This window comes from Zingiber officinale, chromosome 6A (assembly GCF_018446385.1).
Source record: "Zingiber officinale cultivar Zhangliang chromosome 6A, Zo_v1.1, whole genome shotgun sequence".
NCBI classification, from domain to species: Eukaryota; Viridiplantae; Streptophyta; class Magnoliopsida; order Zingiberales; family Zingiberaceae; genus Zingiber; species Zingiber officinale.
In genome coordinates, this window is record NC_055997.1 from 108,987,947 (window position 1) to 109,048,894 (window position 60,948).

The window sequence follows — 60,948 nt, forward strand, 5'->3', positions numbered from 1 at the left end:
TATATGAATAAGGAATGTCATAATTAAGATGTTTGATAGTGTAATTAGCATGTTGTGTGATGTTAGATAGGTATGAGATCTTAGGAAAAACCTAATTTCATTGGGTACACTGGATAACAATGGTTGCTATTATAAATCTACAAACGGAGTAATGAAAGTCAGTAAAGATGCTCTAACAATAATGAAAAGATAGAAGCTAGCAGGGAATTGTTAGAGTGTATACTAAAAGCCTAGCTTTTGTAAACATCTATATTTGAAATAAAAGAATCACATTGGTCAAATGTCTATATTTATTTGTTAAATATAATTGTTCAATTAATTTATAAAGTAGATAACATGGTGTGTGGTGTCACACACAGAAGATCATGTTATCAGCTCTTTATAAATTATAAATAGTTGCTCACGACTAAGATGAAAATGAACAAACCATTAGTATAGTCGTAGTGTAATTAGGTATTAGTTTATCTTGACTAATAAATTATACTAATACACTCTAAGTGTATTGAGTAGGATCATTTTAGGTAAGTTCTTTTTATACTGACTTAATAAAAGAACTAGACCTTAGTTATTATGGAAGTGTGTACTCTTAATCCTAATATAATAACAAGCACATATATTTAGTATTTATTTTTTTAACTTATCAAAGGGTGAGATTTAGCTGGATAAATCAATAGGCCCGATAAGTTACGAAATGATATTACTTATAATGTGTGTTGTTGATTATAGAAGGAAACTGTGTCCTAGTTATCTAGGTTGAGAATGTCCCCAAGAGAAGCTCATAAGGATTGCCATGTTAAACCTTGCAAGCGGACTTAGTCCGACATGACAATGAAGTTGAGTGGTACTACTCTTGGAACTAGATATTAATTAAGTGAGTTGTCAGTAACTTACTTAATTAGTGGGCATTCATTATCTTAAACGCAGGGAGACTAACACACTTATGATAAGAAGGAGCCCATAATGTAATTTGGGATTGGTGCAGTAGTGCGATAATAACTCTCTAGTGGAATGCGTTATTATCGATGAACTTGAGTTGTATGTTCGGGGTGAACATGGGATACTCAAGCTCATCGGAAGGCCAAAATCAATTTCTCCTCTAGGTCCCTGTCGTAGCCTCATTAAACCCTCAAGTCCATCCAAAGAAAGGCCTATCATGGTGTCCAAGAAGGGGGTCGGTCCATTGCTTGGTGACCAAGCAATGATCGGCCACATCTCCTCTTAAAGGGTCGGCCCTTTGCTTGGTGCCCAAGCATGTAGAGGCTGGCCACAATAATTCAAATAAGGAGGAGTGTTTTAGAATTTTTTTTTAAAAAAATCTTCTCGTTGTAGAAAACTACAAGTTTTAAAAGAGAAATTTTAAATTTAAAAACTTTCCCTATTTGAATTAGGCCACATGTTTTAAAAGAAAGTTTAAAAGTTTTAAAACTTTTCTTTTTTTAACCATCCTCATGGTTTAAGAAAAAAAGGAAGAGAAGTTTTAAAATTTAAATTTTCTATCACCATGTTAAAAAAGAAAATTTTTTAAGAGAAGTTTTAAATTTTAAAATATGGTTTTAATTTTTAGAACTTTCCTTTTTTAACTCCTACTTTAGGAAATTAGAAGAGAGCTTGTAAAATTTTATAAAAATATTTTCTTTCCTTGATGTGGTGGCCGGCCACCTTGCTTGGTGCCCAAGGGGCTAGCCAAAATAAAATAAAATAAAATTATCATCCAATTAATGTTTGGTGATTGATTCAATCAAGAGGAAAGAAAAGGAAAAATAAAAGGGAAAAGAAAAAACAAGAGGAAGATTTTAACTTTTGTAAAAAATCTTTTCTTATTTGCCTTGGGCAAGTAATATAAAAGAAGGGGTGAGGAGGCCTCATGAGATCAATTCTTATTCTCTTGGTGGAGTCTCTCTAGGTGGCCGGCTCTCCCTCTCCCCTCTTCTTTTCCCTTTGCTCTCGTCTCCTTGGTGGTGGTGGTGGTCAAATTTTAGAGGAAGAGGAAGAAAGCTTTTGGGTGGTGTTCATCTTGGAGGATCATAGCCCACACGACGTCCAAGGTGAGGCGAGGTATACGGCAGAAGATCTTGAGGTCATTAGCATACAAAGAGAAGGTATAATATCATTTCACAGAACGATCGTAGCTGCCATTGTTAATGTTTGGATTACAAGAATGAGAATACAAATAAGGGAATGAATCCTTATAATTGGGTAATGATTCATTCCCGTGTCCCCCCTCCCCTCCCCTTCAATCAGTCATTACTCTATTTTCAACAATCAAAATATTCCCTTATTTCAAAAATACCGTTAACCTAATACTAATTTTTCCCCTTAATACCAAATATTCTCTTGCCCCCCTTTATCCGCATCCCTCCGTGCCGTAGCCCCATCTCCTCTATCAGCCAGCAACGTGGAAGCAGGTCAGAGTAGCTCCGGCGAAGGAAATCCAGTGTCTGAGTCAAGTACACCATGTTGTTGCCTTCGGCAGCAACAGCCGTCACCTGCAAAGTTGTTCCCAGACGGTTGCACCGTCTCCTGCTCCCTCTCTCCCACTGCCACTTCCCCATCTTCCCGGTGAGAGAACTCATCCAAATGATGCAAAACGGACGACGATAACCCGAAGAACCTAGACTCCATCAGATCTCCCAGGGCCATCCAGTTAAAGGTCCTCCAGCTAGGCTGCATCTTTCGCCTCTTAAACATAAACCACTGCTCAACAACCACCCCGACTCATCTACCTATCCCCGATTGGTGAATAATGGACTCATAGCTTAATCAACAAAGTCGTCATCCCACCGACCCACAGAGATCTGGAGGAGGAAGCAGAAGCAATCTAGCTTATAGCAACGCTCATCGGCGCAGTCAACGCAAATCATAGGTTTAGGTTCTTTTCTCTCAACGAGGGCTATAAGGAGGGGGTGAAATGGTAAGAGGAAAGAGAGATGTGTCGACGAAAGAAGAAAAAGGAAAAAAAAATAAAAGCGCTAAAATTATCGATAAAAAATCTTATATTGTAGTTTTTAAGCCAAAACAAGTAAAATCTTATATTGCAGTTATTTAAAATGAAAAAATCAAATTATTTTTTTAATGCATTAACTAATAAGGATAAAATTAGAAATTTATTTGATTCCCATTAGACATTGTTTTAAACCAAACATTGAAAATGCAATCCTAATTCTCATTCCTATTGACCCATAATCAAACTCATTACCATTTCGTTTCACAAATATGAACCAAACACCCCTAAATAACATAATAATAGGAATAGATAATAAATTTAATTAAAACTAATTAAAATTAAATTAAATTAAATTAAATTTATTTAGGAAAATAAAAATAATATAATTAATCGTTAATATGAAAATAAATTTATATGATTATATAGAATTTTTTTAAAATTTAAAATGAATTTTTATTATATTTTATTATATTATATATTTAAATGAGTATATTTTAGAAAATTAATTTTATTTATCAAAACTGAGTTATAAGTTCTAAATTTGTATTAACGTTGTTTCTAACTTCTCTTCTCTTCTCATCTTCTCTTCTCACGCGCCTATGCCCTAAACAACTTCGTCGTCACTACTGTCGCTGCCATCGCCGCTGCTTCCACCCACACTGTTGTCGCCGCCGCTTCCACTGCTGCCGCCTTCTTTGTCTTCTTCTTCTCACCCTGTCATGCCCACCCCAAAATCTACCCGATCAGGTCATGCTGGTAAATCAATTTACATGGTATATCTCTTATTACCTTTGATTTGATTTTAGTAATATTTTCTCGTGGCGCTGGTTGAAGAAATTTCTGGAGTGGTGGAGAAATTAGCCTAATTTTAATCATGACAAATTACAAGTCAGAAAGAGGGAACTATCTGATGGTGATGGAGGGAGTGATAGGAAATTAATCACACAGCTCCAAAATTTGACAAGTTTTATAGTGTGTTGTTTGAGTTTTGCTTCTATTTTGGGTTCCCTATTCTATTGAAATTAAGATGTTCAATAAATGGTCAATATGTTTAATTTTGAGAACCCAACAATTATACTAAACAAAGCAAGCATACTTTTACAAGATTCACTCATACACTCACTTCCGTAATCTATTCATAAGGTTTTAGATCTAGTGATGATTTTTTACGTTACAATTGAAGATGGGTGGTCAATCTTTGATGTCATGATGCACATTTAATTTTTTACAATTTCGTTTGTTGGCAATGAATACTGACAATTTTGAAGTTAGAGCTTTATCACATTAGAGAGAACTTCTATAAAAGGTGTTGTTCTTTTATAAATGATTGTCAAAATAGATTATTTTTCATAAACATATAAATCTGACAAACTACTTTTTATTTTATATATAGTTATTTTTATCAGTAAACTGTTCATCGATAAAGACCAGTGATATAGAAAAAGTTGGATTCATTCAAAGAATAGGAATTCAGAATAATATAGGAGAAAAGTTAATAAATTTTTAGAGTTTGCTTACAAAGATAAAACTAAAGATAGCAGAATTTATTGCCCTTGTTGTGATTACAAGAATTGTTATTTTCTCTCTAAGGTAGATGCTAGGATGCATATTATCGTTAGAGGCTTTTATAACATGGGGAAACTTACAATTCTCAACAAATAACCTCATCTTCTAGAGATAGAATTGATATGGATACAAATGATAATATGTTTAGGATGGTTCAAGATGTTTTTGGTGTCAACAATAGCCATGATTTTGGATTAGAAGATGATTTAGTTGGGATGGATGAAAAACCCAAGCGATATATGAAATTATTGCAAGAAGCTGAGTGTGAATTGTATGAAGATTGTAAGAATTTCACAAAACTGGCATTCATTGTTCATCTCCTACAACTAAAAGTTCTAAGTAGTTAGCCTGATAATTCCTTCACTCTTTTACTTCAATTGTTGGTAAAAGCCTTTCCTCACACAAAGCTAACTTCTTCCTTTTATGAAGCCAAAAAAATAACTGAAAATCTTGGCTTCACATATCACACTTGGGATGTTTGCCTGAATGACTATATGATATTTCGTGATGAAGATAGTAAACTTAAAGAATGTGAATTATGTGAATCACCTCGATAGAAGTCTGGGGGTAAGCAAATTGTTGCAAAGCAAATAAGGTATTTTCCATTAAAGCCAAGATTGTAAAAACTTTTCCTATCATCTGAGATTGCTTCATTAATGAAATGACATGAAAAAGAAAGAATTGATGATGGTGTCTTGAGATAACAAATATTCATCTTTTGCTAGTGATTATCGTAATATTAGACTTGGATCACCTGCGGATGGATTCAATCCTTTTAGAACAATGAACATATCTCATAGTACGTAGCCTATTATGCTTATCTCATACAATTTACCCCTGGTTGTGCATGAAATAGTCAAATCTCATATTATCTGTGCTTGTTGATGGGCCTAAAGCACCTGGAAATAGAATAGATGTGTACTTACAGCCACTCACTGAAGAATTAGTAGAACTATGGAATGATGGTATATGTACTTATGATGCTTCAAGTAAGCAAATGTTCAATCTTCGTGCAACTTTATTATAGACAATTAGTGATTTTTCAGCTTATGGAAATTTGTCTGGGTAGAGTACAAATGGGAGGTATGCTTGTCCCTTTTGTGGTAGCACAACTCGATCATTGTGGTTGAAACATAGTAGGAGATTTTGCTATTTTGGTCATAGAATTTTTTTTGCCTCCTAATCATAGATGTCGAAAGATGAGAGCATCCTTTGATGGAACACGAGAATATGGAAACAAGCCAAGAAGGCTTTCAAGATATGAAATGTATGAAGAAGTGAGAGAAGCTTTAACGGATTATAAGAAAGAAGACGTTAACAAAAGGCACAATGGGGAGTTTCATTTACCAAGTGAGACCAATTGGAAGAAAAAAGTATATTTTTTGAGTTGCCTTATTGGATGGATAATTTGGTACCACATAATATTGATGCGATGCATACAGAGAGAAATTTCATGGAAAATGCACTTTCTACAATACTTGGCATAGTAGGAAAATCAAAGGATCATCTGAATGCTCGTCGTGATTTGAAAGAAATGAGAATAAGGAAAGCATTGCATCCTACTCTAATGGCCTTTGGTAAAGAGCACATTCTTCCTACAAAATTTACAATGTCCAAGGATGAAAAATTGGTTTGTTGTAAAGTTTTGAAAAATATCAAACTTTCAGACGGCATTGCATCAAATATATCAAAATGTGTACACTTAGAGGAGCGAAATATATGGGGTTTGAAGTCTCATGATCATCATATTCTTATGCAAGTGTTGCTTCCATTAGCTATTCACAAATTATTGCCTAAAGATATAGTTAAAGTTCTTATAGAGTTAACTAATTTTTTAGGCAACTTTGCTCAAAAGTTAATCACATAAATGATTTGGAATACATCCAAGATAGAATTGCTCTTATCCTATGTCATCTTGAGAGAATATTTTTCTCCATCTTTTTTTGACATAATGGAGTACTTACCAATACACTTGACTGAAGAAGCATTACTTGCTGGAGCCATACAATTTTGATGAATGTATCCCATAGAAAGGTTAGTTTTTGTTTCCTTTGTGAATGGATTATATTTGTATGAATATTAAACATTTTGATTAATTGAAATGAAATGATATTTCTTTAATGTTTCCAGATATCTATGTACTTTGAAAAAATACGTATGAAGTAATGCTCATCCTGAAGCTTCTATTGCTGAAGGTTATTTAATGGAAGAGTGCATGAATTTCTACACAAGGTATCTAGATGATGTGGAAACCAAATCTAATCGACCCAAAAGAAATTTTGATGGCAGTAATGATGAAAGATGTGCTACAAGAAAAGGAGTGAACATAACTCTTGATAGAGTTACATGGGCACAACATCATCGTTACGTCTTAATGAACACTAACGTTGTGCAACCATTTATTGAGTAAGTAAATAAATATTTACAGTACATGGTTAGTTTAATATTGCACCCCTTTTCTTTTATAAACATACTATATTTAAACAAAATCTACCAAATGAACATGATGCATATGACAGAACTTTGTGTGAAGTTTCCACGTTACGAATACCATCAACTTTAAAGTGTGTATAATGATACATTTCATACATGGTTTAAAACTCACATAAGTTTTTATTCTATTTTGTATTTAAATAAATCCCTGATTTCATTTTGTAAGTACCTCATGGTGGCATTCCTAAAAATACTCTAAAAATTCCTAAAAATCTCTAGAATATTTCTAAAGCATTTCTAAATATTTTTAAGCACTATTAGGACTCGTAATGAGGAAATTTGGGTTGTTACAATTCCCCATACCTTATAAAAAGTTCGTCCTCAAACTTAGAATAATTCTGGATATTTCTGTCTCATACTGTCCTCACGCTCCCAAGTAGCTTCCTCGTACTTCTGGTTCTGCCAGATGACCTTCACTAGTGGTACCTCTTTGTTCCTTAGTCTCTTAACTTCTCTGTCCACTATCTGTGTAGGTCTGCTCTCATAACTAAGATCCTTCCGGATCTGCACTGACTGAGGCTGAATGACTTGGCGAGGGTCGTGAAGGTACTTCCTTAGCATAGAGACATGAAATACATTATGTATTGCTGACATGTCTTGTGGTAAGTCCAGCTTGTAAGCTGCTTTCACAATCCTTTCTGTGATCAGGTAGGGTCCTACGTAGCGGGGACTTAACTTACCCTTCTTGCCAAATCTCATCACTCCCTTCATCGGAGCAACTTTGAGAAAGACTGAATCCCCTACTTGGAATTTAAGTGGCCTACAGCGAGTGTCAGTATAACTTTTCTGTCTGCTCTGGGCAGTCTCAATCCTCTGTCTGATCTTCTGGATAGCCTGTGTGGTTTCTTCTATCATCTTAGTCTGCCTACCCAATTCTGATGCCATCTCTTTTCTTTCTCCAGCCTCCAATCAGCATATAGGTGATCTACACTTTCGACCATATAGTGCCTCATAAGGTGCCATCTTGATAGTGGCCTGGTAGCTATTGTTGTAGGCGAATTCAGCTAAATATAGATACTTGCACCAACTGCCCTTAAAATCCAATGCACAAGCCCTAAGCATGTCTTCTAAAATCTGATTTACTCATTCTGTCTGTCCATCAGTCTGAGGATGGAAGGCTGTGCTGAACTTGAGTTTGGTGCCTAGTGCATTTTGAACACACTCCAAAAAATGAGAGGTGAAACGCCCATCCCTATCAGAAACAATCGACTTCGAAACTCCATGAAGTCTGATCACTTCCTTAACATATAGCTGTGCCAACTGCTCTATAGAGTGGGACACCTTGATGGCTAGAAAGTGGGCAGACTTGGTCAATCTATCCAATATCACCCATATCGCATCATATCCATTAGTGATTCTTGGAAGACCTGTTATAAAGTCCATGGATATTTCTTCCCACTTCCACTCCGGTATTGGAAGAGGCTGTAGAACTCCTCCTGGTCTCTGGTGTTCTGCTTTGACTCTCTGGCATGTTAGGCAGGTACTGACATATTTTGCAACATCTCTCTTGAGTCCAGACCACCAGAATCTCTGCTTTAAATCTTGATACATCTTGGTGGAACCAGGATGCATGGAGTATGGTGTGCTATGAGCTTCTTCCAGAATCTTCCTTCTTAATTCCTCATCATTGGGGACACAAAGACGACTCCCTTGATAGAGGGTTCCACTGTCTGATACTCGAAACTCTGAATTTTCTTCTTTTTGTATCCCTTGATTGATCTTCTGGATATCTAGATCTTCACTTTGCTTTCTCTGTATATCCTCAAGCAAGGTTGACTCTAAGATCAATACAGAGAGTTGCCCATAAATAATTTCAACTCCAAAGTCTGACAATTCCTTCTGCAGTGGCAGTGCTAATGATGACAAGGGCATCAGGGTTGCACTGAATTTTTGACTTAGTGCATCTGTCACTTTGTTAGCTTTACCTGGGTGATAGAGAATTTCACAGTCATAATCTTTAACCAACTCTAACCACCTGCGCTATCTCATGTTTAAATCCTTCTGGGTAAAGAAATACTTCAAGCTCTGATAGTCGGTGAAGATTCTGCACTGAACTCCATACAGATAATGTCGCCAGAGTTTTAGTGCAAAGACCACAGCTGCCAACTCAAGATCATGAGTGGGGTAGTTCTTCTCATAGTCTTTGAGTTATCTGGAAGCATAAGCTATAACTTTCTCTTCTTACATGAGAACAGCTCCAAGGCCCATCTTGGAAGCATCACTGTATATGTCAAAACTCTTGTCACTCTCTGGAACAGTTAGAATGGGAGCACTGGTCAGTCTTTTCTTCAATATTTGGAAACTTTGCTCACATTTGTTTGACCATTCATACTTCTTGTTCTTCCTAGTTAGGGTTGTTAGTGGAGAGGCTATCCTGGAAAAATCCTCTATGAACTTTCTGTAATACCCAGCTAAACCAAGGAAGCTTCTGATCTCCCTTGCGTTCTTGGGTCTACACCAATTGTTGACCGCTTCTATTTTGGCAGGATCCACCTGGATACCTTCTTTAGAAATGATGTGACCTAGAAACGCCACTTGCTCTAACCAGAACTCGCACTTCGAGAATTTAGCATAAAGCTACTTTTGCTGAAGGGTCTGTAGTACTATTCTCAAGTGCGTGTCATGCTCCTCTGGGGTTCTTGAATAGATCAGAATGTCATCGATGAATACGATGACAAACTTGTCATGGTATTCTCTGAACACTCTGTTCATTAAGTCCATGAAGATCGCAGGTGCATTAGTCACTCCAAAAGGCATGACTACAAACTCGTAGTGTCCGTATCTAGTCCTGCAAGTTGTTCTGGGTATATCACTTTCTTTCACTTTCAACTGATGGTACCCCGAGCTCAGGTCTATCTTAGAGAACACCGTTGCCCCCTTTAACTGATCAAATAGATCATCTATTCTGGGAAGAGGGTACTTGTTCTTAATTGTCACTTTGTTTAGTGCTCTATAATCTATACACATCCGCATAGATCCATCTTTCTTCTTAACGAACAACACTGGAGCTCCCCATGGTGAATGACTAGGACGGATGAAACCTTTATCAAGCAACTCCTGGAGTTGTTCTTGTAGCTCTTTCAGTTCTACTGGAGACATCTGGTACGGAGCTTTTGAAATTGGACCGGTGCTAGGAACCAACTCAATTTCAAACTCTACTTCGCGGTTGGGAGGTAGTCCAGGTAGCTCTTCTGGAAATACCTATGGATACTCACAAACTACCCGAACGTCTTCCTGCTTGGGTCTTTCTTGTTCTTCTGCATTCACAATGTACGCAAGAAAACCAATACACTCTTTAGCTAACATCTGATGAGCTGTGAAGGAAGAGAGGAATTTCTGGGTCTTCCTCTTCGGCACTCCCGTAAACTCAAAGGATGGTTCACCTTCTGGGCTGAAAATCACTTTCCTTCTGCGGCAGTCCATCGAAGTGCTATACTTACTGAGCAAATCCATACCCAGAATAACATCGAAATCCTGCATCGCAAGGACTACTAAATTAACATATAGCTCTCGGTCTGAAATTCTGACTGGTACAGTCCGAAGCCACTGGTTGGACTCCATGACTTCCCCAAAAGGTAGAGTTGTTAAGAACTTGAAGTTCATGCTCTCTGTAGGTACCTGAAATCCTTGGACAAAGGTACCGATATAAAAGAATGGGTCACCCCAGTATCAAGTAGTGCAGTAGCTAAATGCTGAAAAACAAACTACTTGACCTGTTACGACCGTGGAGGCACTAGCAGCTTCCTCTTTAGTGAGGGAGAATACTCTGGCATTGGCTGAAACTGGTGGGGCTTCCAACCTTCCTTGACTGAGCTGAGGTCCGTCCAGAGTTGCATGCATGTAGTGTAACTGAGGCTTGTTCCCGTATTGCGTTGTTTGTTGCTGAGGTGCTTTGAGCTTGTTAGGACATGCCTTAGCCAGGTGTCCTTCTTGACCACACGAATAACATCCAGTCATACCCAAAAGACAAGCTCCTGGATGTACTCTCCCACATTTAGGATAGGGAGGGAACTTGGCCTGCTTGTTTGTTGAATCTCCCTTCTGGTTGCCTCCTCTATTCCATCGTTTCCTTTTGTTATCTTTGCCCTTCTAGTGCTGCTTACTTGTCTGAGGTTTCTGACTCCCTGCTTTCTTGTCCTCTACTTGACTGGCTTGAATTGCATTTGTTGTGCCTTGATGCTGTTCAGATAGTGCTCAGCGACTAATGCCCTGCTGACCAGCTCTTCACCAATCTGTGGTCGGTGAGTTCCACTACTCACGTTAAGTGCTATTTCTGTCCTCAGCATTCAGAGCATCAGTCTGACTTGTTCTTTCTCTGTACTTACTAGCTCTGGGCAGAGACGAGTTAGCCTATTGAATCTTTTGTCTGCTTCTTCTACTGGCAGGTCACCTTGTCTGAATTCTATAAACTCCTCATAATGTTTATTGGTGATCCGTTGGCGGAAGAATTCTTTGTAAAACTCTGTCTCGAAGTCAGCCCAGCTTATCTGATTGATTGCTCTCTTGCTCTTAACTCTCTCCCACCACATACGAGCATCTCCAGATAGGCAGAAAGAGGTGCACTTGACCTTCTCGACTTCTGGCCAGTCAAGAAGCTCCATGGTGCTCTCCAGTGTCTTAAACCAAGCCTGAGCATCCCAGGGCTCAGTCGTGCCTGAGAAATTTCTAGCTTCAGCTTCAGCCACTGTATCAGATATGCTTCTTGTCTTCTAGGTGCTGTGGTGACTTCCAGGGCAGCTAGTGGAACTTCAGTCACCATTGGGGTCTCCACATTGATAGTTAGAGGAGTGGGAGGGACTGGCTGCCGATTAGCTATCAGATTGACGATCACTTGTTGCTGCTCTGCCACTTATCTCTGGAGTTGAGCAACAACTTTAGAGAGATTTGGTTCAGTTGTTCTGAGCTCTTCGTTCTCCTGTGATGGGTCCTCAGTACGAGCGATACGGAGATGCCCTCTTCTTGACATCTTGTTATGTAAAAAGAGAAAACTAAGCAAAATTCTTGACTTTAAACATTTATGAGTAAGCACTTCTAAACACCTCATTATTTTGCACATATAATCAAATACTTCTAAAAATTTCTCTTTACTGTAAAGAATAAGAAAATCATACTAAAAAAAATTAAATATTTTCTTACTTGAAGACGGCAAGGATGGTGCTGATGTGTGATGCTGGAGAATGGAGACTGCTCTGATACCAACTTGGAACACTCCACCCTCCTCCCTACTAGTCTGTGAGGGTGGAGCGCTATTGGACTACTAACTTATCTTAACTAATGTTGCTCACATGAAATTATCTATGCTTAAAACTCTCAAAACTCAAAGCATACAATATGTAACAGCGGAAAACATACTACTCAAGCATACGTTCACAACTAAAACTATACATCAATCCGAACATGCTAGAAACTATATATATAAATCTACACAAGCATGCAACAATGATACAACTCAGATAATAACCAATGTGCATAGCAATTAAAAGAAAGAGTTCTAAACATAAAATATCCAATGCAAATCTATTAACATGAAAGAATGGTTCCAATATTCCGAATACAAAGTCTTAATGAATTATTAAACTAAATCCCAAAGCTTTCATAGTCCAAATATCACACATCCATCCGCACCTCCTTGTCGCCTTCCTTCGCTATAGCTTTTCCTTTCCTTTATCTGTAGTAAGAGGAAATGCAACTATAAGCAAAATTGCTTAGTAAGCGCTATCTAACTCACAAAACTTGAATATGCATGTGAATATACTGAAATGCTAAACATGTAGAGCTGCTCATCTAATAGCAAATAATAGCAAGAAAATTCTAAATAACATGCTAGCATAAAAGAAACTAAACTTGCTGAATTTTAAACTTATGTGAAGCTTATTTCACTTGTTTAAAATTTATACTTTTATACTTCAAAATAATAATCTTTTGGGCCCAAGCTTAGTACCATTGCGCGCTCCCTAATAAAAACTGAGTTAGTGAGCCACCAGTTCTACAAGGGTAAAGACCTTGGTCTTACTAGGGCCAAGACCTCGGAATTGGTCACCTGGATTTGTTTAATGACAACCTCGGAAGTCAGGTACTAGCCTCTTCAAGTAAAATACTTGTTCTTGTTAATACTTCTAATAGAAGAATGCTTCTTTTAAAACTGAAATGTTTAAACAAATTCTAACATTGAAATGCTTAAACAAAAATCTGCATACAAAGCTTAACAGAAGAAAACTGCATACTATGCTAATCAAAATTCTGTATACTTTGCTAACAAAATTCTGCATACTATGCTAATCAAAATTCTGCATATTAAGCTAACAATATTCTGCTGGTTAAAGGATTAATGACAACAGGGCTGTTCTTGCTCGTGGAAACACAAGAGACCAAAGGCTACACATAACCATTCAAAACTAGAACTTGTTGAAGCTATCTGCAGTGCCATGGCAAGGAAGTAAAAGGAACTAAAATACCACCCATAGCCATCAAAACTAAACAATTTACTCATTTCCAAATCTAAATTTAGTTTTATGGCAGCAAGCTTCAAGATAAATCGAAACTAGGCAGTGAGGCTATTTGTGCCCTTTGCAGCAATAAAAGTCTAAACTAAGATGCTAATTGGAAAACAGCAAGGGTCCAAACGGCACAAACCAACCTTCACAGCAAACCCCAAAGGGAAGCTGCTCATGCCCTCTTCACAGCACAACCCGAAATACCCATTAAGGTCACAAACAGAAAAGGATAACTCAATTTCTGCAATACTAATTACAAAGCCTGAAGAAAAATAACCTTCATGCTTAACCTATAACAATTTTTTCCCTTTTGAAACTCACGGCAAAAACCTCAAAAGCCACACACTTTACAGCAAACAAAGAATGAAATTACGATTCAAGAACTACTCTTACTGCAAGTGAGAAACGCTTACTTCGTTCTTGGACTTACTACCGAACAAAACGACTTCTAGGGCTTCGGAGAACTCGAGATTTCAGCTCTTCCTCATGCTCATGAGCTCTCCTCGACGAGAGGATCTTGAGACTGTAAAGGAAACTTCGGATTGTTCCTTGGCCGACCGTCGGAGACAAAAAAACCCTAGCTTCCTTCGGTTCCGCCCGAGCTGCCGTCGCACGCGAGAAAGAGATGGGGAAGAGGTTTAGGTCACGACCACAAATAATACCTATTCCTCTCTTAACTTATCCCTTTTAATACCTAACTATTTCTGTTATTAACTACTACTTAAATTATTTCCGCTCCTTCTCTAATCAGCACGACCCTGTTGGGTTCTTGGTCATCACGCTTCGCTTAAGACTCGGGTTGGGTCGGAGGTCACGAGTTCGAACCTTGGCCGAACCTCTTTATTTTTTGAAACTTCTTTCTTTTGGTAAAAATACCAAACAAACTCTGAAAATTACATGAAAATACTCTAAAAATTCCTAAAAATCTCTAGAATATTTCTAAAGTATTTCTAAATATTTTTAAGTACTATTAGGACTCATAATGAGGAAATTTGGATTGTTACAGGTGCGTAGCGTTTTCGAGAGATGAGAAGTCGGAGCGGAAGACCGCTCGAAAGCCGGAAGTTGGGTTTGGGTGAGCCCTATTCTGGATGGTCGAGATTACCCAAATGAACGGAACCGGAGCAGAAGACCCAGACCAATGCGAGTGAAACCGGAGCGGAAGACCCGCACCAATGCGAGCGGAACCGGAATGAAAGACCCGGACCAATGCGAGTGGAGCCGGAGCAAGAACCCGGACTAAATAGTTAACATAAAGATAACTTAGCTTCAGGCGCCCATAACCAAATTTTATCCAGAATATGACGTGGCATGTTCCATTTTGACGGGGATAAAAGTTTATCCCCCCAGGTGCTTGGAACCCTTCCAGGTGCCCCGATGTTACGCTCCGCAAGTGTACGGAAATGTCGCAAGTAATATAAAAGATTATCGTATCCACAGGGACTGGAATAAGCACTAGAAATGCCTCAATGCGAATTAGCTAAACAACTATCCAATCATTTCAAAAGCAAAGTAAAGGTAAACAAATCTAGTCTTAAAGATCAACAAACAAGAGTCTAGTGTTTTGGGTTATGATAAAGGGAGATTCTAGGAGTTTCGGTTTCTTTGTAAGATTTCTTGAATGTAAATGGTTCACCAATTCTTATCCCTCAATTGCCAAACATGTAGAAAGTTGTCGGTTCCCTCTTGCAATAGACAACCGGCTAAGGACTGAGAAATGTATCTAAATAGGATTAATTAGACATGAACCTATGTTGTCCTTACACAGAAGTGCACCTATTACTATGCCTTCCTCGGATATCAACGTAGAAGCCCACGACTCATTAATCTATCAAGATACAAGAAGCTAATCATAAAATCCATCCTACTCTCTTGAATATCCCTATTTCCTCTTCAAGATTATCTCTCAAACGTCCTTACACGGGCTTGCACCTGTCACGTGGATCCCTCGGATGATCGAGTGAGAGTTTATCTTTACAAAGTCCATAAGAAATCCAAACAATCAATCAAGAATGAGAATTAAGCACAAATCACCATCAATCATTCAAGATCTAATTGATACAAGCAAGATAATGTGATTGAAACAAGAAAATGGCAAATCCATAAGAGATTACATCAATCCATCATACAAATACTCCCTTAATCCTAGAATACAAGATCTACTCCATGAATCGAGGAAGAAAATCCGAAGAAATAGAGATTACAAGCTTTCCTTGAATCCCCAATCCAAGAAAACAAGAAGAGGGGGAAAGAGAAAACTTATCTACGAAGAAGCCTTGTCTTCGGATCCAATCCTTGCTCCGGAGTCGAAATCGTCGAGATCTCCCTTAGAATCGCCCAGAAATCCTCCCAAGAATGGGAGGAAACCACCAAATCTTGCTTTCTCCCAAAGGGGGAGAGATCCCCTTTCAATTCATGAAGGAAGGTTTAAATAGAGGAGGGAATCGGGCGCCACACGGCCCCTCGACACGGCCGTATGAGATCCACACGGCCATGTCCAGTTCCTTCTCTGCCAATGCTGCACGGCCGTGTGGTGCACACGGCCAAGGCCCTCCTGCTCTCTGGAAATGCTACACGGCCGTGTGGTGCACACGGCCATCACCTGCTTGGTCTCTGGGAACCTCACACGGCCGTGTAGATCCACACGGCCATGTCCTGCTTGGCCTCTGGAAATCTCACATGGCCGTGTAGATCCACACGGCCATGTCCTGCTTGGCCTCTGGAAACCTCACATGGCCATGTAGATTTACACGGCCATGTAAGGTTTCAGCACTAGATGCCATACATGGCCGTGTGCAGCTCACACCCCCTTGCATGGCCCTTGCACACCCTTTGTCTTAGCTTTGAATAGTTATGTTTCATTGCAACATCTTTTAGGCCACCAAGATGGGGTTTTCTCCCGTTCAAGTCTTCATCAAAGTTGTAGATCTTGAAGTTATCTACAAGTCGGTATAAAGAACAGCCCAAATCTCCAACCGAGCACAAAGTTATGGCCGTTTTAGTTTCAGTCTGCAGTGCAGAAAACCTCACACGGCCTTCACACGGCCGTGTGAGGTTCACACGGCCTTCACACGGCCGTGTGAGGTTCACACGGCCCCAACATGACCCCTACACGGCCTTAACACGCCCATGTGAGTTCTACACGGCCAGAACATGAAGAAAACATAGTTTTGCATGCCCATGTCACTCTGGAAGCTCTAGACTTCATTTAAACTCTGTTTTTACTCCAAATCACGTCCTGTCAATCAAAATAAGCAAAGAGTAGATCTCCGAATAGAATATAATGAAAGTATGATATTTTACTGAAACAGGGTGCAATAAACATAGATTATGCCAATGAAATACAAGTAGATGCGCGTCAAAGTATGCATAAAAGAGTATATAATCTACGCACATCACCCGACCAGATCTATAAATACAGCCCTGGTCCCAGAAGCTAAAACAAAACACTTGTAATCAATTCCTTTCTTATTTAGCTTTGTAATTGTGTGCTTCAACATTGTAAGAGGCTACTCCGCCCAGAGGAGAATCTTAGTATACCTTTCAAGGTCTTGGATTAGCAATCCCTTGATTGCAAACTAAGTAAATTCAGTGTCTTTTTTTCTTAATTAGTTTTTTAAATTCATTTTATGCAAATGTTAGTTTTAATTATGCTGTAAAGTTCGAGAAAGGTGTCTTTGTATTTATAAGGCAATTCATCCCCTCTTCTCGGCCACCAAGGGACCAATAAGTAGTATCAGAGCAAGGTTCACTTTAGAAGGACTCACCGTTGATCGAAGCAAAATCAATGGTCGGACCAAGCCTTGTCCCATCAAAGTTTGAGGGGGAGTTCGCGCACTGAAAATGTCGAATGGAGGTATTTCTAAAAATTGATTTTGAAATTATTTTAATTATTAAATATGATTTTGTAGTTCCAAAAGATCAACAAGGCATAGAGAAAGATGAACATCTTTAGACAAAGAAGGAACAAAGTGATTTCGTCGCCAACAGCAAAGTAGAATATCACTTGCTGAGTGTGTTGTCGCCTCAAGAAGTCAACCACATCAGAAGCTACTCATCTCCCAAAGAACTCTGGGAGAAATTTTTGGAACTCCATGAAGGCACATCCATAACAATGCTCACACGATGAGACCTTCTTCGAAATTAACTAACAAATGTGCGTTTGGAAAAAAGTGAGAAGGTAGCCCAACTACATGCGAAGATCACTAGACTGGTCAACCTCTGCGAAACGATAACCAATCGGGACTTGGTACGCTACGCGCTCAACGCCTTTCCCAGGACTCTAGAATGGACCTCAATAATTGACGCCTACTACATCTTGAAGGACTTGGAGGTAAGTATACTAGAAGAATTGTTTTCAACTTTAGAATTACATGAATCTAGATGTGCAGGATCAAGTAAAGAGTTAAGCCAGAACTTGGCACTGAGAGCCACCAAGAAGGACAAACCCGAGTCAGACTCTGATCTGGAAGGAGACTAAGAAGCTTATATGGTAAGGAAGTTTAGAAAATTTTTTAGATCTAACAAATTTAAAGAAATATAGAACAGAAAAACTCCAAGAAATAGAAGAAAAGTTCGATGCTATTGGTGCCAAAAGGAAGGGCACATAAAAGAGGACTGCCCGGAGCTCAAAAAGGAAAAAAAAATAAGAGGCCCAAGCCAAACAAACACAAGAATCTCAAGTCTACTTGGGATGAAAGCTCATCATCGGAGTTAGAAATAGAAGTATACGTCGGACTAGCATTGATGGCTAGCCACGAAGATCAAAGTATCTCAGAAACTAGCATCAATGAAGGGGGAGCGACATTAGACGAAAGCAGCGAAGCAGTGGGAGAATCAAGCTTCAGATTCGACATGGTAAGTGAAGTATGTCTCTTACCTCCTGATCAACTCTATTTTGGTATTAAGTCTATGACTAAATCAATGTACAAATTTAAAAGTAAAAATGATAATTTAAAAAAAAAGAATTTAGAAATAAAAAGAATCTTAGCAAAGTCATGCCTAATAGAAGAGCTTGATAAATTGAAAATGCTAGTTTAAAGGAACAAATAGAAAACTTAAAAAGTTCTGCATGTTCAAATTTTTCTGCTTTAAATTTCAAAAACTATAAAGGCTTAAACTGGTATTATAGATTTCATAAGGGTTAAATTAGAAAAATATCATAGAAATATGTTCCTAAGAAATTTTTAATTAATCCTGTACAAAGGACCCTATTTTGGGTTCCAAAATTATATTTAGATTAATATTTTTTTGACTTTTAGACAGAAAGTTAAATATTTAATTTCTTTAAAAAGCTTTATCTAGAAAGTGGTTGTTATTACATTATCCAAGAAGGCTTAGTACCTCGCCATAGTCTGGAAGCTAATTTTTGAAATAAGTATTTAATTGACTAATAGTTAAGTAATTAGTTGTTATAAAAATGCTTTCAAATGTTTGCAAAAAAATTTGTTAGAAATTATTTAAAAGTTAATTTTTTTTAAGAACTTCATCACTTAACTGTAAGAAAATTTTCAAATGTTAAAATTTTCTGAATGTTAAATTTTTTAGGAATTTTTTTAACGATAATTTCACCTTTATATGATTTTTTTGCCATAAATATGTTAAAAGAAATTTTTTGTCCCTTAGACTTTTTATTGTTGTTAAATAAATTTTTTTAAATATACCCTATTTTTAATGTGATCAAAATGGAGAGTAGTAAAGATTAACTCTATGGGAGGGTAGTACAATTATTTTTTTTAAATTTTGAACTTAATTTTTTTTAAGTTTTGTACTTGTAAAAATTTTATAATTGTTATTTTATATCTGTTATTTTTGTGGTATACCCTAACTTAACTTAGGTTTGCTCACATCAAAAAGAGAGAGATTGTAAGTACCTCGTAGTGGTTTTAATGTGATCAACCAAGTCAATTAGGTCTTGTTAGTATTTAACCCCTGTGTCTAAGTGTGCAGGAACTTAGGAGCATAGGAAGTCGAGCGAAAGATGTAGTTAGCGAGAAGGACGGCATGGGAGAGAGCCGATGGGCTCGGTGAGTCCGAGGGATGAAGTGCTACGGAAGATTATGCGGGTGGACGAGAAGGAGGCATGGGCATTTCTGAGGGACGAGAAGCCGGAGCAAAAGACTGCTCGAAAGTCGAAAGTTGGGTTCAGGTAAAACCTATTCCGAATGGCCGAGATCACTCAAGCGAGCGGAATCGGAGCGAAAGACTCAGACCAATGTGAGCGGAACCGGAGAGGAAGACTTGGGCCAATGTGAGCAGAGCCGGAGCGGAAGACCCGGACCCAAGCGAGCGAAGCCGAAGCAAGAACCCAAACTAAATAGTTAACACAAAGTTAACTTAGGTCTGGGCTCCCGGAACTGAATTTTATCCGGAACATGACTTGGCGCATTTCATTATGACGGGAATAAAAGTTTAAAGTTTATCCCCCCCCGGACACTTGGAACCCTTCCAGGTACCCCGAAGCTAAAACAGAACATTTGTAATCAATTCATTTCTTATTTAGCTTTGTAATTGTGTATTTCAACGTTGTAAAAGGCTACTCCGCCCAGAAGAGAATCTTAGTGCACCTTTCAAGGTCTTAGATTAGCAATCCCCTGATTGCAAACCAAGTAACTTCGGTACCTATTTTTCTTAATTAGTTTCTTAATTCATTTTATGCAAGTGTTAGTTTTAATTACGTTGTAAAGTCCGAGAAAAGTATCTTTGTATTTGCAGGGCAATTCACTCTCTCTTACCGGCCACCAAGGGACCAACACATTCAACGAACTTCTCTGGAACTTATATGTGCATACTCATGTATTGTAGATTGAAGAGTAGTTAAATGCAGGAAATTCCAACTTTTCAGAAGTAATCAAAGCATTAGCAATGAGCCCAAATCCTCGAGGGAGAAGTTTAAAGGCTTATATGATTAATGGATTTTATTTTCATACTAAGTCTTTCAAAACTACTAGAACAACTCAAAATAGTGGAGTAATGCTTAGGGCAAAAACTACTAGCTATGCTAGTAGAAAGGATAGGAATCCAATTGCTGGAGAAATTATTTACCATGGAGTATTGAAAGATATTATTCAAGTACACTATAGTAATAAGATGAAGTTTGTTATGTTCAATTGTGATTGGGTTGATAATCAAAGAGGAAAAATGAAAGATGATTTCAAATTTACCTTGGTGAATTTTGATCATGAAATGTACAGAGACAATTAGCTATTTGACGAACCATTCATATTTGCTAGTCAAGCAGAGCAAGTATTCTATAGCAATGATCCAATGAAACCCAAATGACATGTTGTTTTGAAAATGAGTCGCAGAGATAATTATGATGCTTACTCTTCTTTGGATCAAGTGGATTCATATTCTTCTCAAACTTTAGATGATAACATTCCTATTAGTGATGAGGGTAATACTTGGGTGAGGGAAGATGTAGTTGTTGATGGAGCCATTGATCTTGGACAGGATGAAGAAGTTGCAGAGAATGATGAAACATATTAGGATTATTTTTTGTGTTGTTATTTTTTAATATACATTTTTATTTACTATTGATTAGACACTTGTTTTTTTATTGTATATTTTTATTTCATTTTTATACTTCTTCATTTATGCTTGATGCATAATCAATTTTTGAGTATTAGTCTAATTTGTTTATAATTTAATAATTGATCATCAATGTTTTCTTTTTCAAATTTAGCTTCAAATGTGTAATTTACCTTTTATGGCCATTGGACTAATATGTTGATTTTTTTTTTCATGATAGGTCATCATAGTTAGACAAAAAAAGAAAGGGACAACCATATTGGAAAAATTGAATGGTGATCAAGCAAATGTGGTAAGAGGTAACTTATCTCAAATGCATCCTCCCACACGTGTAATAGAGAAACCGCAACAACAAAGACTAAATAACATATTACGTTCAATAGTTCATCATCCACAAACAAGATTCTAGCATCAATCACAAGTTCAACAAGCATCAACATTGCAAACTCAAACTTTGGAGCTCATTGATGAACAACAAAATTTGCAATCAATTGATCCAACTAATTCGCAAGCAAGTTTAACCTTGTCAAAAGCAAGTTAGTTTATATAGATTTATAAAGTGTTTAATTTTTTTTTTAATTTCTCGTATTATTTGTGACCCCTCTTTGTTTGTCCTTTTTTACTTATTGTAATTTATAAGTCTTTTACGTTTATTGAATTTATAGGAGAAACTAATAATGGAGTTACTAAAAAAAGAGGAAGAGGCTCTGCTAAGATAATTTATCTCAAGTGCATCCTCCCACACGTGTAATAGAAAAATCGCAATAACAAAGATCAAATAACATATTACATCCAATAGTTCATCGTCCACAAACAAGATCCAAGCATCAATCACAAGTTCAACAAGCATCAACATTGCAAGCTCAAACTTTCGAGCTCATTGATGAACAACAAAATGCGCAATAAATTGATCCACCTAATTCACAACCTAATTTGACCTTGCCAAATTCAGGTTAGTTTATATAGATTTCCAAAGTGTCCAATTATTTTTTAAATTTCTTGTATTATTTGTCACCCCTCATTGTTGGTCCTTTTTTACTTATTGTAATTTATAAGTCTTTTATGTTTGTTGAATTTATAGGAGAAACTAATAATGGAGTTACTAAAAAATGAGGAAGAGGCCCTGCTCAAGGAGATTCACATGAGGGCTGAAAAGTTAATAGTTGATTTCAATGAATCATTCCAGGCTCTTGGACCGAATGCGGGGAAGTATTCATCATTGCTTGGTCGAATTGCTCGTAATGGTGTCCAAGTTCCAACGTATGTGGAATGGTCTAACGTGCCTACATATGTTACAGATTATATCTGGAATGAAGTTTAAGTAAGTTCTCCATTTTTTCCCATTTTTGCCCTATTATTAATCATATCATATGATTGATATGATAAAGCAATGTTTCTAACCTAGCTATAATAATTATGTTTGTAAATTTTTTTGTAACAAATTGTTGATATATCTACTATAAATTATATAAGAGAATAGCAATGCCCCTTTGGCGCATAAGTCTGTATACCTTAAATTTGTTCGCGAAAAATGGAGAAAGTGGAAGAATCGAATTAAAATTAATTATTTTAATAGAAAGGTGTATGACCAATTGTTAGCCAATGTTCCTAATCATGTTGAACTTGAGCAATGTAGGATTCTCATCGAGTATTGGAGTACAGACAAATTTTAAGTAATTTCTTGCCTCAAATAACATTATTTATGATTTCTTTATTATTGTCATTATAACCTGTTCAAAAAATTTCTATTTTTTTCTTATATTTTAAAGGAAATTTCAAAGAAAAATGCACTTAATAGAGAACTTGCGGGGCCAATACATAGGATCAGAAGGACTTCGATGCTTAATTTCAAAATAAAAGTATGTATAATTATAATATACTGTGTTTTTTGTAACAAATGTATAAGGATTTATCATTTTTATATAGTTGACAGTTGATGGAAAGTCAATCGATCCCTTAACAACATACATTGAGGCTCATTGCAAAAATGGAGTTCCAGCTGATGTCGAGCCTGCAAATTTAATAGTAAACACATTCATTTACAATTCTTATATTGTTAAGACATTATCATTCTGTTTACTTGTGAAAGATCTATATTTATTGATGTTAATAAACATCTAGGGGTCAAATGCAAGAAAATTATCAATGGTACCTATTAAGGATCAAACACCTGAGTTGCGACAGAAGATTTTCAATAGTTTCAAGGGAAATGAAAGTCATGGTTATGTTCGCACTATGGATTTAGGTCCTAGTGCTTCTGACATGCGTACTCACTCCTTGTTATCCAATGAACATTCAAATGAGTTAATCAAAATGATTATGGAGAACGCTGTAGAAGAGTGTATGAAAGTAGTGACTCCTATTCTAAATCAAATGAAATCTCAAATAGATGCACTTCAATCACAGTTAAAGAATCATGAATCCCCATAATTGACTCATCTTCGCATGGAATCCAATGAATTTAGTAATCAAAAGATATCTTGACTTTATTTAACTAACTGATTTTTATGATGAATTTTGATAGTTTTGTGATACGTACACTATTTTTTATTCAGATTGCAGATTATACTATTTTACATGTACAAGGAATGGGTAATCAACAGGTATAAACACCTGAAATTATTCATGTTAGTTCATTCTATTCCTCCATCGTTCTTTTTGTGCATGTATAACCTTAACATCTAGCAGTATAATACATTTTCAGTTAGTTCTTTTTGTCTTCTTAATTGTAAAAATTAAAAAAAAAAACTCATTTCAACTTATATTAGATGGTTAACTTGTAATACATGTAATATTAATGCTTAGAAATTGGTGTTAATTTTTCAACTTTTAAAGTTTGTTTGGTGTTTTCTAAAATGAAATATGAGCAATCGTGCATACTTCTGACATGCTTCATATTTTCCTTTTCTTCCTCCCATCTTAAATTTAGATTATGCTTGTGCATTCCAGGACTAGACTACTTCATGCAAACTTGTTGCAACCTCTGAAAGATGTTGAAACTATAAATGCTCGATCAGATTGCTTGGGTATTTGTTTTGTTTATATACATAGTTGAGAGAATTATGTGTTAGATGATGAAATTTCTTATTAAAAAGTTCTATTTATTAATTTTTCTGAACAATATATATTATAAATCATCTTTATGATCTCTAGTAAGAGTTTTTTTAATCTTCAGGATTTTGATGAAGAAGGATTATAGAAGTTATCTCTAGATCATGAGGAGGTGTTCTTTAGGCTTTCTCTTATGTAATTTTCATGGGAATAGTAGTTTTTTTCTTATCAAATTAATGATGAATGTATAGACATTTCTATTATTGGATGAATATTGGCATGGAACCTATGTACTGACTTGTAAGTTAAAAAATATTAGAATTTTATATTATGCATATCACTTTTAATTTATAAAGAGAGTTTTTCTTTTTGTTTTGAAATAACAATTCAATAAATTTGATCTAAATTAATTTGTATAGTAAATGTTCTTTTAAGATTATTAATTTTTATCATAAATGGTGCATCAACAAATCAAAACATTATGGACAGTAATTCACTGTCTTCACTTCTATTTGAGATGACACATTACCATCTCAATTTAGTGTCTCTAGTGTTTTCACAAGATAAGACAACATTTGAGACAAAAAAATAACTGTTTAAAAGATTTTTGAGACAATTGAACAACCGTTTGATCATCGTCTTAAATAGCATTTGAGATAGTACAATTGTCTCAATATGTTTTTGAGACGCTTGTATTGGGGGTGGCTACATTACCGTCTCACCACCGTCTCAAAAACATTTTGAGACACCAAATTTACAATTTAAGACATATTTTGTTGTGTCTCAAAAAGTGTTTTTTCAGTAGTGTTGGCTGAAGTTCAGATTGGTTGAGATCTGGTAGGAGGTCCTGGTGGGTTAAGGGGCCTGACATCAAGGAAGTCTACGATTGGTAAGTAAAATAAGCACTAGAGGAGAATGATCCAGTGAGGATGAGCCCCATTTGGGGACATTAGGCGCAAGTCCAATTTAGGTCTATTTTAAAAACTTAAATTGAGACTGTGACTAAATCCTAGTCTCGGGGAGACAGAATTCAATTAATACTGCTACCTTATTATTGTGCTAATTTATTTTACTAGATAAACATATTATAGTTGTCTGGACTAACTTTTTTTCATAGGGAAGACAAAGGTGAAAAAGATCTTGTCCGAGCGCCTGGACCAACTTCGATGAGGCTCGGGCTGGTGCCTAGCCAAGCACTTAGGCGGTCCGAGCCCCGGAGGTGCTCCAGGTGCCAGGACCAGTAAAATTCATCTAGAAGTTGAGTTGGAGTGCAACGACTGGTCGACCCACGCTAGCGATTCAGGCATCGAGAGGGGATCCGGGCTCCTGGAGATGGATAAACTTTGAGGATGAAGTTTCGATGAGAGCTCGCGATGTCAGCATAATTCAAGTGCTTAAGAGGGGATCCAGGTGCCCTGATGGGGTTATAAAAGCAACTTTCGATCAGCAGTTTCAAAACATCAATTGCTACAGCTTTTGTACTCATGTGCTACTCCGAAAAGATCTCCAGAATACCAAAAAACTACTCCAACAAGCTACGCTCAAATCTGTAATTTTATATTGTCGGTATAATTAAAATTCATGCATTGTACTTACTCTTGTAACGATTTTATGATTATAGTGATTGCCCAACAAAAGTATTCAACGAGTGCGGGCCTTGAAGTAGGAGCTGTCGAAGGCTCATAACCAAGTAAAACACTTGTGTTAGCATTTGCCCTTCACTTTGATTATTTCCGTTGCATATTCTCGACTTTCGAAAAAGTGACAAACGCTATTCACTGAAAATCTTCTTGAAATCCCTCTTTTAAAGCCTTTAGGTTGGAATGATCTTACCCATCAGTCGATTGATATAGTCTCCAACATTATTCCTACCATTGAACAACCTCTGAACCTCTTGAAATCTATTTGATTTTGTTGATAATATGAATATTAGTTAACTGATATAAACCATCATTCAACTAATTAAATTAGTCAGATAGAACAAGCAAATCCGACTTACTTCTGTTCTGTTAGAGTGTATACTAAAAGCCTAGCTTTTGGTATAAACATTTATCTAGAAATAAGAATCGCATTGGTCAAATGTCTACATTTGTGATAAATGTAGTTGTTCAATTAATTTATATTGTAGATAACATGGTGTGTGGTGTCACACACAGAGGATCATGTTATCAGTACCTTATAAATTATAAACAGTAGCTCACGACCAAAATGGAAAGGAACAAACCATTAGAAGGTCGTAGTGTAATTAGGTATCAATTTATCTTGACTGTATAATTACACTAGTACACTTAGAGTGTATTGAGTAGGACCATTTGAGGTCGTTTCTTTTATACTGATTTTATAAAGAAACAAAGACCTCGGTTATTATGGAAGTGTGTGCTCTTAATCCTAATATAATAACAAGCACATATATTTGATATTTATTTCTTTAATTTATCAAAGGGTGAGATTTAGTTCGATGAATCAATAAGCCCGATAAGTTGGGAAATGATATCATTTATAGTGTGTGTTGTTGACTATAGAAGGAAACTGTGTCCTAGAGATACTAGGTTGATAATGTCCTCAAGAGGAGCTCATAAGGATTGTCATGTTAAACCCTGCAGGTGGACCTAGTCCGACATGATGATAAGATTGAGTGGTACTACTCTTGGACTAAGATATTAATTAAATGAGTTGTCAGTAACTCACTTAATTAGTAGACATTCGATATCTTAAACACAGGGAGACTAACACACTCATAATAAGAAGGAGCCCAAAAATGTAATTTGGGATTGGTGCGGTAGTTCAATAATAGTTCTTTAGTGGAATGAATTATTATTGATGAAATTAAGTTGTGTGTTCGGGGCGAACACGGGATGCTTAATTTCATCGGGAGACCAAAACCAATTCCTCCTCTCGGTCCCTATCGTAGCCTCTAGTATATAGAGATTTATACCCACCGCATACCCACCTTCTTACCCATCCAATGGGGCCGGCCAAGCTAGCTTGGAACCCAAGCTAGGGCCGGCCAAGTCCAAGTGGATGAGCCATGTAGGTGGCCGGCCAAAGCTTGGGTCCCAAGCTTAGGTGACCGGCCACTAGAATATTAAAAAGGATTTTTATTAAAATTATTTCTTATGTGGATATCATGATTTTAAAAGAGAGTTTAAAAATTAAAAATTTCCTTTTATAACTTTCTACAAAAGATTAAGAGAAGAGATTAATCTCTTTCCTTATTTGTAGATTAAAAGGATGGTTTTAATTTTTGGTAAAAACTTTCCTTATTTGTAAATCATCTACATGTTTAAAAGAGAGTTTAAAATTTGAAATCTTTCCTTATTTGTTGATTAAAGGAGGATTTTAAATTTTAAGAAAACTTTCAATTTTAATCATATTCATGATTTAAAAGATAGTTTAAAATTAAATATTCTCTTTTATAAGTTTCTACAAAAGATTAAGAAAAGATTTGATATCTTTCCTTATTTGTAGATTAAAAGAGAATTTAATTTTTAGAGATAACTTTTTTTTTATCCACATGTTTAAAAGAAATATTTTAATTTATAAAATTTCCTTTTTATTAACCACCGTGAAGGGAAAAATTATTTGAAAAATTTTTATAAATTTCCGAAAGCAAATTAGGAAGTTTTAATTCTTGTGTGAATTAAAATTTCCTTGATTTGTGGAATGGTGTGGCCGGCCATTGTATTTGTAAAAAGGAAATTATTTTTAATTAAATAAAATTTTCTTTTTCATGGCAAAATAATTAAGGAAGTTTTTAATTAAATTTCCTTATTTGCCAAGACCAAGGATTATAAAAGAGGGGGTAGAGGTGCCTTCATGGATGATCAACTCTATTATTCTTCTCCTCTCTTTTCCTCCTTGGTGGCCGGCCCTAGCTTCTTCCTCTTCTCTTCTTCTTATGGCCGGCGGCAACCTCTCTTGGAGCTCTTGATGGTGGCCGGTTCTAGCTAGGAGAAGAAGGAGAGAAAGGTGGTTTTGTTTCTTGCATCCCTTGGAGCTTGGTGGTGGTGGTCGGACCTCTACTTCTCTTGGAGAATTGTGGTGGCCGAAACTTGCAAGGAAGAAGAAGGTGCTTGGTGGTTCTCATCTCCGAAGATCGTTGCCCACACAACGTCCGAGGTTAGAAGAGGAATACGGTAGAAGATCAAGAGGTCTTTTTAGAAGGTATAACTAGTAATTTTTCCTTTCCGCATCATGCTAGTTATTTATGGAAATAATACCAAATACAAGAGGCTTACGATTCTAGTATTTCGAATATGTTTTTCGAAGTTGTGTTCTTTTGTTTTTTTCTTTTCCTTGTGATTTGATTGTTCTTTTCGGTTAACCTAAAGTTATTTTAGGAAATTAAATATTACCTTTCTATAAAAGGTTTTGTCTAGTCGGTGGTGGTTGCTCCCATATCCAAGAAGGCCATGTGCCTCGCCACGTCAGTACTGGGAACCAATTATGGAAATTAATATTTAATGGAATTAATAACTTAAGGTGATTTGGGTCGAACGTGTTAAGTTCCGCAGGAGACCCAAGTCAAAACCTAAAAGAACGAATAGATTAAGTTTTGGATCAAACGTGTTAAGTTCCGCAGGCGATCCAAAATTTAATTTAAAAGAACACATGGTAGTTAGGAAAAGGTTCAGACCTTTGTACAAAATTTGTGTACAGTGGAACCTCTAGGTTTTCCGAGTAGCAACCAACATGTTCAATTCTGATTGACATTAATCGACTAACGTGAACCATCATTCGATTGATGCAATTAAACAAGCGAATTAAACTCCCTTTTGTTCAGTTCATGAAGCCATTAGTCGATTGATATCAACTATTAGTCAATTGATATCATCAATTGAGTTGAATAATTGAATTGACTTGCTTTTGTTAGGCTTTGATTGAAATCAGTCAACTGATATTGAGTAAAAATATAGATCTCTCAATGAGTTCCATTTTATACCTTAGATCACCTCGTTTTGATATCCAACCTTGACATGTAGTAGACTTCTGATTGCCAAGTGTTTGGTCAATCTTGACCCACTTGGATTTTTCTCTTGTCAACTGCATATTGGACTTCCGATCACCAAGTTTCCAGTCAATCTTGACCAACTTGGACTTTCTGTCTGGTGCCACCTCCATGTCACTTGGACTTTTTTCTTGCCAACTACTTATTGGACTTCTAATCACCAAGTGTCCGGTCAATGGTAATCTCCATGTTGACTTCATATCGTCAATTGAAAGATCAAAAAGAATTTAGATATCTCCACAATGTTATGATATTGTCCACTTTGGGCCTAAACCCTCATGGTTTTGCTCTTGGACTTTACCCAAAAGGCCTCATGCCAATGGAGATATCATTTTCTTATAACTTCATGATCTTTCCCATGTGTTTTCAATGTGGGACTATGTTTGCAACCTTGCAACCCCAACACTATTGACCGTGACTCACTTGAGTTTTTCATATCTTGTCAAGTATCGGGTTAATCTTGATCTAATTGACTTTTTTGCTCAACTAACTTCACATATCGATCGATTATCAAGTATTCGGTTAACCTTGACCTACTTGACGACTCAACTAACTAACATATTGATCAAATATCGAAATCCAACTCGAGCCAACTCGAGCTTGGTAAACTTAGTTAACCTTGACCAAGGGTCAATTGCACCAACAGACTATGCATGAGATTTGGATGACAGAAAGTCTACTACAGGGTATGTGTTCACTGTGGCAAGAGGATCTATTTTTTTTGAAGTTCATGGTACAACCTATAGTTATATTGTCCACTACTAAGTCAGAGTACATGACAGTAGCTAAAGCAGCAAAGGAAGTGTTGTGGTTTATAGTGTTCAACAAGGTAGAGTCACGTTGTATTGTGATAGTTAGAATGTTATCTATTTGACTAAAAAATCAGGTGTATCATATGAGGACTAAACATATTGATGTGAAGTTTTCACAAGAAGTTGATATCTTCTAAGGAAACATTACTTGAAAAGGTTCACACTTCTGAAAACTTTGTAAATATATTGACAAAGTTAGTTACTATATAGAAGTTCAACCATTACTTGAACTTGATCAATTTTTCTAGTTGCTAGAGGAAGGCATCCTGAATTCAGCGTTCCAGGCGGAGTTCTTCTTAGATCCTCATGTTTCTCCTAAAGGGTGGATATTTATCAAGATGGAGATTATTGAAGATGACTCATATTTAACTGACACAGGGCATGACTGTGTTAACCCCTAAGGATTTGACAAGAGGCCAGTCATACGGTCATGCTACAGAGCATGACCAGGCTGTGCCCTACCTGGTCATGTTCAGGTTTGAGGAAATTGGCACGCCCATGCTTCTCGTGGAGGCTTCGAGTTAATGCGGGATTTTAGGTATCACTTGGTATTTTTATCTAAAATATCATGTATGGCTTGAGTGGTAAAGTCTCCTTTGCCCGTTTTATGGAGTAGAGGCATCGTCAAATCACATTTAATCTCTTCGTTTTCTCTCCTCTCTAGATTTCCTTTCAATTTCTCTTTTGTGTTCTCTTCATTGCTGTTGCAGCGCAATCGCGATCTCACAGCCTCCTTCTTCTTCCTCTGACTTGCTGCTTTATAGGGTGACCAGTCCGGCCCCACGAAAATTTTTCACCGGTCACCAGGATAAATTGGGAAGTGCTCACGGCGGACTAGGGTAACTCAGGAAGCACTCACGGCAGGCAGCCCAGAAATCCAACATCCCTTGGTCACGTGCCCCATTTAGAGGAAAAATTTCTATAAATTTATCATAGCTAGGGATCAATCCGTAAATACTAAAGTAACAACTTAAATACCCTACTGCTGCATCATAACATCTTTCTTTTGTCATCTTTTTTTTTTATTTATTTTGATTTCCTTCTTTTTCAATCTTTATGTTGCATCTATTATTTTAAAAATAACTCCATTAAATAATTTAATGCTTTGTAAATATAATTTTTTTTGTCATGTTATAAAGGTAGTTTCGTGTACGAAGTTCTCAATGTTGGGACCAAAATATAGCTAGAGGGGGGGAGGGGGTGAATAGCTCGTCGCGTGCTCGTGGTCGGCGTTGCTTGTTTTTTCAAAGATGTGCAGCGGAAATACAAAGAAACAAAATACAACAACGCTAACAAATGGATTTTACTTGGTATCCACCTCACAAGAGGTGACTAATCCAAAGATCCACACACTCACGCACCCTCCACTATGAAAAACACTCCTCTACGGTAACTACCGAAGGCGGAGAAGCCTTTACACACTCTCAATATAAGAAGAAAGGAAAGGATATGAAATACAAGCAAAAGCTTACAATAAACCCTAACTCTAACTTCTTGCTTTTGATCCGCCTCTTGACTTGGAAGAACCTCCAAGAATCTTCAAGAACTGGCGATCTAAACTTGAGAGAGAGCTGTGGAGTCGCTAGTGAAGATCGGAAATGAATCGGTGAAGTTCTTATGAAGGAATCGAGCGCTTGCAGCTAAATACGACGCCAACGGTCGGATCCCGATCTATTGGAATGCTCCCAATCGATCGGGGAGGCTTTGGATCGATCAGTGGATCGATGCAGAGCGCCTCTGTGCTCCGCGGGAAATGCTTGGATTGATCGGCCAATCGATCCAGCCTTTATCGCGTAAAAACACGCCACCCTAATCGATCCACCGATCGATTTGGGTCTCTGGATCGATCCACTGATCGATCCAGAGGCGTTCTGTGCGCTCTGTGACTTGCCCACTCGAGGCTTGTCGCGGGGACTATCCCAATCGATCGGCCGATCGATTGGGCATCAGCCAATCGATCGACTGATCGATCCAGACTTGGTTTTTGCCCAAAACCAAGTCCCAAGCCCCCAAACCAACATCCGGTCAATCCATGACCTGTTGGTTCATCATGCCTGGCATCCGGTCACCCTTGACCTGCTAGGATTCCCTCACCAAGTGTCCGGTCAATCCCTTTGACTCACTTTGACTTTTCCTCATCGTGCCAAGTATCCGGTCACTCCTTTTGACCTACTTGGACTTTCACCAGATGTCTGATCAACCTTGACCCATCTGGATTTCCCCGTGCCTGGCTTCACTCACCAAGACTTCCCTTTTGCCTAGCTTCACTCACTAGGACTTCTCTTCTGCCTGGCTTCACTCACCAGGTCTTCTCTTCTGCCTGGCTTTACTCACCAGGTCTTTCACTTCTGCCTGACTTCACTCACCAGGACTTTCACCTAGCTTCACTCACCAGGATTTTTCTTTTGCCTACATTCACTCACTAGGTCTTTCACCTGGCTTCACTCACCAGGATTTTCTCTCTGCCTGGCTTCACTCACCAGGACTTCCTTTGCCTAACCTCCAAGTTAGGACTTCCCAGTCAAGTATCTGGTCACTCCCTTGACCTACTTGACTCTTCTTCAACCAACCTGATCAGACCCTGATCAGAGGAGAATTGTACCAAACAATCTCCCCAAATGAACAACTGCACCTGCACTTGTCCATATCATCGAAGTCTTGTATTGTCAAACATTGAAACCCAAAGCAAGACTCAAGCTTGGTCAACCAGGTCAACCTTGACCTGAGGGATATTGCACCAACACTCAAGTCCCAAGGAAGGATTAGATTATATTGTGTTAATTATATATAATTTTACTTTGTTTTTTTATAAAAGGTTATTTTTATGATTCGAATTGATGATCTCAAAATCACATAATAATTTTATAATGGTCCTAAAGCTCACCTTCTATTTTTTTTCTCATGTTATTGGCTCTGTAAATATCATCTTGATATGTGTTTGTATGACAATTTTCTCCTGACTTAATGAAAATTTTACAATAAAAAATAGATTTCTTCTTTCTTCCAACACTTGACAAGAGTATCATAGATGTTACAAGACATTCATCGCAAAAACATTGACACTAGATAAGATGATAGTTATAAATTCATATGTATTTCATCTACTACATAGACAAACAAACATAAATATTTCATACTCGATAACCTTTGTAGCTATTTTGATACAACATTAGTTACATGTATACAACATGTATAGGACATAACATAGAGTATTATATAGGTGTCATATAATTCAATCCGATCCTTCACCATCGAGGTGGGGGAGGGGGTGGACCAAATGGGCTTGAATGTCGAAATGATGGCAGTGGGGGATCAAACCGCGAAGGAGGTGGTGGATTTATCCCATGCGGTTTTAGAGATGGTGCAAAAGGAGGAGGAGGAGGAGATGGTGGCGGTGGTGCAAAAGGAGGAGGAGGAGGAGGACCTGGCGGCGGCGGCGACAGTCTGGACCACTGAGGAGGAGGCGGCGAAGGTAAGGATCTTTGGGGAGGATGATGGTACTGGTGGTGGTGATGATGCTCCATCTAATGTTTATTGTTATTTCTTACTAAAATATGGTGAGGAACACAGAATAAATAACCTACAAAGGATCCTTTCCAACCTAATGGTCAATGTATAAAGATTGGTTGGTGTAGTTCATGAGATAAGTTTGGTTGTTAGCAAAGTTCAACTTGCCTTCTTTAGGATTACTTAACGCTCAATTCATTTTAAGAACTTTCTTGAAAATGAAACGCTACTAAGATTAAGATTGATACTTCACAACTAAGTAATTAATTAATTTAGCAATTACACTCAACAAGAGATTTTGAAATTATTACAATTTTAGGTTTATAATTCATTTTTATTCCAACATAAGTGCTTAAGGACTCTAATGACAAATTTCTGAGGAAAAAAAACTTTAGTAATTACATAATAGTTTCAAAATCATGTTTAGTGTAATAGGATTACTTTGTTCTAAAGCATTCTTTCCCGTCTTACTTTTGTATATAGAAAAAGAATATATATCTAAATTAAAGATAAATCTAGTTAACCTTATTTTGTAATGACAGCTCAAAAACTCAGAAATTTTTTATTACGCATACTATTTAGAAAAAAAATTCTTATAAATTTATTATAACTGAAGATTAAACTTCGAATGATTAGATATCCTATCGTTGCACCATGTGTTTTTTTATTTGATAATTTAGTATTGTTTTAGTGTGTGTATGTTATTAAATGTTTTTATAAATGTTATTAATTATATTATACATGCTATTAAATTATTGGAACATGATTTCAAAAAAAAAAAAAAATATATATATATATATATATATATATATATATATATATATATATATATATATATATATTCAGATGTCATTATCCATTCCATTTAAAATTCGAATTTTGATTCTTTTTATTGTTTCTCTAAGTACTTTTACTACTACAGCATACCATAGAATCCATATTTGTCAGAGTGACATCATTTATTAAAAAGTTTATCTTATCATAAATTTTATATCAGAAAATTACTCTAACTTAATTAAAACTATTACACATGAATTATTATAATATCAAAACATATCTCTTCAATTTAGATAAAACTATTCTAATTTAATTAAAATCATCTTATTTTGATTAAATTATACAATTTGGATCAAAACTACTACACATGTATTTATTTATTATTATTTTTTTTCCAAAATTGCTATAATGTGTAGCAATTTTGACTAATACTCCTACACTGTGTATAAATAAAAACTTCTTGATTAAAATTGCTTTAGGTGAAACTAAAATTAGCATAACAATATTGAAACAAAGGTATTTTCAAAATAAAAAAAATAAAAAACACCCTTTTAATATTTTTTTTTCAAAATGAAATATCTTTTAATGATAACTAAAAGAAAGGCTTTAGACTATGATTCTACTCGATTAATGTAATACAATTGTTTAAATTTTAATAATTATGCAACACAAATAAAAATAAAAATTTTACATGAAGTCTAGGGATAAAAAATAATATTTTGAACTATATAAAGATAAATTAAAAAGTAGATAACGCATAAAGGGTTAAAATGAAATTTTAAAAGAGTTTTTGTTGCTATATTCTCTTTGTGCAAAGTCAGAGACCTTTCACTCTTGGACTGATCAGAAGCACCAGACACTCAAGAAATAAGCCGCATCGACTTGGACTTGCCGCACACCATGCAACTCTTTCGACAGTTTCCGAGTACGGCACCGTTCCCAATCATGTAATTGGGATTCTTTTGGCACTCCCCCGTAGATGCCCAATATGAACAATTCTCATTGTAGTCGGAGCACTCCTTTGTCGAGCTTGGTTTCTGCGGATTGTCGAAGGACCTGACATGAATCCATTTTGGCGCTGACCATTTTTCACGTTCAATGACAGGGCAGCTAGCATGGAGACTGGCTGGATCAGTTGTGCCATTGATGTGAAGGCTAAAGAAGAGCACTGCATCACCCTTTTTAGGTTTCACTGCAAGCAAATCAAAAGCTAAGCTACATCAACTAAACTCTATGATTAACAATTCCAAGAAGCATCAATTCATCGATTGTACCTGCAAGGCCATTTTTTGCACAATCGGACCAACTGTCATCTTTAAACTGAGATGAGGCACCCTGAAATAGTCACAAATAAAGGTTATCCCCCATTCGATCCCAAACAAAATATTTGCTGGCAATGCTTTACTACCTCTGCTATTGGAAAGACAGTCTCCCCACCCTTTTTGACATCTGAAAGATACATAAGAACTGTTGCATACCTATGGCCTCCGCGTATTTCGTTCTTTGGATCGTAAAAATAGTCATGATGTGGTACATACTTTTGGCCTTCTTGGTAGCGTAATACTTGAAGGGCCTCAGCATTTTCTGCTTATAGATGCAATGCTAAGATGATGAAACAAGAAAACTACAAGAATTGCACCATGCAATGCATAACTAGCGCAAGGAAATACCCTCTGGAAGGAAGGTCCATTTGGCAATCCTTTGATCAATTCTTGCAATTACCTCATCCTTGGACCAAAGAGAAACAATCGTTAGCTTCTTAATGATCCGTAATTACTAATTTCATACATAGTTCCAAAAATAACAAAAATGAAAAGAATATATTGTTGAATATAAGTGAATGGAGAAGAGGTGGAAGAGGAAAGAGGTTCCATTGTGAATGAGACTTTAGTTCTACATTGGGAGTTTTATGACATGATGGTTGGTTTATATTGATTCACATGCATTGAGGATGTGAACAAATGCATGGGGATAGACTCTCTCTCACACGTGGGTGCGCAGGGGGAGAGGTGCAAATCCAGGGCCCGAATTGCACTGAACCATATTGACTCGTGTGCGGGCACGACTTGCGCACGCCGAATGCCGGACCGGTCGAGGCAAAATTTGTCCAAGTGGAACAATTAACGTTTTGCCACGTAAACCTTTTGCTGTTGTAACGGATGTATTAAGTTTGAGATTAATGTAGAATCTAAATGTTCGAAAAATAATGAGTAAAACAGTAGACGTTTCACTGCTCGTCTAGTAATGAGCATTAATCGACCATTAACAATGTCGTTGATCTGAGCTCCTATATAAGGAGACTACGATCACGGGCAGAGAAGACACACGCAACGAAGCAAGCAAAAGCTATCCACCTCATTCCCCTCCTCTGTCGTGCTACTCCTGCTCGGCAGAGTGTCCGTGATAGCAATCGGGTGCCACTTAGTTCACCGTGACCACTAGTGCTTGGTGCAAATCACGGTCAAACCGTTGTATCCTGGGAAACAGACGACCCGAGTAAGCCTAGAAACACAGCCGGAGGTGGGGGCGAATCTGTTTCAAGGAAACTGCGACTCTCACAAGCCTCGGTTAGTTTTCTCGGTCGGTCTCGTCGTCCGCCCGGTCGGCCAGTCTGCTTGCCAGATCTGTCTACTAGCCCGGTTTGTCTTTTGCCAGATCTGTCAAGACTGCTCTGTCAAGACCTGCTCTGTCAAGACTGCTCTGTCAAGACTGCTCTGTCAAGACCTGCTCTGTCAAGACCTGCTCTGTCAAGACTGCTCTGTTAAGACCTGCTCTGTCAAGACTGGGTCTGTCAAAACTGCTCTGTCAAGACCTGATCTGTCAAGACTGCTCTATCAAGACCGCTATGCAGACCTGCTCAAGTCGCTCTACAACACAGACCTGCAGCTCGGCTGATCTGCCCGCTCGGCGACTAAGTTCACTCTTCTGTACTTAAGAGAAACCAACCCTTGCTAGTAGTCTGAGATCATCCGCTCAGGTCATCTCTATTGTAAGTTAAATTTAAATTTTGTATAATTTTAAAATTCAGCTAACTCCCCAAAATCTCCGGCAACAGATTGTATTGTCCAACAATCTTAAAACAAACTCGATTCTGTTGAGATGACCACAGAACAGAATGTTGAGGTGCAACAAACTCAACACGTGCAGGCCCCCTCCGCCCCGATTGGAACTGTGTCAATCAACCATGGGGAAAAGCCAGAGAAGTTCAGTGGACTGAACTTCAAGAGGTGGTAGCAGAAAATGTTCTTCTACCTGACCACGCTCAACCTGGCTCGGTTCTTGATCGAGGACCCTCCCAAGTGTGCTAAGATGCTGATGCGCAGACCATCAGTGCAGTGGAAGCATGAACTCATTCTGAGTTCCTTTGCCGAAACTATATCCTCAACTGCCTTGTCGATTCGTTGTACGCTGTGTATGGCATGAAGAGAACGACTAAGGAGCTGCGGGAGTCCCTGGACAAGAAATACAAGATGGAGGATGCAGGGGTCAAGAAATTCATCGTGGGCCGATTCTTGGACTATAAGATGGTTGACTCCAAGACGGTGATCAGCCAAGTCCAAGAGCTTCAAGTGATCTTGCATGAGATCCACTCAAAAGGAATGGTTCTGAGTGAAACCTTCCAGGTGGCTGCTATCATTGAGAAGCTACCTCCCGGCTGGAAGGATTTCAAGAACTACCTGAAGCACAAGCGGAAGGAGATGAATGTGGAGGAACTCATTGTTCGACTTCGCATCGAAGAAGACAACAAGAGTTCAGAGAGAAAACTGTTCTCTCAGGCTACTATGAAAGCCAACATGATTGAGCACGGTTAAAGCTCGAAACGGAAGAATCCTAAATCTTCTAAGATGGACCCAGAGGAGGCATCAACAAAAAGAAGTTATCTGGGAAGTGTTTCAACTGTGACTGAGTGGGTCATAAATATTCGGATTGTAGGGAGCCGAAGAAGAAGCAGGAGGCCAATCTGAATGAGGGACCGGAAATGGATGACCTTTGCGCAGTGGTCTCAGAACTGAACCTGGTCGGTTCAAACCCGCGGCAATGGTGGTTCGATACTGGAGCCACCAGACATGTGTGTTGTAACAAGGAGCTGCTCCACAACTTCGAAGAAGTCACTGGAAACAAACTGTTCATGGGAAACTCAGCAACCTCGGACATCATGGGCCAAGGAAAGGTGGTGCTGAAGATGACCTCGGGTAAGGACCTTACTCTGAATAATGTGTTGTATGTTCCGGAGATTCGGAAGAATCTAGTGTCCGGATCACTGTTAAGTAAGCATGGCTTTCGCATTGTTTTTGAGTCGGACAGAGTTGTATTGTCCAAAAATGGAGTGTTTGTAGGAAGGAGCTATATATCTGATGGGTTGTTTAAGCTCAATGTAATGGCGATTAGGCCTAAGATAAATAAAACTGAAAGCTCTTCCACTTATATGCTTGAGTCTTCGTGTTTGTGGCATGGTAAATTAGGACATGTTAACTACGATGTGTTGCGTAGATTAATTAATATGCAAAGCATACCTACATTCTACCTTGACCCAAAACACAAGTGTGAGATTTGTGTTGAAGCGAAAATGATAAGGTCATCCTTTCAACATATTGAAAGAAGTAACGAACCACTTGACCTAATCCACACTGATGTGTGCGACCTAAAAGGTACAACAACACGTGGTGGTAATAAATACTTCATCACTTTTGTAGATGATAACACAAAATACTGTTATGTGTATCTTCTCAAAAGTATGGATGAAGCTATAAAGAAATTTGCTCTCTATAAGACTGAGGTTGAAAACCAACTTAATAGGAAAATTAAGGTGGTTCGAAGTGACCGAGACGGTGAATATATATCACCGTTTACTGAGTTGTGTACTAAACATGGGATCAGACACGAAACAACAGCTCCTTATACTCCTCAGCAAAATGGAGTTGATGAGGGAAAGAATCGAACTCTAAAGGAGATGATGAATGCTCTTCTATTGAGCTCTGGACAGAGTCCATGTGGGGGGAAGCTGTGTTAACAGCGAATTACCTTTTAAATAAGGTGCCCCGGAAGAAAATAGATAAGAACCTTTATGAGTTGTGGAATGGAAGACAACCGTCCTACAAATATTTACAAATGTGGGGGTGTCTTGCCAAAGTGTTGGTGCCTGATCCGAAAAAGATTAAGATAGGACCAAAGACTGTTGATTGTATATTTATTGGATATGCATAAAACAGCGCTGCATATAGATTTTGTGTGTAGGAGTCACACATACCGGAGATACACAAGAACTCGATAATTGAATCGAGAAATGTCTCGTTCTTCGAGCATGTGTTTCCGTATAAGACCCGAGAAGATGCTAGCTCCTCAAAACGGGCAAATGAAACACAAGGCGAAGAAGAAGATGATGATGATGAGGAACCTATGGAGGTTGAGCCTAGATGGAGCAAATGAGTTCGGGTAGAAAAATCCTATGGATCGGATTTTATCACTTTCGTGTTGGAGAGTGAGCCCCGAAGTTACTCACAAGTTGTAGGCTCTTCTGATGAACCTCACTGGAGAGAGGCAATTGCATCCGAGATAGAATCTATCTTGTAAAATCACACTTAGGAACTTGTGGATCTTCCTCCGGGAAGTAAATCACTAGGTTGCAAGTGGATTTTCAAGAAAAAATTGAAGTCAGATGGCACGATTGATAAGTATAAGGCCAGACTGGTAATCAAAGGATACCGACAACGAGAAGATCTAGATTACTTTGACACGTATTCTCCAGTGTCGAGAATAACTTCCATTAGAGTACTGTTGGCTATCGTCGCTCTATGAAATCTCGAAATACATCAAATGGATGTAAAGACTGCCTTTCTAAACTAGGATTTAGAAGAGGAGATCTACATGGAGCAACCTGAGGGGTTTTCTGTACTAGGACAGGAAAACAAGGTTTGTAGATTGGTGAAGTCATTATATGGCTTGAAACAAGCACCAAAGCAGTGACATGAAAAATTTGATAATGTCATGAAGGAATGTGGATTCAAGATCAATGAATGTGATAAATATGTCTACATGAAAGTCACAGAGAGTGACTATGTCATCTTATGCCTCTATGTAGACGACATACTTATCATTGGAAGTAATGATAAGATAATACAATTCACAAAAGGTATGTTGAGCTCAAGATTTGATATGAAAGGCATGGACCTAGTTGATGTGATTCTAGGAATCAAAATTCTTAGAACAACAGAAGGACTTGTTCTTAGTCAGTTCCATTACGTGGACAAAATTCTTGAGAAATTCACCAAGGGTGATACTGCGTTGCCACGAACGCTGATAGATACAAGTCAACATTTATTGAAAATCGAGGTGAAAGTATCTCTCAGATAGAGTACTCTCGAGTGATTGGAAGTCTGATGTACTTGATGAGTTGTACACGACCAGACTTGGCCTACGCAGTAAGCAAACTGAGTAGATACACGAGTAATCCTGGTGTTGAGCACTGGAACAGGATAACAAGAGTACTAAGGTACTTGAGGTATACTTGTGAATATGGACTGCACTATACAAGATATCCTGCTGTGATCGAAAGATACAGCGATGCAAGTTGGATATCTGATATAAAAGATTCTAAGTCTACGAGTGGATATGTCTTCACTCTAGCAGGTGCAGTCATTTCCTGGAAATCTTCTAAGCAGACTGTAATAACCAGATCCACGATGGAATCTGAGTTTGTAGCTCTTGACAAATGTGGTGAAGAGGCTGAATGGTTACGATAATTCTTAGAAGATATTCCACGACGGCCGAAACCTGTGCCGGTAATTTGCATACATTGCGATAGTCAATCAGCAATCGGTCGGTCACAGAGTCATCTGTATAATGGTAAGTCTAGACATATACGTCGTAGGCATAATATCATGAGACAACTACTCTCAACGGGAGTTATCACTGTTGACTATGTGAAGTTAAAGGATAACCTAGCGGATTCGCTAACCAAAGGGTTAAATCGAGAGTTAGTTGCAAGCTCCTCACGAGGAATGGGCTTGATGCCATTGTCAGCGATCAGTGTAGAGGACACCCAACCTATGCTGACTGGAGATCCCAAGAACTTGGTTCAAAAGGACAACTAATCTGCACTGACTAGACACACTGTAGGGAATAGCTCAATGAAACAGTGACTAGACTAGGATAAGCCGATGGACTTTTAATGATCAAGAAGAGTAGATGACAACTCTTGAGGGAACACCTATGTGAGAAAAAAGTGGGGCTGCTTCAAAGAGAATTGGAGGCACAATTCTTAGAGTTTCTCACAGAACTAAGCGTGTTCATGGCTAAGAACGAACACACTCATGAGAACTGAGTTGTATCAGGGAGAGTCTTGGGTGAGATTTATCACTGCTTGCACAGACGGCAGTATAGTTCAAGGACATCGTGTCTACTATCAGCCAGTAAGCAACCATATCTTCACAAGGAAAGGTTCAAAGGGTAAAACCTACCTATCCTATACTTGACTCAACTATTGAATGTTATCACATACCCTATCTCCATTCATGTGGGGGATTGTTGAATATAAGTGAATGGAGAAGAGGTGGAAGAGGAAAGAGGCTCCATTGTGAATGGGACTTTAGTCCCACATTGGGAGTTTCATGGCATGATGGTTGGTTTATATTGATTCACATACATTGAGGATGTGAACAAATGCATCGGGAGAGGCTCTCTCTCACGCGTGGGTGCGCAGGGGGAGGGGTGCAAATCCAGAGTCCGGATTGCACTGAACCATGTTAACTCATGTGCGAGCACGACCTGTGCACACCGAATGCCGGACTGGTCGGGGCAAAATTCGCCCAAGTGGAACAAACAACGTTTTGCCACGTAAACCTTTTGCTGCTGTAACGGATGCATTAAGTTTGAGATTAATGCAGAATCTAAACATTCGAATAATAATGAATGAAACAGTAGATGTTTCACTGCTCGTCTAGTAATGACCATTAACGTTGTCGTTGATCTGAGCTCCTATATAAGGAGGTTGCGATCATAAGCAGAGAAGACACATGCAGCGAAGCAAGCAAAAACTATCCACCTCATTCCCCACCTCTGTCGTGCTACTCCTGCTCGGCAGAGTGCCCGTGATAGCGATCGGGTGTCACTCAGTTCGCCGTGACCACCAGCGCTTGGTGGGGATCACAGTCAAACCGTTGTATCCTGGGAAACAGATGACTCGAGTAAGCCTAGAAACACAGCCGAAGGTAGGGGCGAATCTGTTTCAAGGAAGCTGCGACTCTTGCAGGCCTCGGTCAGTTTTCCCGGTCAGTCTCTTCGTTCGCCCGATTGGCCAATCTACTCGCCAGATCTGTCTACTCGCCCGGTCTGTCTTTTGCCAGATCTGTCAAAACTACTCTGTCAAGACCTGCTCTATCAAGACCTGGTCTATCAAGACTGCTATGTCAAGACCTGCTCTGTCAAGACCTGGTATGTCAAGACTGCTCTGTCAAGACCTGGTCTGTCAAGACCTGGTCTGTCAAGACCTGGTCTGTCAAGACTGCTCTGTCAAGACTGCTCTGTCAAAACCTGGTATGTCAAGACTGCTCTGTCAAGACTGCTCTGTCAAGACCTGATCTGTCAAGACTGCTCTGTCAAGACCTGCTCTGTCAAGACTGCTCTGTCAAGACTGCTCTGTCAAGACCTGATCTGTCAAGACTGCTCTGTCAAGACCTGGTATATCAAGACTGCTCTGTCAAGACCCTGGTCTGTCAAGACTGCTCTGTCAAGACTACTCTGTCAAGACCGCTCTGCAGGCTTGCTCAAGTCACTCTGCAACCCAGACCTGCAGCTCGGCTGATCTGCCCACTCGGCGACTAAGTCCGCTCTTCTGTACGTAACAGAAACCAACCCCTGCTGGCAGCCTGAGATCATCCGCTCAGGTTATCTCTATTGTAAGTTGAATTTAAATTTTGTGTAATTTTAAAATTCAGCTAACTCCCTAAAATCTCCGGCAACAGATTGTATTGTCCAACATATATATTATACAACGCAACCATAGAAAAAAAAATTAGTTAGAAGATGTCAGTGTGAACCTCATCGGATGATGGTATACAAATCTAGAAGATTCAATTCGTAAATGAATCAACATTTTATACTGTAAGTTTACTCGATGAAAATAGTGTTAAACAATATTAAAATTTGTTGTTAGTGTGTGAATTATTCTGTAACTCTTGCATCATATGTGCCCCTAAACCATCTTAGAGCTAAGCAAAGAAGAAAGAGCAGACGGCTGAAATTCTCGTATAAGTTCTTTTCTAATTTATGCCTACTCACTGTTTATGTTGTTTCTTGGGTTTTAAATGGTATTAGTTATAGATGTTCTTTTCTTCTGAAATTAGTGTGTTTGGTTCACAGTGGTCATATGCCATGTAATCCTAATGTCCATGTTTATGTGTTCCATTAATTTAAAGGCATATTATCTTCAAGTCACAGATTATAAAAAATGGCCATATATTAGGAGGATGGGATAAAGATGTAGTTAAGTCACAAGTAGAATATATTAATGGCAATAGGATAAGAAAACATAATACAATCCAGCTCATCAATTCAGTTTATCTAGTTCTGTTTCTTGATTATTTTTTTCTGCCTTGATAGGTTTCTTCTCATATTGGAACTAACTTGTTTTCTCCTTGTAAATTGTACATGAGTTTGCAGTAGTCTGTTTGTAACTCTTAGATTGTAAATTATCTTCTGACTTGGATGCACTCTAAACCATAAACCATGAGAATAGCTAAATTAATTCCAATGGGCTTAAGAGTGGAGTGATGAAATAATTAAAAAAAATATATCTCAAGCCAAAAATGACCTTTTTTTGCCCTTTATTGCATTAGCATTTCAATCACAATTCTATATAGATAAACTATAAACTTAGACAAAAGAACTTCTATTGAACATAGCTAACAGTGTATGAACAAAGATACAAAGTAAAGCATCAACTGTACAAAATGTTTGGATTTGAAGATTAATAACTTTTGGTCACTACATCAAGTAAATTACGAAAGTTGCGGTTGTTTGTTTGATGCACTTCTGAATAGTGAGATAACTTAGAGCTTTAGGCATCTTTTAGTAAGCAAGAATGGACAAAGTACCTGATGTTTTGTAAGAAACATTCCGAAGCTTGTACGCACGTTGCTCTTGCGAATTTCCCCAGATATACTGTCGGCCACCATTGATCTCTTCATCTTGCTCCTCGCCTGCATCAAATTAGTCAAAACCAAGGAAATATACAAATTCAGAACCATGAAAACATACAGAGATAAGAAAGGGATAGCTTCTTCGTTACCAGTTTAATGATATGGTCACATTCCTCATCGGAAAGGAACCCTTCATAAAGGAAGATCCTGCAGCAAAGTTCAAATACATTCTTAATGCATTCTGACAAAGTTCAAGAACAAGCAATATGAGTATTACTATTCCTGGATGAATATTAACGTTTCCTCTAAAAAAAAAGTAGAATTTGATCCTCAATTCAGGCCTTGTAGATTAATATCTAAGTTGATAGCATAAGTTAAGCATATGGCTTCAATAAGACCTTTCTTCCTTTGAAAGGGTAAGGTTTCTGACGCATTGAAACCAAGAAAATCGAAGTTCAAAGTTAACTTTTTTTTGAGCATTTTGTCCCAAAATTTGCATTGTCCATTAGTTGGGAGGAAAATTTGTTGTATCAATAAGACCTTTTTCCTCTGAAGCAGCAAAGTCTATGACGAGCTGTAACCAAGAAAGGTTCAACTCACTTTTTGCATTTGATCATTTTGTCCAGAAATGTCAATGAGTAGGGAGGAAGAAAAGAAGATAAATTTGAAACAATACCCTTAAATCAAGATGTCGGAACTATGCCACCGTAGTGTACGAAACTAAAAATGGAACCTTTTTTTTTTTGAGAGAGAGACAGAGAGAGAAGGAGAGCAACGCTAACGCGCACCTGGGACGCCAAGAGATCTGCGTGACGCGACTGGGATCGTCTATGCTGGGCTCGGTTACGGCGAGGGGGACGAGACCCAGGAAGGAGACGAGGAAGAGGACGAGGGCAGAGAAGAAGAAGGCGATGGAAGAGGCGTAGGATCTCATGGCGGCTGCGGAGGCGGAGCAGCGCGTGAATGCTTCATTGTCGTCGCGATGCCGATGGTGAAGCTATAACGGCGAGAGCGCGGAGAGTTGGATCCGGCGGCGCCCACAGTGATCTTAGGCGCCCTTGCGATTCCCGCGGCAGAATTTTTCAAGGATATTTTTTTTATTAATTATTAAAAAAAATACTTTATCTTTCTTTTGCATTCAGAAAATACTCTAATTTCTAAAATTATTATTATTGTAATTATAAATTGTAATTATTATAAGTAAAGTTGAGTTGGCTAATGCAGGATATAATTGCTATAATACGATAAGTGTTCGGGAAAAAGTTGAGTTATGATTCCACCTTTCATTTGATATAAAAAAAACGTTATTTATGGATAATGGTGATTTCTTAATTTTGTAAGTATCTAAAATTGAGTAATGGATGAATTGACCTGAGCCCAGAATTAATCAACAAAATTGAATATCCAACTAAAAAAATATTTTTATAATCTTAATATTTAATCTGGACCTTTACTGATTAACCTTCCAGTCAAAATAAAATTAGATTAATGTCAATTTTTTTATTCATATTAAAAATAATTTTAAGATTTATTATAATTTTTAGAGACTTATTAAATTATTTTTTTTATAAAGATAATTATACATGAACGATAGCTAATTTTAATAAAAAAAAACAAACAATGCTCTTTTAATTTGTACCGTATAATTTTTTAAATACGGAACTTTAGGTTTTTGAAAGCTTTTTGTTAAAAGAAAGCAGATTAGGGATGATAATTTCATCCAAATTTGATGAGTAATTTGACATCCGATTCAAATAGAGGAGGATATAGAGGAAATTTTTATTTTCGCTTATAGTAAATAGATATTCTGATATAGAGTTCTTCTTAGATCCTCGTGTTTCTCTTAAAGTATGGATATTTATCAAGATGAAGATTATTGAAGATGACTCATATTTAACTGACACAGGATATGACCGTGTTAGCTCCTAAGGGTTTGCTGAGAGGCCAGTCATACGGTCGTGCTACAAGTGTGCACTACTTGGTCATGTTCAGGTTTGAGGAAATTGGCACGCCCAGAGTTAGTCCTAAACTTGGAAGGGTCCGGTGCAAAAAAAAAAAAAAATAGGTCCTTTAAATTCAGATAAAAAATAATAAAATTGATACTATATAAATAATTCATTAACAGAACACATAAACTAAAATCCATAATAATAAAAATATTATATTCGATATGGCTAATAATCAGTATTAGAAAATGAAAAAAAAACTATTACAATTAACTATGAAAAATTAATCTTCTTGCATTTTTATCTACAAAGTCATCAATCAATCTTTCATAATTGAGTTTTTCTAAAAACTCACTCTCAATTGAAATCATAACTAATGCATTCAATCTTGTTTGGGTCGTGGTTGATCTCAAACAAGATTTCAACAACTTCAATTTAGAAAAGCTTCTTTCTGCAGATGCGACAGTCACCGGAATAGTTAATAATATCCTGTATGCAATGAATGAATTCGGGAAACAATTCATTCTTTGTAAAAAAAAATAGTATTTCACTTGCTATTGTTGTTTCCTTTGGTAGAATATGTTATATGATTTCCAGTTCTTGATATAAGTCATCTCTATCCAAATCTGAAACATCTTGTCTTGTACCCTTTTTTCTTTATAATTTCCTTTCAAGCTTCTTGCAACGAGATTTAAGTCCTCATCAATCACTGAACTCAACTTTTCAGCTGTGAAAAGAAATCCAAAAAGATCTTCATATTTCTCATATTGCTCAAATCTTTTTTTCAATGACCCAATTGTTTGATCTACTATGTACAAGAAATAATGAACTCTAAAAGCTTCCTCAGCAGATTCTTGAGGTATTTTGGAAGACTCACATATAACCACGTCAAAATATCTTTTTCTATATATTTATCTTTTTTCAGGGAAAACAGGATCAATCTTCATTGTTGAAGCAAGTTCTTTTATTATATTAATAGCTTGTCCAAATCCAGATTCTCTATACTCTTCAAAGGAAGCAATTAGCCCCTTAACCTTAGTCATAGCAACGTCAATAAGCATGTTTTCAGATTGTAAGCCTCTGCTAACAATGTTAACTTTATCCAGTATGTCATACCAAATAATCATACCTACTAAAAACTCAAAATTTCCAAGTTCAAATGTTGCTAAAGACTTAGCTTCATTTCTTATTTTAGAGTATGTGTCTTTTTCTTCTACAACTTGAAGTAAAGCTTTTCTGATTTGTTGAGCTTGAAGTACCACTGCTTTCACACTCTCAGTACAACTTTCCCATCGAGTGATTGACAATGGCTTGAGAGTTAAACCTTTTACCGTTACATGATCTATCAAAATCTTCCACCTCTTTGTAGAATGAGAAAATATTGTATAAATCTGTTGTACTACTCCAAAAAAGTCTTTCGCTTTTCCATAGGAATTTGCAATGTCACAAAGTGTTAAATTCAAACAATGACAGCCACATGGAGTGTATAATGCTCTAGAATTTATATTCAAAAGTTATTTTTGTACGCCTTGGTGTCTCCCTTTCATGTCTGCTCCATTATCATATCCTTGCCCTCTCATATTATCAATATTAAGATCAAAACTTTTCAACACATTTTACAGTTCTTCAAACAGCTCTTGTCCTATTGTATCATCCACTTTTAAAAATCTCAAAAAATATTCTTCTACTTTCATTGGGCTTATAGAAACATAACATATCTTATAACCAAAGTCATTTACTCTTGGTTACTAACATCAAGAGTGCAATCAAGTATTACAGAAAAGAACTTAGCTTTTTTAATGTTTTCTAGAATAGAACTCTTGATTTGAGAAGCTAACAAACATATTAATTCATTCTAAATTTTATGGCTAAGATAATGATGATGTGTATTTCTTTCAATATGCTCCTTCATCACTAAGTCCCACTCAGCAATCATCTCAATAGTAGCCATAAAATTTCCATTGTTATCATCATAAAACTTCTCATTACTACCACGAAATGCTATATTATGTTTAGCGAAAAATCTCACAAGTGAAATTAATCAATGTAATACCTTCCTCCAATGCTCTTTTGCCTTCTTAATTTGATCTTGAATAGCATGATCAATTGTTGTACTCTTCAATAACCTGATACGCAACTCAGACCAACTAACATAATAACTGATATGCTCAATACTTGTCTCATGTTCTTTAAGTCTGCTACTAAGATGCCCCCAATCACAGTATCTCTCATTTGCTAGTTGACTTCGTTGAGGACCCCTTTTAAACAACTTGCAACAAAAACAAAATGCTTTATCAAGTGCTTTTGAATAAACCAACCAATCTCTATGGTGTTTTTGACCATTTGGAAAAATCCGAGTATAGAAATCCAAAGAGAATTGTCTATTTCATTTATCTTTGGGGCATTTTCCTGTTAATACATCTCTTATAGGCCCCTTTTCCACTAATTGATCCTTCCACTTGGGATCTAAATTCTCCCAATTTTTAGGATAAAAAAATGTCAAGTGGAATCGATGAACTTGGGACAGTCGATTCTTCATTCACGACATTAATAACATCATCATCACTTTCAGAATAATTATTTTCAAAGTCTAAGTCATCACCATTTTCATTGCCTTCAATTCCATTCACATCTCCCTCTATATCATTTTCAATGGCTAAGCCTTCATGTAATTCATTACAATTGTTTTTTTGTTCTTCTTCATTAACCAAATCTTCAAGTAATGAGTTTTTTCGATTCTTTGACAACAAATCTGTCGATCGCCCCTCTTTGAGACTCAATAAATTCTTCAACTCTTTTTTTTTTCACTTATCATGGCCTGATAGATACTTCTTAGTATCGGACATTCTAAGTTTCTACAAAAAAAAATGATTAACTACTTATTATAGACATTAGACAAACACTTATTATAAAATGCTCATTTTGCTTTAATGACGTTGAATTGGAATTAAAAATCATACATTAAATTTTTAAACTTGTATTATTTGATTTATTATTATTTCAACTAAACCATTTATCTTATTTGTTCATTTACAATTCTCATGAGGGGTTGAGTTCTCTTTTAGAGAACTATCCTAAGTTCTCATGAGGATTTGAGTTATTCAAACGTGCATAATATAGTTAAGTTTTCTAATAAAGCATGGAGATGAGTGTTTACATAAACGATAATAAAATGTTATTAACTCAATTGTTTATGAAAATATACATCTAGAAAATAAAATGATTATTGTACAATTACATCTAACTGTAGTGAATGCCAATGAATGCATAATGACAAACATATAAGAAATGTCATTGAACTACCATTTCAAAGTGGAGCAACAATCTGGTTTATCAACCTTGGCATTTTTTGGATTTAATGGTAAGTTATCCTTTTTGTTGTAATCTTGAACTTTTACCACGAGGTCTGCACATCTACAAAGTGTCAAATAGTGAGGTTTCATAAAGATTTGCTAGTTGCTATGAATGAATTTTCTCAAGGGCGGTAAAGCATATGGTCAAAATGAATTCCACCAAAATATTAGATTACTAAGTACTAATCATACTGTATTACTGTGTTTGTATCATATATTTTGCAATACCTAAATTACATATTCATAATTCATGGATATTATGTCCTACTGTCCTAGTCTATTTTCCATGTAATGGCACAATGCCAAGTTGTCAAATATTTATTCACTAGATGATGTAATCATATAAACAAAAGACAACAAACTAAATTATATATTTCACATGAATCACATCAGACATGTTGCAGTCTTGCAGAACAAGTCTTTTGATCACATTAGTCTTACATTAATAGCCTATTAATTTGATATCCAAAAACGACATATTTCAGAGAAAAAAAAATTTAATTCGATGATGAAATTAGCAATCAATGGAAATTGGAAAGCATAAGCCAATCAAACATATTTAAACAAAACAATTGATCATAGATGCCTAAGTAAAAATGGAAATCTGATACGCCAACCCGATGCTGCGATAACAGCCACAAAGACCAAAGCTGACTGTGAAATTGTGAATCTGTGATGATGACACTCGAGAGTCGAGATCACTAGGATTCGCGACTTCGCGCGACTAGCGCGTTGTCTACCTCCTATAAAGCCTATCGAGCCTTGGCGTCGGCGTCGACGTCGGCGTCAACACGGGTGAAAGATTCAAAAAGCAAAACTACGTGCAAAAGGCAAAAGGTAGCATCGACGTTTAGGGTTTTAGGGAAATAGAAGCGTGGAGGAATAAAATGTTCATGCTTATTTTGATATTTTTATAAAAAAAAAGTCCATAATATATTATAATTTAGAATTAGATCATTTTTAATTAAATTTTTTTTCATTGATATTGTTAATACTATGAAACATATTAAAATTTTATTTTAAAATTTAAAAAATGGGGCCCACCAAGGAGATGGGGCCTTATGCGTTGGCCCCGCCTTCACCACCTCAAGGTTGGCACTGGGCACGCCCATGCTTCTTTTTTTTTTTCTAAAATAGCATGTATGACTTGAGAGCATCTACAATGGAGTGTTAAATTGATGTTATAACACTCACTTAACATCCCCTCTCCATTGTGAGTGGAGCCCATATTAATGTTAAAAGGGATCTAAGTGAAAGAGAGATATTATTATAATGAGTATGTAGCAGTGGGTCTCATATCTTTTAATGAGGTGACGGATATTATAACGCGTTAACGTTGGGGATGCTCTGAGTGATAAAGTCTCCTTTGGCCATTGTTAGAATAGGTACACCGTCAAATCAAGTTAAATCTCTTCATTCTCTCCCTCTAGATTTCCTTTCAATTTCTCTTTTGTGTTTTCTTCATCGCTTTTGCAGGTAATCGTGATTTCACAGCCTCCTTCTTCTTCCTCGACTTGCTACTTTACGGGTGATCATCCGCCCTACAAAAATTTTTCAATGATTATCGGGGTAAATCGGGAATTGCTCACGATGGACTAGGGTAACTCGGGAAGAGTTCACGACAGGCCGCTCAAAAGTCCAACATCCCTTGGTTGCGTGCCCCATTTGGAAAAAAAAATTCTATAAATATGTCATAGCTAGAGACAGTGGCGGATCCAGAAATTCATGTATGGAGGGACGATTTTTACATGAAACAAAGGGCGGTATCTCCTATCTCCACTGGTAAAACCCAATACTACTAAGGGTTCCATTACCGGCAAGGGGGAGGGGGCAACCGTCGATGCCACCCCCCTTCTGAATCCGCCCCTGGCTAGAGATCGAACCATAAATACTAAGATGACAACTTAAATACCCTATTGCTATACCATAAATCTTTCTTTTGTCATTTTTTTTATTTATTTTGATTTCCTTCTTTTTTTTTCAATCTTTATGTAGCATCTATTATTAAAAAAATGACTCCATTAAATAATTTAATGCTTTGAAAATATTATTTTTTTTTCATGTTATAAAGGTAGTCTCGTGTACGAAATTCTCAAATCCCAAGGAAGGATTAAATTATATTGTGTTAATTTTATGTAATTTTACTTTGTATTTTTATAAAAAGTTAGTTTTATGATTCCAATTGATGATCTCAAAATCACATGATAATAATTTTATTCTTATCCTAAGACTCACCTTCTATTTTTTTCTCATGTTAATAGCTTGTAAATATCATCTTGACCTGTGTTTGTATGACAATTTTCTCCTGACTTAATGAAAAATTTACAAGAAAAAATATATTTCTTCTTTCTTCCAACACTTGACAAGAGTATCATAGATGTTATAAGACATTCATCACAAAAACATTGACACTAGATAAGATGATAGTTATAAATTCATATGTATTTCATCTACTACATAGACAAACAAACATAAGTATTTCATACTCGATAACCTTTGTAGCTATTTTGATACAACATTAGTTACATGTATACGACATGTATAGGACATAACATAGAGTATTATATAGGTCTCATATAATTCAATCCGATCTTTCACCATCGAGGTGGGGGAGGGGGTGGACCAAATGGGCTTGAATGTCGAAATGATGGCGGTGGGGGATCAAACCGCGAAGGAGGTGGCGGATTTATCCCATACGGTTCTAGAGATGGCGGCGGTGGTGCAAAAGGAGGAGGAGGAGGAGGAGGACCTGGTGGCGGCGGCTGTGGTGCAAAAGGAGGAGGAGGACCTGGTGGCGGCGGAGGCGACGGCGATCTGGACCACTGAGGAGGAGGCGGCGAAGGTAAGGATCTTTGGGGAGGATGATGGTATAGATGGTGGTGATGATGATGCTCCATCTAATGTTTATTATTATTTCTTACTAAGATATGGTGAGGAACACAGAATAAATAACCTACAAGGATCCTTTCTAACCTAATGGTCAATGTATAAAGATTGGTTGGTGTAGTTCATGTGATAAGTTTGGTTGTTAGCAAAGTTCGACTTGCCTTCTTTAGGATTACTTAACGCTCCAGAACTTTCTTGAAATTGATACTTCACAACTAAGTAATTAACTTAGCAATTACATTCAACAAGAGATTTTGAAATTATTATAATTTAGGTTTATAATTCATTTTTATTTCAACATAAGTGCTTAAGGACTCTAATGACAAATTTGTGAGGAAAAAAAACTTTAGTAATTACCTAATAGCTTCAAATCATGTTTAGTGTAATAGGATGACTTTGTTTTGAAGCATTCTTTCACGTCTTACTTTTGTATATAGAAAAGAATATATATAAAATAAAGATAAACTTAATTAGCTTTATCTTATAGCGACAGTCCAAAAGTTAAATATCTTTTTTAATGATAACTAAAAAAGGCTTTAGATTATGATTCTACTCGATTAATGTAATACAATTGTTTAAATTTTAATAATTATGCAATAAATAAAAATAAAAATTTTACATGAAGTCTAGGGATAAAAAATAATATTTTGAACTATATAAAGATAAATTAAAAAGTAGATAACGCATAAAGGGTTAAAATGAAATTTTAAAAGAGTTTTTGTTGCTATATTTTCTTTGTGCAAAGTCAAAGACCTTTCACTCTTGGACTGATCAGAAGCACCAGACACTCAAGAAATAAGCCGCATCGACTTGGACTTGCCGCACACCATGCAACTCTTTCGACAGTTTCCGAGTACGGCATCGTTCCCAATCATGTAATTGGGATTCTTTTGGCACTCCCCCGTGGATGCCCAATATGAACAATTCTCATTGTAGTCGGAGCACTCCTCGGTTGAGCTTGGTTTCTGCGGATTGTCATAGGACCTGACATGAATCCATTTTGGCGCCGACCATTTTTCACCTTCAATGACAGGGCAGCTACCATGGAGACTGGCTGGATCTGTTGTGCCATTGATGTGAAGGCTAAAGAAGAGCACTGCATCACCCTTTTTAGGTTTCACTGCAAGCAAATCAAAAGCTAAGCTACATCAACTAAACTCTATGATTAACAATTCCAAGAAGCATAAATTCATCGATTGTACCTGCAAGGCCATTTTTGCACAATCAGACCAACTGTCATCTTTAAACTGAGATGAGGCACCCTGAAATAGTCACAGATAAAGGTTATCCCCATTCTATCCCAACCAAAATATTTGCTGGCAGTGCTTTACTACCTCTGCTATTGGAAAGACAGTCTCCCCTCCTTTTTCGACATCTGAAAGATACATAAGAACCGTTGCATACCTATGGCCTCCGCGTATTTTGTTCTTTGGATCGAAAAAGTAGTCATGATGTGGTACGTACTTTTGACCTTCTTGGTAGCGTAATACTTGAAGGGCCTCGGCATTTTCTGCTTATAGATGCAATGCTAAGATGATGAAACAAGAAAACTACAAGAATTGCACCATGCAATGCATAACTAGCGCAAGGAAATACCCTCTGGAAGGAAGGTCCATTTGGCAATCCTTTGATCAATTCTTGCAATTACCTCATCCTTGGACCAAAGAGAAAGAATCCTTAGCTTCTTAATGATCCGTAATTACTAATTTCATACATAGTTCCAAAAATAAGAAAAATGAAAAGAATATATATTATACAACGCAACCATCGGAAAAAAAAATAGTTAGAAGATGTCAGTGTGAAACTCATCGGATGATGGTATACAAATCTAGAAGATTCAATTCGTAAATGAATCAACATTTTATACTGTAAGTTTACTCGATGAAAATAGTGTCAAACAATATTAAAGTTTGTTGTTAGTGTTTGAATTATTCTGTAACTCTTGCATCATGTGTGCCCCAAAACCATCTTAGAGCTAAGCAAGGAAGAAAGAGCAGATGGCTGAAATTCTCGTATAAGTTCTTCTTTTCTAATTTATGCCTACTCACTGTTTATGTTGTTTCTTGGGTTTTAACTGGTATTAGTTATAGATGTTCTTTTCTTCTGAAATCAGTGTGTTTGGTTCACAGTGGTCATATGCCATGTAATCCTAATGTCCATGTTTATGTGTTCCATTAAAGGCATATTATCTTCGTAGTCACAGATTATAAAAAATGGCCATATATTACGAGGATGGGATAAAGTTGTAGTTAAGTCACAAGTAGAATATATTAATGGCAATAGGATAAGAAAACATAATACAATCCGGCTCATCAATTCAGTTTATCTAGTTCTGTTTCTTGATTATTTTTTTCTGCCTTAATGGGTTTCTTCACATATTGGAACTAACTTGTTTTCTCCTTGTAAATTGTATATGAGTTTGCAGTAGTCTGTTTGTAACTCTTAGATTGGTAACTTGGATGCACTCTAAACCCTAAACCATGAGAATAGCTAAATTACTTCCAATGGGCGTAAGAGTGGAGTGATGAAAATAATAAAAAAAAATATCTCCAGCTAAAAATGGCCTTTTTTTGCCCTTTATTGCCTTAGCATTTCAATCACAATTCTATATAGATAACCTATAAACTTAGCAAAAAAGAACTTCTATTGAACATAGCTAACAGTGTATGAACAAAGATACAAAATAAAGCATCAACTGTACAAAATGTTTTGACTTGAAGATTAATAACTTTTGGACACTACAAGTAAATTACGAAAGTTGCGGTCGTTTGTTTGATGCACTTCTGAATAGTGAGATAACCTAGAGCTTTAGGCATCTTTTAGTAAGCAAGAATGGACAAAGTACCTGATGTTTTGTAAGAAACGTTCCAAAGCTTGTACGCACGTTGCTCTTGCGACTATCCCCAGATTTATTGTCGGCCACCATTGATCTCTTCATCTTGCTCCTCGCCTGCATCAAATTAGTCAAAACCAAGGAAATATACAGATTCAGAACCATGAAAACATACAGAGATAAGAAAGGGATAGCTTCTTAGTTACCAGTTTAATGATATGGTCACATTCCTCATCGGAAAGGAACCCTTCATAAAGGAAGATCCTGCAGCAAAATTCAAATACATTCTTAATGCATTCTGCCAGAGTTCAAGAACAAGCAATATGAGGATTACTATTCCTGGATGAATATTAACATTTCCTCTAAAAAAAAAAAAAGTAGAATTTGATTCCCAATTCAGGCCTTGTAGATTAATATCTAAGTTGACAGCGTTAGTTAAGCATATGGCTTCAATAAGACCTTTCTTCCTTTGAAAGAGTAAGGTTTCTGACGCATTGAAACCAAGAAAATCGAAGTTCAAAGTTAACTTTTTTTTGAGCATTTTGTCCCAAAATTTGCATTGTCAATTAGTTGGGAGGAAAAGTTTGTTGTCTCAATAAGACCTTTTTCCTCTGAAGCAGCAAAGTCTATGACGAGCTGTAACCAAGAAAGGTTCAACTCACTTTTTGTATTTGATCATTTTGTCCAGAGATGTCAATGAGTAGGGAGGAAGAAGAGAAGATAAATTTGAAACAAAACCCTAAATCAAGATGTCAGAACTATGAAACCGTAGTGTACGAAACTAAAAATGGAACTTTTTTGTGAGAGAGAGAGAGGAGAGCAACGCTAACGCTCACCTGGGACGCCAAGAGATCTGCGTGACGCGACTGGGATCGTCTATGCTGGGCTCGGTTACGGCGAGGGGGACGAGACCCGGGAAGGAGACGAGGAAGAGGACGAGGGCAGAGAAGAAGAAGGCGATGGAAGAGGCGTAGGATCTCATGGCGGCTGCGAAGGCGAAGCGGCGCGTGAATGCTTCATTGTCGTCGCGATGCCGATGGTGAAGCTATAACGGCAAGAGGGCGGAGAGTTGGATCCGGCGGCGCCCACAGTGATCTTAGGCACCCTTGCGATTCCCGCGGCAGAATTTTATAAGGATATTTTTTTTATTAATTATAAAAAAAATATTTTATCTTTCTTTTGCATTCAGAAAATACTCTAATTTCTAAAATTATTATTATTGTAATTACTATGACAATTTAGGTAGCGGTGAGTTAAATGATGGAATCATGAAAATGACGATCGTATGGGTTTAATAAAAATATGAAATGGGAATAGAATAAAACTCATTTAGTTATATAGATTTGACTAATTTTCATAAATTTAGAAATTATTTTTAAATTATCATTTTTAAATTCATAATTTAAACACTATTACATTCCTTCATCATTATTTATGGATAATGATGATTTCTTAATTTGGTAAGTATATAGAATTGAGTAATGGATGAATTGACCCGAGCTCAGAACTAATCAACAAAATTAAATATCCAACTAAAAAAATATTTTTATAATCTTAATATTTAATCTGTACCTTTACTGATTAACCTTCCAGCTAAAATAAAATTAGATTAATGCCAATTTTTTTGTTCATATTAAAAATAATTTTAAAATTTATTAATAAATTTCAGAGATTTATTAAATTATTTTATAATTTAATAAAGATAAGTATACATGCACGATAACTAGTTTTTTAATAAAAAAACAAACAATGTTCTTTTAATCTGTACTGTATAATTTTTAAAATACGGAACTTTAGGTTTTTGAAAGCTTTTGTCAAAAGAAAGCAGATTGCGAATCAAAATAAAAATTTAGATTTAGACAAAAACAAAAACAAAAAAAAAACAAAAAACAAACACGACTTGCAGATTCAACAACCAAGCTCAAATTCAACACCAGCAGAGAAGCACAAACACCGCCGCCGCCGCCGCCGCCGCCACTCTCCCCGTTAGCCCTTCCATTCTCCTTGCAGACGAAGAACTCCCTGAACCCCCTGCATCAGTCGTGTTCTCCAGCGGGCAAGTGTAGTTGCATCGGCTCGGGGGAACGATTCTGTACACGCCGACGCTGCTTAACAGAAAAACATCCTTTCTGTTGTCTTCCCCGAACGAGAACACGTATCCCAGGTCCGGGAGGGGGCTCCCCGCCACCCTGTCACAAGGAATCGGAGACCTCTCGCTGCAACCGAAAGCCATCCTTGTGCTCGTGTAGTTTCCGCTGTTTCCGGGCACCTCAGCGGCTGCCCAAATCGCCACACCGTACAGGTCCGCATACAGATATCTGAAAACGCCATTTGAAGAATAAGAAAGCTAGCAGACTTTATCGATCGCACTGTCATCGATCGTCTAAAAATTGGCTACCTACCTTCCATGCAAGCAGGGGTCCGCCGTCGACCTGTAGACATAACCGCCGGTGATGGACGCGGAGCCCGTCGAGTTGTTGACCTCGGCGTGGGTGTAACCCATGGCAGGGAAGATCGGACTTATGGAGCTGAGTGAAGTGTTTCCGCCGGGCGTCCTTGGCGGTCTGTAAAGATCAGGGCCCTCGTAGACACGCCATCCGTAGTTGCCACCCTTCGTGATCAAATCTACTTCTTCATATGTATCCTGTAAATTCTGCCTTTGTCAATTCCAGAACTAATGAGACCTTAGCTTGTTGAAGAACAATTAAGTGGTCACTAAAGGGAACTGAAACTTTACATCTCCAGTGTCTGCGCAGTAGAAATATGAAGGTCTTTCAGAATCGAAATTGCATCGCCAAGGGTTAGCAAGGCCTAATGCCCATATCTCGGGTTGCAATTCGCTGTCGATCGTGTAAGGATTATCATCTGGAATGGAGTAGTTTCCCCATAGACTTAGGTTGGTTGCTTGATTGTCACCTGAAAGTGGACAATTACAGTTATGTGATACAAATTGATGAGCCAACATAGTTGCAAGAGAAGCTAAAGGAGCTAAATCATAAGTTTATCAAGAGTGTTGTTACTTTGGAAGTTGTTTACGTCGAGCCGCATAATTTTTCCGAGCAATGCTTTCTTGTTTTGAGCAAAGTTGAAGGGATCCCCCTTGCTGCCACCATCCCCCATCATGAAATAGAGGTATCCATCTGCCGGTCCGAACAGAATTTGGCCTCCATGATGGTTTGTGTATGGAAGACCCATAGTGAAGATCCTCCTCACTTCTAATGGATTGGCACTCGTTGCCTACAGCCAAGAAACACAATTTCTATGGCATTTTGCTAGGTGATGAAACAAAGATGTTCGAAGAAGACAGCATACCGTGGAAGGTGTTGTTGAGGAACTATTTACAGTGTACTCGGCCACAACAGCTTGATACTGGCATGGCTGGGCACCACGGTCTGCGCCGAGATTTGAAGGATCACATCCTGCATCGGAATTGCATGAACACCTTCCTGAACAACTCAACGACTGAAGCCTATCGCAGTTGTAGGAGACGAAAAACCGGCCATTTGTAGTGAAGTTCGGATGAAATGCAATGGCCATCATGCCAAGTTCAGTGTCGTAGTGAACTTGATCAGTTAAATCAAGGAAGGGGTTGGTCTCGTCAATCTCCAGTGTTCCTCCGGATCCTTGATCAGGGATCGTCGCCAGCCATATCTTGCCAGCCTGATTCAATACAAAAGCGCGGTTCGAGCCATCGGGGTGGGGGACCATGTTGAGGTAAGATCCATTGGCAATTCTCTCAAGGCACAGGCCTTTGGGAGAGGGTGAAGGTAAGATAGTGTTGAATGAGGTTGAATTGCCATTGAAGCATAGGGAGCTGTCACTCGGAGAACCTCCGAAAGCCTTACAGAAGTCGGTTTCGGATTGCCAGATATCGATGAGCCTGGAAGAGGACACTGGCAATCCTGCAAATGGAGAATTCAGCATAGAGACGTTGTTGCAGGAATCCCAAACTTGTGTACAGAAGTTTGGGTTGGGATTTGATGCCAACGAAGAGGTTGATGAACTGGTAGAGTTGCATAGAGTAGGAACTGTGTCAGGGCTTGGTCCAGTGTCGAATAACTCGGCAGAAAATGGATCGCATCTCTGAAACAGACATAAAAGCAGTGAACAAAGAAACAACAAACAGAAGAAGAATGGCAGTTTTCGGGGGCGAAAGTTTACAGCGCAGACGATGGACTTCATGACGGCGGCGCAGGCTGCGTCGGAGATGTTCATGGACTGGAACTGCCGCCGGAGGAGGCCGTCGTCGGTGGCGTTGCAGCAGCTGCTGCCACTGTTTCCGCAGAAAGTCAGAGTAGTATTCAGAGTCAAAGGTGCCACTGAAAGCAACAAAAGCCCCAAAAATTAGCTTGATATTAAGCAACAAATTAAATCCCAAATTTTTATCACAAAAAAGAGACGGTTGAAAACTTACTCGAATTGGTGCAGAGTTGGAGGGAAAGACACTGAGGGAGGAGGAGGAAGAAGAAGAAAAGGAAGAAGGGAAAAGAAGCCATGATTGCTTGCTTCGTCTGTCTCAGCTCAAAGAAGGATAAGGCAGATCTATGGAAGTCCCTCTGTTCTCATGGTTGACTTTTGGGTAGGTTTACGACGCAGAGAGTATAAATTTAGTAAGGAAGAAAGACAAAAGCATGAATTGAAAAGGAGGAAGCTTCCCAATTTGCGTTGAAATTTGAACAGCATCTGTCGCAGTAGTTGGGAGTTGGGAAGGGTGTGGACAGGATCGAGATCTCGCCTGTGCAGTATCTTCAAAGTCAACTCTCAGGAACAAGGATGGTTGGAAGGTCAAACCTGAGGGAGGATGTCGTATATTTTTTAAATTGATTTTGTCGATGGAAATGGATTTGGCCCCCACGAACGTGGAAGCGCCTAAGGAAGCTTTTTTTGGGAAAAAATAAAAAACGTATCTCAAATTAAGGATAACATCAACTGAGCCTCTTGTTTCTTGAAATAAATAAATAAATAAATAAACTTCTCTTTATAATGTTATTCCCAGATTAGTCTCTGATCCCCTACTGTTGTAGAGTTAATCCGGTAATTTCTATAACGTTTTAATTTATTTAGAGTTAGTTTAAAAACATTAATTTTTAATTAAAAATTATTCTAATTTTATTTATTTTTGATTTTTTTAAATTGTATATCTATTTTTTAAAACCTAGTTGATTCTTTCTTTTCCACATTGAACTCTAAAAATAAAATAATATAAATTAAATAATTTAACAATTTTATCCATTGAAAAAAAATTATATAAAATAAATTAATAATATTTTTAAAAATATATATTACAAATTTGTCCAGGGCCTCGGAACCAGTTAAGACAACCTTGTGTAGAAGCTAGAAGATAGTTGTTACAAGTCCTCAGGGCGTAGCACAGATGGGGAGTGCATGGTTCTGTGGTTGAAAGGTCCAGGGGTCGATCCCCGGGGTGTCACTGCCTGAGGTTAACGTCTCGGCTATGCACTTTCCACCTGTGTACCTGTATTTACCTCCCTCCATATCCATGGGACCGGCTCAGTAGCTACTACAATGTGTAATGTAAGTTTAGGAGGTAAACTTTATGATTTAGAATATCTAAATATTATTATATCAAAATACTATTTACTAATTTAATT

The 60,948-nt window shown here is 37.4% G+C and overlaps 3 protein-coding genes across 3 annotated transcripts; all 3 read right to left on the reverse strand.

Moving 5' to 3' along the window:
• Nucleotides 1-34,884: 34,884 nt before the first annotated feature.
• LOC121997364 (probable prolyl 4-hydroxylase 6) lies at nt 34,885-45,307 on the reverse strand. The gene is made up of 7 exons (XM_042551735.1): nt 45,107-45,307; nt 44,468-44,525; nt 44,274-44,378; nt 35,853-35,910; nt 35,591-35,766; nt 35,457-35,517; nt 34,885-35,374 (listed from the first exon to the last, which is right to left on the reverse strand). The coding sequence occupies exons 1-7, from the start codon at nt 45,250-45,252 to the stop codon at nt 35,043-35,045; spliced, it is 936 nt and encodes a 311-aa protein (XP_042407669.1). The 5' UTR covers nt 45,253-45,307; the 3' UTR covers nt 34,885-35,042.
• Nucleotides 45,308-53,129: 7,822 nt separating this feature from the next.
• On the reverse strand, nt 53,130-56,439 carry LOC121997365 (probable prolyl 4-hydroxylase 7). The gene is made up of 7 exons (XM_042551736.1): nt 56,173-56,439; nt 55,543-55,600; nt 55,349-55,453; nt 54,100-54,157; nt 53,838-54,013; nt 53,706-53,765; nt 53,130-53,623 (listed from the first exon to the last, which is right to left on the reverse strand). The coding sequence occupies exons 1-7, from the start codon at nt 56,316-56,318 to the stop codon at nt 53,621-53,623; spliced, it is 606 nt and encodes a 201-aa protein (XP_042407670.1). The 5' UTR covers nt 56,319-56,439; the 3' UTR covers nt 53,130-53,620.
• Nucleotides 56,440-57,149: 710 nt separating this feature from the next.
• LOC121997366 (HIPL1 protein-like) lies at nt 57,150-60,107 on the reverse strand. Its single transcript, XM_042551737.1, has 7 exons — nt 59,751-60,107; nt 59,498-59,655; nt 58,649-59,419; nt 58,357-58,573; nt 58,074-58,252; nt 57,739-57,980; nt 57,150-57,654 (listed from the first exon to the last, which is right to left on the reverse strand). Exons 1-7 carry the CDS (start codon nt 59,830-59,832, stop codon nt 57,264-57,266), a joined length of 2,040 nt encoding a protein of 679 aa, XP_042407671.1. The 5' UTR covers nt 59,833-60,107; the 3' UTR covers nt 57,150-57,263.
• Nucleotides 60,108-60,948: the final 841 nt, after the last annotated feature.

Excerpts from the sequence above, each read along its gene's own strand:
- LOC121997364 (XM_042551735.1), bottom strand. The coding sequence starts at position 45,252 with ATGAGATCCTACGCCTCTTCCATCGCCTTCTTCTTCTCTGCCCTCGTC. Across the intron at positions 35,518-35,590 it reads CTGTCTTTCCAATAGCAGAG|GGTGCCTCATCTCAGTTTAA; the intron begins GTAGTAAAGCAT and ends TGACTATTTCAG. Across the intron at positions 35,375-35,456 it reads TGCAAAAAATGGCCTTGCAG|TGAAACCTAAAAAGGGTGAT; the intron begins GTACAATCGATG and ends ATTTGCTTGCAG.
- LOC121997365 (XM_042551736.1), bottom strand. The coding sequence starts at position 56,318 with ATGAGATCCTACGCCTCTTCCATCGCCTTCTTCTTCTCTGCCCTCGTC. Across the intron at positions 55,601-56,172 it reads CAGATCTCTTGGCGTCCCAG|GATCTTCCTTTATGAAGGGT; the intron begins GTGAGCGTTAGC and ends ATTTTGCTGCAG. Across the intron at positions 53,766-53,837 it reads CTGTCTTTCCAATAGCAGAG|GGTGCCTCATCTCAGTTTAA; the intron begins GTAGTAAAGCAC and ends TGACTATTTCAG.
- LOC121997366 (XM_042551737.1), bottom strand. The coding sequence starts at position 59,832 with ATGGCTTCTTTTCCCTTCTTCCTTTTCTTCTTCTTCCTCCTCCTCCCT. Across the intron at positions 59,656-59,750 it reads CCAACTCTGCACCAATTCGA|TGGCACCTTTGACTCTGAAT; the intron begins GTAAGTTTTCAA and ends TGTTGCTTTCAG. Across the intron at positions 57,655-57,738 it reads GACCCCTGCTTGCATGGAAG|ATATCTGTATGCGGACCTGT; the intron begins GTAGGTAGCCAA and ends TGGCGTTTTCAG.